Source organism: Bubalus kerabau, chromosome X (assembly GCF_029407905.1).
Source record: "Bubalus kerabau isolate K-KA32 ecotype Philippines breed swamp buffalo chromosome X, PCC_UOA_SB_1v2, whole genome shotgun sequence".
Classification (NCBI taxonomy): domain Eukaryota; kingdom Metazoa; phylum Chordata; class Mammalia; order Artiodactyla; family Bovidae; genus Bubalus; species Bubalus kerabau.
Window position 1 is genome coordinate 115,772,588 of NC_073647.1, and position 63,413 is coordinate 115,836,000.

General features: G+C 38.2%; 1 protein-coding gene across 1 annotated transcript; it reads left to right on the plus strand.

Annotated features, from left to right (window-relative positions):
- The first annotated feature begins 36,882 nt into the window (after nucleotides 1–36,882).
- On the plus strand, nucleotides 36,883–48,173 carry FUNDC1 (FUN14 domain containing 1). The gene is made up of 5 exons (XM_055563380.1): nucleotides 36,883–37,059; nucleotides 37,769–37,925; nucleotides 41,433–41,508; nucleotides 45,964–46,092; nucleotides 47,718–48,173. Exons 1-5 carry the CDS (start codon nucleotides 37,032–37,034, stop codon nucleotides 47,793–47,795), a joined length of 468 nt encoding a protein of 155 aa, XP_055419355.1. The 5' UTR covers nucleotides 36,883–37,031; the 3' UTR covers nucleotides 47,796–48,173.
- Nucleotides 48,174–63,413: the final 15,240 nt, after the last annotated feature.

Consider the following 63,413-nt stretch of genomic DNA (forward strand, 5'->3'; position numbering starts at 1 on the left):
GCTGGAGGTTTGAGATTCATAAACAGGGAGACCTGAGGCCATTGCTCTCAGGAAGCTGTGTACATGGAGAGTATACTGGGGCTCCAAAACCAAAAAAAAGAGAAATCCAAATATTTTGAAAAATGTAGTGACATTATAGACAAAATTGATTAAAATCAAAACCAATATATTTAAGTGCAAAATGTGAGCTGTTATTAAGCCAAGCCAAGAAAAAGGAAGTTTCTTAATACACATACCCGCAAGTTAAAACGGCAGAATTAAATATTTACATGCAGTGCAAGTGCAAGATTCATCCTGAATATAATGTACATGGCAAATTGCAGGCTAATGTCTGTAGCCAAAAATAACACTTAGCAAATTCATTAATTTTGTTTAGGTTTAAATTGATATCATTAAGGTTAATACTTTCCTTGCTCTAAGTAAGATATCTTTACTTGGAAAAAATGCATATTCATACCAGATAATAGCAAGTGGTAAAACATTCTGTACTGTAAGATCATATTTTTAAAAGGAATAATAAATAGGCAAATAGATCATTTGCTACATTCAACACATCAGTTACTTATGAAATTTTAAAATATTGACCAAGCATTAATTTTTAAATTAGAAGGCAGCAATAAAGATACTGAAAACTTACAAAAGTAATTCCCAACGGAAAGAAAACAGACAATATTTTTATGCAAAACACTTATGAAAATGTTTTTACAAATTAAAGACAAATCTCTAAGAAGACTGATCAAGAAAAAGATGAGTGAAATGAAATTAGGAATAAAAAGTATTTCTTATTAAGTTAATGTAGAAATGCAAAAATAGTAAGAGAATACTGTTAACAAATTTATGCCATTAAATTAAAGAACATATAAAATGTGCAATTAAGGGGTCTAGTAGTTAAGACCCCGTGCTCCCAATGCAGAGGGCAGAGGTTTGATCCCTGATCAGGGAACTGAGATCCCGAATGCTGCACAGTGCAGCAAAAAAAAAAAAAAAAGGGTGGGGTAATTATAATATATATATTTATATATACTATATATATACACACACACATACACAAAGTTGATTCAAGAAGAGATAGAAAACTTGAGCAGACTATTAACCAATTTAATTGGTAATAAAATATACCTCCACCAAAGTCCCAGGTTAAGACAGTTCTACAGGTGGTGGTGGTTTAGTCGCTAAGTCGTGTCCAACTCGGGACCCCATTGACTGTAGGCTGCCAGGCTCCTCTGTCCATGGGATTCTCCAGGCAAGAATACTGGAGTGGGTTGCCATTTCCTTCTCCAAGTTTTACAGGTTAAGTTGTTTTGTTTTGTTTTTTTTTTTTTTTTTTTTTACAGGTTAAGTTTTATGAAATCCCCCAAGCTCATTTTATACAAGCTGTATCAGAGAATAGAAAAAAGAGAGAGAGCTACATACTTTATTTTATGAGGTATAAGACTAATCTTACATTGAATTGTGGATTCAAAGATTCTAAATAAAATAATAGCAACTTAAATGACATCCTACATAAAGAAGTAATACATTACAACCATGTAGGCTTTATGCCAGGATTGCAAGGATTGTCTGAAATCAGAGAATTTTATCAACAGGATTCACATTAACAGAGTGAATTAGAAGAACTATTAATATATGGTCCTGTTAGTAGAAAAGGCCTATGATAAAATTTAACACTGATTCAAGATTAAAATTTATAGCAAATCAGTAATATCAGGGAATGGCCTTAACTTGGAAAACCTAGAGCAAACTTCTTGTTTAGTGGTGAAATTTAAGAAGCGTTAACTTTTAAACAAGACAAATATGCTCATTATAACCACATCTATTCCAAATTGTATTAGTGTCCTAACCAATGAAAACAGAAAGGGAAAGTAATTAGGAAGTATAGACTGCCAAAGGAGAGAAATGGTGCTGTTTTTTGTAGACAACATTATTTGTCTGGGTAGAAAAATCTAAGGAAATCTTTTTGTAGACAACATTATTTGTCTGGGTAGAAAAATCTAAGGAAATCTATAGAGTCAGTAAGAAAGTTTAGCAGGATTACTGAATATAAAATCAATATATAAAACAAAAGTAATATTCCTGAACCCAATAATCAACTATAAAATGTAATTGACTACAATATAGCATTTATAATAGCAAAAACATTATCAGAACATTATTAAAATACACAAAGAAGATCTATATTAAATCTCCATTTATGATATTTAAGAATTCTGTAACTCTATTTATTTTAAGGTGACAATTCTACTATAATAAATAGCATAGTTCATCAATCATAAACATGCTTTTTAAAGCATCTCTAAGATTGGGATGTAGCTTACAATGAGTGATTTCTTATACCTTGTACCCAGGATAGACTATCATGTAGCTGTCATTGTCTGAATATGAATAAACTTTTCATCATAGCTGTTCATATTCTTGTCACTTCAATTGAGTTATGTGCATTTTGGGACTGCATGTGTTGAGTTGAATGGCTGTTTAAAATGTCCTAAAATGGTAATATTATTATTTAGCATTAAAATGAAAATTTATTGTAAATGCAGGAAGATACAGAAACAGAGCAGGAGGCATATATTTGATATCAAGGAAGCAAGTCTCTTTTATTATAAGAATGACTGAGATTGCATATTTTCCTGCCAAGAACAGTCAAGGACCCAAGAAAGGGGAGATATTTCACAAGTACGTGAAGCTGAATTATGTTTGGGTACTGTGGTTGGCAAGAATATTTCAGAGACCAGAAGTGGATGGACTTTCCTTATAATAAATGCTGCATTACCAATGTCCTTGATGGCACAGAAGCTATTATTGTGTGAAAAAAAATAGATATTGAAGTTTTATATTGATTCAGAAAAGCCAGATTCTGAATGCCAATAAGTTTTAAGGATATCCTAACCAATTTATTTCACTTACATTTTCATTTTTGTGGGCCCACAAGAAAAAAAATGTGATAAAAGTGTGTATCTAAATAAGTCTAAGGGAGCTTTTTCAATAAGTATAAAACAAAAAGTCTAAGTGATAAGAAAGCATTATGTCATAGTTTAATGGGAAGCAATTTTTCTTTCTTAGTGACACATAAAATAATGATGTGTCTTACAATCTATGGCATTGCAGAATAGATGAAATCTACAAATGTGATGCAATTTTAAACACAGCTAAACATGAATTTACTTGGAACTTGACAACCCAATTCTAAAATTCATATGAAAGATTAAAGGCAAATGATGGAATGTATAGGGGACAGACCACAGAGGGTTTTGTGAATTAGGGTTAAGGGATTTAGACTTTTTCTAGGTGTGGTGAAAACTGACATATGCTTTTTAATCAAATTAGTGCTCATTTACAATCAAAGAAAATTACAATAAAGATAAATTCTATCTGCAATGAATAAATTTTATAGAATATCCCCAAATCTCCTGAAGAACAAGAGGTGAGATTTGCCCTATTGAATATTAAGACTTATAACAAAGCTATAGTAAAATAAACCAGTGTGCTAATAATCATCAGAGATAGGCAAATAGATTGAATATAGTAAACATTCAGAAACTCAAGAAATTATGGAAATTTGACAAATAGCAGAGGCAGCTTTATAAAGCAAAAGCAAGAAACTGGATTGATACTGGGGCAACTGGGACAAATCGAAACAAAATACCAATTTGATCTTTAAACAAAAATGAATTTCAGGTAAATTCAAGGCTTAAATGTGAGAAGAAGACTTGTGAAACTTTCAAAAGAAAATGTAAGTTTCTTCAGCAACACATAAAAATAAATTCAATCCTTCAAAGAAAATATCAATAAATTTGACTGCACTAATATAAAAATCTATACAAAAAAGATGCCTTAAACAAAATGGAAAAACAAGTCATAGACTAAGCAAAGGGTTTTACAATCTATGTAACTGACTGAGAGTCGATATACAGATATATAAAGAATGACTATAAATCCAACAAATAATAAAATGGAGCAATAGGGCTTTCATAGATGAAGAAACCTAAGCAATCAATAAAAATGCGGAAGGTATGAAAAGATGCTTAGTATGTAAAGTGAAATGAGATATCATATTCTTACCTATGAAGTTGATGAAAGTTAAACAATCTGAGAACATCAAGTAAGGTCATGATAAAATAGGAATTCTCATTCATCGCTGACAAATCTGTAAATGAATACAATTACTTTGTATTTCTAGTGAAGCTGAATATGCACATGCTCTCTGACCTTACAAATTTCCTTCACTGATAACCTAAAGAAGCCCTCATCTACAATACAAGGAAAAATGCACAAGGATGTATATTTCTCACATTAGGCAAAGTTGGAAACCTCATTTAATTTGTTTCAATCTCTCTTCAATACTTTCAGTATATGGCTTCATATATAGTATTAGAGGACTTCCCTTGTGGCTCAGCTGGTAAAAAATGTGCCTGCAGTGTGGGAGACCTGGGTTCAATCCCTGGGTTGGGAAGATCCCCTGGAGAAGGGAAAGGCTACCCACTTCAGTATTCTGGCCTGGAGAATCCCATGAACTGCAAAGAGTCGGACACAACTGACTGACTTTCACTTCACTTCATAGTATTAGAACCTTATATTATACTCCTTTTTCTCCCCTACAGGATTATCTGCTATTGTTGTCATATATCTGACTTTTACATGTTATAAACCCCAAACATATTGTTTTTATTTTAGCTTTAAACAGTCAAATATCTTTGAAAGTAATTTAAATAAAAAGAAAACAGTCTTCCAAATTTACCACTATGATAAGCAGAATATTAATCCCCCCAAAGACGTCCATGTCCCAGTTTCAAGAACCTTTAAGAATGTTACCCTATAGCACAAAAGAGACTTTATAGATGAGATTAAGGATAAGGACCTTGAGATGGAGAAATTATCCTGGATTATTAGGTGGGCTCATTCTATTCACAAGAGTCTTAGAAGTAAAAGAGGGAAATGAAAGAGTGAGTCAGAGAAATGGCAGTGTGAGGATACTGAGATGTAGAGGGTTATGTGCAAGGACCAAGAACTCTAAGAGCTAAGGGTAGTCCCTTGCTACAGTCAGCAAAGAAATGGATTCTTCCCTAGATGCCCCCAAAAGTGAAGCCAAATCCAGCCTCTGCAGTCCAACACCAAATTACATCTCAGAGTTTTGGAAAAAGTAGAAGATAATAGCTTTATTGTTTTGCCAAGCAAAGGGTGCCACAGTGGGCTAATGCTCCCAAAATTGTATGTACCAACCTGGAGTGGGTAGTGAGGAGTTGTATAATGATGGTTCAAAGACGGTGTGATCAGCTCATGGACATTCTTCTGATTGGTTGGTGGTGAGGTAAGCGGGAGTCAGCATCATCAGCCTTCTGGTTCCAACCTGTCTGTGGTCGGCATGCTCATGGGTAGCAAAGAGTTAACTTCTCCCATCTGGTGGGGGTTTCAGTACCTGCAAAACAGCTCAAAAATATTGTTATGAATGTCCCTTGAGGGGGAACCAGGACCCTCTCCCAAGGCTGCACTATTGTTTCTTGACTGTTTCTCCCCTGTCTCTGCATCCCCTCCCTTCCCTGATTAGCACCTATTTGAACCTGCCCAACTGTTGCCACTGTTGGAACTCAGGGAAGGTCATAGAAGCTGAATGAAGCTCATTTCCTGCAATCAAGAAATGGGGGACACGGAAAGGTTTTTGTGCCCAGGAGCGCCACAGGGCTCTGCTCAGATTCAAAAGGACCACAGTCCTGCCAACACCTTAATTTTAGCTGAGACATGTGTCAGACCTCTGATATATAACTGTAAAGGAATACATTTCTATTAAGTCACCAAGTTTGTGGTAATTTGTTACAGCAACAGTGGAAAACTAGTACACCTATATATATCTATCTATATCTATATCTATATATCTATATATACACACACACATATATATATACACCCCTATATATATACCCATATATATATATATATACACACACACACACACATTCACAGTGTTCATCACTCCTTTGTGTAGATTCAAATTATTATAATCCCTTTTGCCTGAAGGGCTTTCTTTAACATTTCCTGCAGTGCAGATCTTCTGGTAAAGAATTCTTTCAGGTTTTGTATGTTCAAAAAAGTCTTTATTTCGCCTTAACTTTTGACAGATATCCTCAATTGATAAAATATTCAGTACTTTAAAGATGTTCCTCCACAGTTTTCTTCCCAATATATCTTTTTTCTCCCCTCTGGCAGATAAATAGGAGGAAATATTTGTGATCTTGGATGAAGGAAAGCTGTCATAAATACAGCATCAAAAGTGCAATTGAAAAAAAGGGAAAAGAAGATATATTGTACTTAATCAAAATTAAGAACCTCTGTTCTTCAAAAGATATGGTTAAGAGGATGAAAATATAAGACATAGACTGGGAGAAAATAATTAAAAGTCACATAGCTGATAAGGATTTGTATTCTGAATACCTAAAGAACTCTCAAACCCACTAATAAGCAGACAAGCAACCCAATAAAAGAATAGGCAGGAGTTTTGAGTAAGCACATCACCAATAAAGACATGTGTCATGTCTGACTCTTTGCGACCCTCTGGACTATAGACCCCAGGCTCCTCTGTCCATGGGATTTTCCAGGCAAGGATACTGGAGTGGGTTGCCATTTCCTCCTCCAGGGAATCTTCCCGACCCAGAGATTGAACCCAGATCTCTTGCATTGGTAGGCAGAGTCTTTACCACTTAGCCACCTGAGAAGTCCAAAAAAGACATAGAGCTGGCAAATAAGCACATGAAGAGATGCTCAAAATTATTAGTCATTTGAGAAATGCAGATTACAATGAGATATTACTATTACATATTAGATGACCTAAAATGCAAAAAAAAAAAAAAAAAAAAAAACCAAATAAACCAAAACTGTCTAAACCAAGTGTTGACAAGAATTCAGAGCAAATGGAACTCCCATACACTGCTGATGGTAATGTTGAATTACACAACTGCTTGGAAAACAGTTTGGCAATTTTTTATAAAATTAAACCTGTGCTTACCATATGATATGACCCAGGAACACCATCTTTAGGTATTAATATTTACCTAAGAGAAATGAAAACATATTTATACACAAAGACTTGCGCATAGATGCTTCATTTGTAAAAGCCAAAAGCTAGAAATATCCCCATTATCAGTGAACATATGAATGGATAAACAAATTGTAGCTTAACCATACAGTGAAGTACTAATTAGTACTAAAAAGAAATTAATTACAAGCAACATGAATGAATCTCAAAATAAATATACTGAGAAAAATGAGACCAAAAAGAATATGCACTTTATAATTCCATTTATATAAATTTTACATAATGCAAAATAATCAATAGGTATATCAAGTAGATCAGTGATTGACTTGGGCTGGGGGTGTAAGAGAAATGGGAGGATAACAAAGGAGCACAAGGAAACATTCTGTGATGACAGGTATGTTCATTACTGCTTGTCACAATACAGCAATGGTTTTATGAGTGCCATTGCTTATCAATGAAAACTTAAAAATCAAGTCATACACTTTACATATTGCAATTATTGTAAGTCAATTATATCTCAATAAGGCAGTTACTAACAAACTAAAGCCAGTGATACTATTTCAGACCCATTAGTTTGACAAAAATAAATACCAAATGTTGGTGAGAATTTGAAAAAAATAAACTTTTACACTGGTGGTGGGAAGATGAAATGGTACAAATACTTTCCAGGGCAATTAGATGACATACAATAAAATTTAAATTCAGCTTCTAGGGCTATAATCTAGAGAGGCTCCTCTCATGAACACCAGGATATGCAGTAGTGTGTTGGTCCATATGTGACTGCTGGCTCTCGGGGGAATAAAAAGCCCTATTTCCTGACATTGTAGATTACTCAGATGTGAATACATTGCTATTGATTTCTAGCTCCTGACAGTAGTAACTACAGAGTTGAGAAGAGATGCATAAACCAATTAAATATTCATCAGTAATAGAATGGATAACAAATGCAGTGCACTTGTACAATGGAGCTATAGATGTATTTCAGACATACAGTATTAAGAGAAAAATGCCAGTTGCACAATATGTACGGTGTGATACCATTTATATTAATCTAAAACAATAGAAGATTCTTAGTTTAATTTTTGACATACCTTATTAATAATATCTGAGACATCTCTGCTTACATTTTTTAGATTTAAATCCCCTCAAGACAGGAACCATCTTTGTTCTTAACTGCTGTATAGTTAAATTAAACCATCTTTCAGGAAGTGACCCTGTAAAGCCACCTTTATTTTGGATAGGTTTCTGTAATTCCTTCCAGTCTCTTGACTCCCAAGTCTTGCAGCTGCTGCCTGGGTTGTAGTTACAGTTACATGTACATTTCTGCATGTATTGGCATAAAGTGTAGAATTAAGTTTATGTGTGTTTTGTCATTGTATTTGAGTTTTAAATTCATTTTTCCTTTGGATAGGAATAAAATTCTTTATCCTAACAAGGAAAGTATTACTACTGACATCTCAGGAGCTAAATATAGCATCCTTTTAATTTGCTTACAATCTGAAACTCACGATGACAAAATGGATCTCTGTATTTTCTGTTTATTACATCTGTTGTCACTGTGCAGTCTGCATTTATTGAAAACAGTTGCATTAGAAGCAAAACAGCATGACATAAAATGTCCATTCTGAATTAAAATTATATCATTTCTCAACTTTTCTTCATTAATATGCTAGTATAATCTTTTTTTTAATAAAAGGAGGAATACGTTTTTACCTATTCATATTTGAAGTATTTCTTACTGAAATTGGATTAGACATAGAAATATAGAAAGCATCAAACCACATTATAGTTAGACTATAGCTCCGCTACCAACAAGGGAAAATTAATAAATTTATACTTCTCTGATGAAGAAAGACAATTGATCACCTAGTGGTTTCAGTGAACATCTACTTAGTTAACTATAGCATTTTATATTGTGTTAGAGGAAGGCCAGAACCTATTGTAGTCTCTTGTAGGGAGGACTGCTATTAAAAGATAGCATTTGCTCACAGTATAGTAGTCTTTGGCCACAGAAAATATAATGTTATCATCATTGGTCTATTTTACAAGCATGTAGTCATTTAACTACTTAGCGACTAAAACAACAAAGTTATTTAGCACATCAATGTGGAGGGTCAATACAATTGGTGAGCCTCTTAATGAAAGTATAAGACGAGAGTGAAAAAGTTGGCTTAAAACTCAACATTCAGAAAAGTAAGATCATGAAAAGTAAGAGGAGGTCGCCATCATCTTCATCACCTCCACCATGCTTCAGGTCAAACAGTAGGGAGGGGACACAGCTCTGCTCATCAACAGAAAATTGGATTAAAGCATGGCCCTGCCCATCAGAACAAGACCCAGTTTCCCCCTCAGTCAGGCTTTCCCACCAGGAAGCTTCCATAAGCCTCTTATCCTTACCCATCTGATCACAGACAGAATGAAAACTACAATCACAGAAAACTAACCAAACTGATCACATGGACCACAGTCTTGTCTAACTCAATGAAACTATGAGCCATGCCGTGTAGGGCCACCCAAGACGGATGGGTCATGGTGGAGAGTTCTGACAAAATGTGGTCCCCTGGAGAAAGGAATGGCAAACCACTCCAGTATTCGTGCCTTGAGAACCCCATGAACAGTATGAAAAGGCAAAAAGATAGGACACTGAAAGATGAACTCCCCAGGTCAGTAGGTGTCCAATTTGCTACTGGAGAACAGTGGAGAAATAATTCCAGAAAGAATGAAGAGCCGGAGCCAAAGCAAAAACAACACCCAGTTGTGGATGTGACTGGTGATGGAAGTCCAATGCTGTAAAGAGCAATATTGCATAGGAACATGGACTGTGAGGTCCATGAATCAAGGCAAATTGGAAGTGGTCAAACAGGAGATGGCAAGAGTGAACATTGACATTTTAGGAATCAGTGAAGTAAAATGGACTGGAATGGGTGAATTTAACTCAGATGACCATTATATATACTACTGTGGGCAAGAATCCCTTAGAAGAAATGGAGTAGCCCTCAGAATCAACAAAAGAGTTCAAAATGCAGTACTTGGGTGCAGTCTCAAAAACAACAGAATGATCTCTGTTTGTTTCCAAGGCAAACCATTTACTATCACAGTAATCCAAGTCTATGCCCCAACCGTAATGCTGAAGAAGCTGAAGTTGAAAGGTTCTATGAAGACCTACAAGACCTTCTAGAACTAATACCCCCCCAAAAATGTCCTTTTCATCTTAGGGGACTGGAATGCAAAAGTAGGAAGTCAAGAGATACCTGGAGTAACAGGCAAATTTGGCCTTGGAGTACAGAATGAAGCAGGGCAAAAGCTAACAGAGTTTTGCCAAGAGAATGCACTGGTCATAGCAAACACCCTCTTCCAACAACAGAAGAGAAGACTCTAAACATGGACATCACCAGATGGTCAATACCAAAAACAGATTGATTATATTCTTTGTAGACGAAGATGGAAAAGCTCTATACAGTCAGCAAAAACAAGACTGGGAGCTGACTGTGGCCCACATCATGAACTCCTTATTGCCAAATTCAGACTTAAATTGAAGAAAGTAGGAAAAACCACTGGACAATTCAGGTCTGATTTAAATCAAGTCCCTTACAATTACACAGTGGAAGTGACAAATAGATTCAAGGGATTAGATCTGATAGACAGAGTGCCTGAAGAACTATGGACAGAGGTTCATGACATTGTACAGGAGGCAGTGATCAAGACCATCCCCATGGAAAAGAAATGCAAAAAGGAAAATGGTTGCCTGAGGAGGCCTTACAAATAGCTGAGAAAAGAAGGAAGTGAAAGGCAAAGGAGAAAGGGAAAGCTATATCCATTTGAATGCAGAGTTCCAAAGAACAGCAAGGAGAGATAAGAAAGCCTTCCTCAGTGATCAATTCAAATAAATAGAGGAAAATAATAGAATGGAAAAGACTAGAGATCTCTTCAAGAAAATTAGAGATACCAAGGTAATATTTCATGCAAAAATGGGCTCAATAAAGGGCAGAAATAGTATGGACCTAACAGAAGCAGAAGATATTAAGAAGAGGTGGCAAGAATACACAGAACTATACAAAAAAGATCTTCACAACCCAGATAATCATGGTGGTGTGATCACTCACCTAGAGCCAGACATCCAGGAATGCAAAGTCAAGTGGGCCTTAGGAAGCATCACTACGAACAAAGCTAGTAGAGATAATGGAATTCCAGCTGAACTATTTCAAATCCTAAAAGATGATGCTGTTAAGGTGCTTGCATTCAATATGTCAGCAACTTTGGAAGACTCAGCAGTGGCTACAGGATTGGAAAAGATCAGTTTTCATTCCAATCCCAAAGAAAGGCAATGCCAAAGAATGTTCAAACTACTGTACAATTGCACTCATTTCACATGCTAGCAAGGTAATGCTCAAAATCCTTCAAGCTGGGCTTCAACAGTACATGAACCAAGAAATTCCAGATGTACAAGCTGGATTTAGAAAAGGCAGAAGAACCAGAGATCAAATTGCCAACATCCATTGGATCATCGAAAAAGCAAGAGAGTTCCCCAAAAACATCTACTTCTGCTTTACTGACTATGCCAAAGCCTTTGAGTGTGTGGATCACAACAAACTCTGGAAAATTCTTCAAGAGATGGGCATACTAGACCACCTGACCTGCCTCCTGAGAAATTTGTATCCAGGTCAAGAAGCAACATTTAGAAGTGGATATAGAACAATAGACTGGTTCCAGATCGGCAAGAAGTACATCAAGGCTGTATGTTGTCACCCTGCTTATTTAACTCATATGCAGAGTACATCATGCAAAATGCTGGGCTGGATGAAGCACAAGCTGGATTCAAGATTGCCAAAAGTAATATCTATAACCTCAGATACACAGATAACACCACCCTTATGACATAAAGCAAAGAAGAACTAAAGAGCCTCTTGATGAAAGTGAAAGAGGAGAGTGAAAAGTTGGCTTAAAACTCAATATGCAGAAAACTAAGATCATGGCATCCAGTCCCATCACTTCATGGCAAATAGATGGGGAAACAATGGAAACAGTGAGAGACTTTATTTTCTTGGGCTCCAAAATCAGTGCAGATGGTGACTGCAGCCATGAAATTAAAAGACCGCTTGCTCCTTTGAAGAAAAGCTATGACGAACCTAGACAGCATATTAAAAAGCAGGGACATTACCAACAAAGGTCCATCTAGTCAAAGCTATGGTTTTTCCAGTGGTCACGTATGGATGTGAGAGTTGGACTATAAAGAAAGCTGAGCACCGAAGAATTGATGTTTTTGAACTGTGGTGTTGGAGAAGACTCTTGAGAGTCTCTTGGACTGCAAGGAGATCCAACCAGTCAATCCTAAAGAAAATCAGTCCTGAATGTTCATTGGAAGGACTGATGCTACAGCTGAAGCTCCAATACTTTAGCCACCTGATACAAAGAATGGACTCACTGGAAAAGACCCTGATGCTGGGAAAGATTGTAGGCAGGAGGAGAAGGGGATGACACGGGATGAGATGTTTGGATGGCATCACTAACTAGGTGGACATGTGTTTGTGTAAGCTCTGGGAGTTGGTGATAGGCAGTGAAGCCTGGCATGCTGCAGTCCATGGCGTCGCAAATAGTCAGACACGACTGAGCGACTGAACTGAACTGAACTGAACACAAGGATTAGGTAGCCTAAGGGTCTAGGTCCTTTTAATGTGCTCTTAAGGTACTCACTCTCCCATCAACCAGAGATATGGGCCCAGTCCCTAAATCTTACTTCAGCCATGCTTCCTTTCAGTTCCTGAACTTGTATATCTTCAGATACACATATTCTGCAAGCACCATTATAGCTGGTTCATTACTGCTGACATTAACAGCATTGTTTGGCTTGGCTAATATTATCTCTCATTGTTTCCAAGCTATTGAGTACATTTGCTAAATTTGTGTTTTTTCTTATTTACCATTACATTGTTATGTTGAATCCACAATTCATCTAAATGGGTCAATGATTCACAAGTGTTTCATCGAAAAGCAGTGATGAAAATAATGATATGAATGCTCCAACTTAAAATAATATCATAAATATAATCAACAGGCTCCCAATTAATTTTTACTGTTGAGTCTGTAAACGCCACTACAAGTGAATCTGCTAGTGATGACTTCTGACAAGTAGTTGAGAAAGCAAAGTTTGAATTGGAACTGTAATGAGCAATATCTGAAAACTGGATTTTATTGGACCTGTGATCTGCTTAAAACCCCTATTATGTAACTTTGTTAAATAGTAGGATGAAGACATTGAAACTCTTGTCAGTTTCCAAATCAGAGTGATCTTCCTGGTAAATTTATCGTGTTTATTCAAAGCAAGTATAAAACAATGCTTTCCATTATGTAAATTATGAATTTTATATCTCAAGATAGAGAAAAGACCAACCTGAATACTCATGATCCAAAGTTGCCCTTCCTGTGGCCATGCATGCATGCTAAGTCATTTCAGTCGTGTCCAACTCTTTGTGACCCTATGGACTGTAGCCTGCCAGGCTCCTCTGTCCACGACATTTTCCAGGCAAGAATACTGATGTGGGTGGACATTTCCTTCCTTTCTCCATCCCCCTCAACTCCCCACCCCCATCCCGGGGATCTTTCTGATCCAGGGATCAAAACTGCATCTCTTATATCTCCTGCCTTGATAGGCAGGTTCTTTACCACTAGCACCACCTGGGAAGCCCTTCTTCTGGCCAACACACACGTGAATCACATTACTTCTGGAAGCTTGTAATAGCAAATTCAAAATTGATTATATATATAATGCTCAAAGAAAAAGCAGATTGGCGACTGGCAAAAACAATATCATGTACTAGGTTCTTATTTTGTTTTACAGTGAGGCGAAACCACTGAAGTGTCAAGTATGACTCAGTGCTTAGCAAATATGTAGCACATACAGGAAGAGAAGGGCTGACTGACAGCTTGCTCTGTTCTGACTGAGACGTGATACTCTGGGAGGAGAGAGGTTTTTGTTCACTAGCGTTTATTTGATGAGCCATGATGTAGCCTGGCAAAGTGAGGGGTGTACCTGGAACAGGTTCAACCTGATGCTGATCCACAGTTGGCTGTATTTATAGAAAATAATCCATGGGAAACCACCAAACCACTAGACTGGTTGTGCGTTGCAAGAAAAACAAGAGCTCTGAGTGTGATTAAATCGTGTGGTTTTTTAGCATCATGTGGGAAGAAATGAGCAGCATGTAAAAAACTAGAAGCCTGCTTTTCCATACTGAAATCTGTTCCCTGGTGAGGGGAAAGTTGCCCACATGAATTTGGGGAACAAGGAATGTGATTATAAAAAAAAAAAAACTCTGACAGTGATATTGTCAGGAAAGACTATTGGGATGACTTCAAATGTCTTGTTCACATAGTGTACCTTGGTCAAATAATCAGTCTTGAACAGATAAAACATGTCACTGGAAGGCCTGTGTTTAATCATTCATTCTGTAACTATGTATTGAGTGCCAGCAATGTGCCAAATGGATGGTCAGCCAAAAAGCTCTCTCAAATTTCTGGTCTTTGAGTGACACAGTATACAGATAAATTACCAACATTTCCGAAGTGGCCAGTGTAAATTTTTTTTTTCCCCTTCAAATTGTAAAACAAAGAGTATCATTTTCTGTGTACAAAATAACATGCTCAGTGGCCAATAGGATTTATATAGTCACAGGAATGTAAGTACCTGAAGGATCTAGCCAAAATGGCTATAAGAGGGGCTGAAACTGTGCATCTCGAACTGGGACTTGAACCCACATGCCAGGACTTGAATCCAGCCAAAACCCAGATTGGGACTTAAACTCATGCTATTTTAACTGAGATCACACACCAGATTTCAGGACTTAATGAAGCTTAGATTATTGATACCTCATTCCAGAAAGAATTCAGTAAGAGACAAAGAGATAGGTAAAAAGTGGATTTATTTAGAGAGAAACACACTCCAAAAGGTATAGGCCGTCTCAGAAGGTGAGAGCGCCACCAGGGTATGGGGTTGTCAGTTTTTATAGAGGTAGGTAATTTCATAGGCTAATGAGTGGGAGGAGTGTTCCAGCTATTTTGAGGAAACAGTGGGGATTTCTAGGAATTGGGTCCACTTTTGACCTTCATAGTCAGCCTTGGAAATGTCATGGTGCCTGTGGGTGTGTCATTTAGCTTGCTGATATGTTACAATCAGCATATAATGAGGCTCAAGGTCTAGTGGAAGTGGACTCATCTGCCATCTTGGATCTATTTGGTTCTAATAAGTTTATATTATGTCCTTAGGCTATGTCATGCTTTTAAAGGCTGTGCCTTGCCTCCTTCCCTCCTGTTTTAGGATGGGAGTCATGTCTGTATGAAAGAAGTAAAAACTCTTATACTATAGAGAGAAGTCAATAGGTAGGGCCTGAAACTACAAAATCAAGAATATTTGGAGATATCAAGGTAAATACAATCAATCAAAAGAGTTGAAAATTGTTGCCTCTGGAGATACGGGCTTTGTGGGACTGGGGGACTGCTGTTCCTTGCAACAATCCTTGTATACCAGTTACATTATAGGAGTGTAAATTTTGCTTTCAAATTGTTTTTAAAAGTAATGTCATAGAAAATTTGGAAAATACAGAAAATCATAAACAAGATAAAAATCCCACTTCACCCAGTCACTTAAATCCCATACAATAGCTTCAAAATGGTTTTAAAACAACTCTAAAATTGCTTTCAAAAAGCTTTTTAAAATCAGCAGATGGGTATGTTTATCCTTCTCATTTTTTCAGTGATAACAGAAATGTTACCTTGCATGTCAATATTTGAAATCTTTTTTATGTACTGATAAGTCACTTCAGTCGTGTCCGACTCTGTGCGACCCCATAGATGGCAGCCCACCTGGCTCCGCCGTCCCCGGGACTCTCCAGGCAAGAACACTGGAGTGGGTTGCCATTTCCTTCTCCAATGCATGAAAGCGAAAAGTGAAAGGGAAGTTGCTCAGTCATGTCCGACTCTTGGTGACCCCATGGACCGCAGCCCACCAGGCTCCTCTGTCCCTGGGATTTTCCAGGCAAGAGTACTGGAGTGGGGTGCCATTAAACATAAAGCTGCCCCACCACCAAAATAGAGTATCTGTTAAAAACAAGCTGATGACGACCTGCTTATATGAAAGTAAAACATCATGACACTAAGTTAGATTTTTTTAATGCTGACAGCATTTCTCAAAATTCATCCAATTGTTGAATAATGATGAGTACGATAGGACAGAAATGAGCTCCCTTGTAGAACTGAGGGATCACTATTTCCTCCAATATGACTTTTCAACTGAGAGAATACCTGCACAACTCAGCTTCCTCCTTCCACCCTCCCACCTTGCCCCACTTCCATTTGTGGACTATTTGGATCCAACAATATTATTGGATCAGTCAAATAGAGGCTCTGAGTTTATAGGCAGTTTACTATTTAGTTTTTCATGTGCAGATAACAATGGTTTAACACACACACACATACACACACACTCATTTCAAATCTAGAGGAAATGAATTGGCTGCCTGCCCTGGGTGGGGCATGGTCCCTTTTAAGCTCCTAGCCCTGGAGACAGGGCCAGGTGATTATGGCACAGCGGGTTGCTGAAAAAAATGGTCATTTTTTGTTTTGTCTTGTATGTTTGTTTTTAATGGTCTGATGTTTTGGATATTTCTCCATTGAATGAATGTAGGGTCTTAAAACTCAATGTGAGAGGTGTACTCTTAAAGCACCCTCAAAGAACAGACCCACTTCCATTGCTCCACGAACTGTTAGAATGCACTAGATATTCTGGTTATTTTGAAATCTGCTTATGGGCAGGAAGACTGATATCAGGGAATGGGGCTGTTGGCAGCCTTCCTGTCTCCTGATATATTCAAGGCTGACTGCCTTGGTCACATGCTTGCTCTTAGCCCCCTGAGGAAGTGTGTTGAGTTATAGAGAAACTGGCCAGAAAAGATAAAGCCACAGATTGAGTTGTCCTGGGACTCACAAACAAGCTTTGGATGGCCTCTGAATGGCCAGGTGCTGAAGCAAATTATTTTGTCTATGACTTTAAGGATTCGTATCTGATTGAGAGTTATTTCCTTATTCTACCATCTCTGGCTCATCTGAAAAATATTCTGTTCTGTATACTGTTTAATAATAGCATGTTTACTGATCTGAGAAGAGTGCTGCTTTCATTTTCCTTTTGTTAAATGATTGGGTGACATTATTGTGGACTTTGCCTGCTTCCGTGTCTTTCTTTGAAAAATGAATGCTTTCTCTCTTGCTCTGGGCCTTTCTGTTTACAATAAAAGACGTCAGCTTCCCAGTCTCCTTTTCCTGGTCCTAGACCATTAAAATCCAACATTTTTGGAAGGAGGTATGAGGCAGTGTGAGTTTAATTTCTCCAGTGAGGCTATCTACTCCAGACAGAACCAGGGAAATTTGGCTTTTTTATTTCATTTATTTACTTGTGCAATGGACTTTCTTCAACCACTGTTCCCCTCCTATGAAGATTACTTTTCTTACATCCCAGGATACTGTAATTTGAAAAAGAGCTAGATAGCATTGTTAAAGAGGAAAACCATAGGTCCAAAATGGCATCACTTAAGATGGTAATGATAACCCTTTATGCGAGACAGCAAAAGAGACACAGATGTATATAGAACAGTCTTTTGGAATCTGTGGGAGAGGGCAAGGGTGGGATGATTTGGGATAATGGCATTGAAACATGTATAATATCATATGTGAAATGAATCACCAGTCCAGGTTCTATGCATGATACAGGATGCTCGGGGCTGGTGCACTGGGATGACCCAGAGGGGAGGGAGGTGGGAGGCGGGTTCAGGATGGGGAACACATGTGCACCCGTGGCAGATTCATGTTGATGTATGGCAAAACCAATACAAGATTGTAAAGTAATTGGCCTCCAATTAAAATAAATAAATTTATATTAAAAAAAAACAAGAACAAAAACAAAATGGCATCACTTAAGCTAAAGCCCATGAAACCAAACCTAGATCTAATACCTAAACTAATTGCCATTTCCACCTTCACTGCAAATGTAATCTTAATCAGCTAATATGTAATTTTCTGGTCCACACCAATGAGGTAATCTGCCAGCTGGGTCCTCTCCATTCCCTAGAGGAAGAAGAGGCAATCTGCATGATAAAACCCTTGCCATTCCCTTTCCCCCAAAAGGGGAGATCCTGGTCTAAGAATAATCCTTTCTTTTCTTTTGCTAATAGTTCCCTTGCCCCACCTTTCTTTGTATAAAAATCTCCCATTTTGTACAACCCCTCTGAGCATGTTTCTAGTTGCTAAATAGGATAAATTGTCAAATAAGGTAAATTAGAGCTTCAGATTTACTAGGGTGAATTTTTTTCTAACAATATTACTAGCAATGCTGTGTGCTATTTACAACTGTTATTATTTTAACATAAACATTAGCAGTACCAGCATAATTTGACATTCTTGTCCTTTGCATAAAGGAAAACATAAACATGGCTTGAAAGAATGAATTAAGTGACTAAATTATTCCTTACTAAATTTGGACTTGAAGAAATAGTTCACTAACTGGAGAGTGGATAACTTGCTACTCATGTCTACCCTGCCCCTTCACACTTTGTCATACATGGGTTTCTGCCTTATTAATGGGTCTCTTGCTGTTAGTAATTCTTGAACATCATAAGGTTTGAATGTTTTGCTTTGGGATTATAAGATGGTCAAAAATTAAAGGCAATATAAAAAGGTGTACCTAATGAGAAGTCTTACTCCCCATATCTACGTACCCTTTTCCTCACCCTCAGTCACTTTTTTTAGTGTTGAAGAATAGCAGAATATGCCACTTCGAAATATGCTTCTTGAGCCTAAAGATTATTTTCATATAATTATTTTGAGAGGCTGCAGACACAGGAGAAACTCTGAAAGCAGAGTAGAATTTGCCCTTTTGTAAGGGACATTTACATTTATAAGGGAAATCTCTCCCTCTCTGTACCTAAAAGAGAAGGATGACTCTACATCACAAGAAACTCACTGGAGGAGGCACCTGACTTAAATGTGCATGACAATCTTCTCCTTGTTCATTGTGTTTTTCCTCATAACTTCTCATAACTAACCTCCCCAGTTCATGGCATCCTTCTTTTGTCTTTAGCTGGAGTTGGCACATAAGGTGATGGCTTGTGCCATTTTGGGAGAGGTTTTACACAGATTTCCTAGGTATCTCCCCTGTGTACATGAGGTATATAGATTTATTAAACTTCTCTTTTTCTCCTGTTAATCTTTTTATTACTGGGGATGGGGAGGGGTCTCCCACAAGAAACTATCAATAGAATGCTAGAGAAAAATTATTCACTCCTCCTCCACAGAGGTTTTGGCAACCCAGATGGGACCCACTGAGATGCTCTACTTGCTTTAGAGCCTGCAGATGGAATCCTGGAAAACTGAAAGAAGGCAGTGAAGGGTCAAAATTTTTATGAAAGTCAGCTCTCTGTCTACTTCTCAGTCAAGAGAGAAAGGTAAAAATTTCACATTGTCCCTTCCTAATAATATTCATATTATCAGGAGAAAAACATTTGTAAGAATTAGTTCTTTGTATTGTGATTCTGATTAAAATTTGGTTTGCGGGTATCTATTAGTCATTGAACTTTTCCTTCCCAGGGACAGCCATTTTTCTCCTGTTTGTTTCACTGTATGTTCTGAGAACTTGGCTTGGCTTTCTTTGTGTCCAGGGCATGGAGATTTTTGGTTCTGCATATTCAAGTGGCTCAATTGTCAGGTTAGGGGCACTGAAAATATGGCCAGACAAAATGTGGATTGTACTCCATTTACAGCTAGCATGTTACTGACTTGCCAGCTCTCTTTCTTTTGGTTATCTTTGGGCATGGCCCTAGATCTTGGGAGGGTGGTATCTTTTTCACTCTCTATGGGGATACATTTTGCATCCATGGATAAGCTATAAAGGGCTAATTGGTTTTGGTTTTGTCATTTGATAGATATGCCTTTGGTGGATTAGTTACTAAGTCATGTCCAACTCTTGCCACCCCATGGACTGTAGCCTGCCAGTCTCCTCTGTCCATGGGATTTTCTAGGCAAGAATATTGGAATGGATTGCCATTTCCTTCTCCAGGGGATCTTCCCAACCTAGAGATTGAACCCACATGTCCTGCACTGCAGGCAGATTCTTTAACAACTGAGCCACCAGGAAAACCCAGATATGCCTTTAGTTTAAAAGAAAAAGGAAAGAAAAAAGGTTGTGTGATACTTCTAGGGATATTTACTATTTGTCTTGACTGAAAGTGATAAGATGTTTGCTAGAATTTTTTTTAAGTAGCTCTATGGTCAAAATTTGGCTACATTGGAAGCTGATATTCAGTTTGATAGGAACTGTTTTTTTTAGATATCCTGTCCTAAGATAGGAATCTTTTGATTTCCATCTTAGTTGGAAATCTCCCTAATGTAAAGAAGCAAATTGAAAAGAATGTAGTGGGATCAGCCCCTTATATCACTCAGATTGCAACCCAATTATTTGAAGAATTAAAAACAACTCTTCTTGTCTTACTAATTGAGTCTATCTTTATAAGAACAGAAATGCAGCTCTAAAAGCAATTTAAAGCCCATCTATCCTTTTTACCAAACCCAAACCCTCCCTTACTCACCTCAAAAGGCTTGTAGATATTGTAAAAGATCTGGATTTAGGAAACAAAATCCTTCTTGGAGAAACTTACATCCTTCTTCTGTGCCTTTGAGATGTAAATATTCTACCTCAACTTCTTTAGGAACCCAGAGCCATTTTTTTGGAAATGCAAACTACAGGGAGGTAATTCTTAAAGAAGGGCAAAAAAAAAAAAAAAAAAAAAAAAGGGCGGGGGGAGTTGTTTGGATACCAAGGAATGAATATCTTAAAAATCTTCTCTATTAATGTAATTGTTGTTCAGTTACTCAGTCATGTCAGATTCTTTGTGACACCAAGGACTGCAGCATGCCAGGCTTCCCTGTCCTTCACAATCTTTTGGAGTTTGCTCAAACTAATGTCCATTGAGTTGATGTCAGTAAAAACTTCAGCCATCTGGGCAGTAACTTATACTATCCATCAGAAGCACAGTCTGGACCCAATTGTTCTTTTTTTTAATTTTAATTTTTTTAAATTGGGGATAACTACTTTACAATATTGTGTTGATTTCTTTCATATAGCAACATGAAGCAGCCATAGGTAAACATATGTCTCTTCTCTCTTGAACGTCTCTTCCACGTCCCACCCCTCTATGTTGTCACAGAGCACCTGATTTGAGCTCCCTGAGTCACACCCAACTATTCTTTTGTAAACTAGTGAGTTTTGCATTGTTTTCCACATCTACTGGATAAACTTTTGGAACAAATGCTATAAGATCTCTGCATCTGTCTTTATGTTTCTATATATCATATATGTATATATGCATGTTATAGATGTGTGATTTTTCCACCTCTGTATGGTATTGCCAAAATTAATTTGTGAAGAGCTTTATTTGTTTTAAAGAAAAAGAAATGTATAAATTAAGTATTCTTAAAACTCTTAAAAATATAGAAACTAGTCCAGTGTTTTTTAAGTTCATGGGCTCTGGGACAATCCTAGGTAAATAAAAACTGGTTTAAGTCTGTTGACTTTACTTAAATAGGCATGTCTTCAGAGTTATCAGCATTTAATATAATGCAGACATGGAACTTTTATTCTACCCAAGTTCTCTAGTAAAATAAGTTTATGTCATTCTTATTACAGAATTTATTAGCCAGAAACAGAAAAAACTTAAGATGATGGTTATCTGTTCAATGTCTCATGAAATTTTCATGAGCAATCTAAATATAAGTATTAAGAACAAGTAAATTAAATAGATGTAATTAAGATGAAAGATTATAAATAAACTTTTCAACAATAATTATGTTCTATGGTATGTCTTCTTAAAAATAGTTTCTAAAATCTTTTTGGTAACTTGAAACTTTAGAGTGAGACTAAGTTAAGTTAAATAATGGATGCTCATTGAGTAAATAGATTATTTCCAAATAAGATTAAATATTGAAATACTAATTATTGAACCCAGGTTTATCTACTTTGATTTTTTTACAAAGGAATGAAAGATATTTGGGCTTTTCAGTAAATGTGTTTTGTAACTCACTGAAGAATTTACTATGAGGAAGAACATGCTTCTAGAAACTATGAAATGTATTTGCAATTTTTCCATCTACAGAATGCTGGTGTTAACAGTTCACAGTTCAGTTCAGTTCAGTTGCTCAGTTGTGTCCGACTCTTTGTGACCCCATGAATCGCAGCACGCCAGGCCTTCCTGTCCATCACCAACTCCTGGAGTTCACTCAAACTCACGTCCATCGAGTTGGTGATGCCATCCAGCTATCTCATCCTCTGTCATCCCCTTTTCCTCCTGCCCCCAATCCCTCCCAGCATCAGAGTCTTTTCCAATGAGTCAACTCTTTGCATGAGGTGGCAAAAGTACTGGAGTTTCAGCTTTAGCATCACTCCTTCCAAAGAACACCCAGGGCTGATCTCCTTTAGAATGGACTGGTTGGATCTCCTTGCAGTCCAAGGGACTCTCAAGAGTCTTCTCCAACACCACAGTTCAAAAGCATCAATTCTTTGGTGCTCAGCTTTCTTCACAGTCCAACTCTCACATCCATACATGACTACTGGAAAAACCACAGCCTTGACTAGACGGACCTTTGTTGGCAAAGTAATGTCTCTGCTTTTTAATATGCTATCTAGGTTGGTCACAACTTTCCTTCCAAGGAGTAAGCGTCTTTTAATTTCATGGCTGCAGTCACCACCTGCAGTGATTCTGGAGCCCATAAAAATAAAGTCAGCCACTGTTTCCACTGTTTCCCCATCTATTTCCCATGAAGTGATGGGACCAGATGCCATGATCTTAGTTTTCTGAATGTTGAGCTTTAAGCCAACTTTTTCACTCTCCTCTTTCACTTTCATCAAGAGGCTTTTTAGTTCCTCTTCACTTTCTGCCATAAGGGTGGTGTCATCTGCATATCTGAGGTTATTGATATTTCTCCCGGAAATCTTGATTTCAGCTTGTGTTTCTTCCAGCCCAGCGTTTCTCATGATGTACTCTGCATATAAGTTCAATAAGCAGGGTGACAGTATACAGCCTTGACGTACTCCTTTTCCTATTTGGAACCAGTCTGTTGTGCCATGTCCAGTTCTAACTGTTGCTTCCTGACCTGCATATAGGTTTCTCAAGAGGCAGGTCAGGTGGTCTGGTATTCCCATCTCTTTCAGAATTTTCCACAGTTTATTGTGATCCACACAGTCAAAGGCTTTGGCATAGTCAATAAAGCAGAAATAGATGTTTTTCTGGAACTCTCTTGGTTTTTCAATGATCCAGTGGATGTTGGCAATTTGATCTCTGGTTCCTCTGCCTTTTCTAAAACCAGCTTGAACATCTGGAAGTTCATGGTTCACGTATTGCTGAAGCGTGGCTTGGAGAATTTGGGGCATTACTTTACTAGTGTGTGCTGCTGCTGCTGTTAAGTCGCTTCAGTCGTGTCTGACTCTGTTGGACCCCATAGACGGCAGCCCACCAGGCTCCCCCGTCCCTGGGATTCTCTAGACAAGAACACTGGAGTGGGTTGCCATTTCCTTCTCCAATGCATGAAAGTGAAAAGTGAAAGTGAAGTCACTCAGTCGTGTCCGACTCTTAGCGACACCATGAACTGCAGCCCACCAGGCTCCTCCGTCCATGGGATTTTCCAGGCAAGAGTACTGGAGTGGGGTGCCATTGCCTTCTCTGTACTAGCATGTGAGATGAGTGCAATTGTGAGGTAGTTTGAGCATTCTTTGGCATTGCCTTTCTTTGGGATTGGAATGAAAACTGACCTTTTCTAGTCCTGTGGCCACTGCTGAGTTTTCCAAAGTTGCTGGCATATTGAGTGCAGCACTATTGAAATAGCTTCACTGGAATTCCATCACCTCCACTAGCTTTGTTCATAATGATGCTTTCTAAGGCCCGCTTGACTTCACATTCCAGGATATCTGGCTCTAGGTGAGTGATCACACCATCGTGATTACCTGGGTCATGAAGATCTTTTTTGTATAGTTCTTCTGTGTATTCTTGCCACCTCTTCTTAATATCTTCTGCTTCTGTTAGGTCCATACCATTTCTGTCCTTTATCGAGCCCATCTTTGCATGAAATGTTCCTTTGGTATCTCTGATTTTCTTGAAGAGATCTCTAGTCTCTCCCATTGTGTTGTTTTCCTCTATTTCTTTGCATTGATCGCTGAGGAAGGCTTTCTTATCTCTTCTTGCTATTCTTTGGAACTCTGCATTCAGATGCTTATATCTTTCCTTTTCTCCTTTGCTTTTCGCTTCTCTTCTTTTCACAGCTATTTGTAAGGCCTCCCCAGACAGCCATTTTGCTTTTTTGCATTTCTTTTCCGTGGGGATGGTCTTGATCCCTGTCTCCTGTACAATGTCACGAACCTGATTCCATAGTTCATCAGGCACTCTATCTATCAGATCTAGTTCCTTAAATCTATTTCTCACTTCCACTGTATAATCATAAGGGATTTGATATAATCATAAGGGATTTGATTTAGGTCATACCTGAATGGTCTAGTGGTTTTCCCTACTTTCTTTAATTTAAGTCTGAATTTGGCAATAAGCTTACTTAATTTTCACCAACAATTAAGTTTCTAAGGCTTAAGAATTATAATTGTATATGTAATTAAATCTACTAGAAATACAGGCATAGCTTGTTTTATTGTGCTTTTCTTAATTGTGCTTCTCAGTTAGCAGGTTTTCTTTTCCTTCAAATTGAAGGTTTATGGCAACCCTGCATTGAGCAAGTCTATTGGTGCCATTTTTCTAACAGCTTTTTCTCACTTCATGTCTCCATATCACATTTTAATAGTTTTCACAGTATTTCAAACTTTTTCATTATTATTATTTTTGTTATAGTGATCAGTGAACAGTGATCTTTGGTGTTACTATTGTGTCTACTTTGGGGAACCACATATCAACAATGAACTTTATCTATAATCATTGTGTGTGTTCTGACTGTTCCATCAACCAGCCATTCCCCCATCTCTCTCCTTCTCCTTGGTCCTCCCCATAACCTGAGACACAACAATATTGAAATAGGGACAATTAATAACCCTACAATGGCCTCTAAGTGTTCAACTGAAAGAAAGAGTCACACAGCTCTCACTTTAAATCAAAAGCTAGAAATAATTAAGCATAGTGAGGAAGTCATGTTGAAAGCTGAGATAGGCCAAAAGCTAGGCTTCTTGTACCAAACAGTTAGCCAAGTTGTGAATAAAATGGAAAAGTTCTTGAAGGAAATTAAAAGTACTATTCCAGTGAACACACAAATGGTAAGAAAGCTAAATAGACTCATTGCTAATATAGAGACAGTTCTAGAGGTCTGGAGAGAAGATCAGACCAGCCACAACATTCCCTTAAGCTAAAGCATAACCCAAAGCAAGGCCCTAACTCTCTTTGATTCTACAAAGCTGACAGCAGGTAAGGAAGCTGCAGAAGAAAAGTTTGAAGCTAGCAGAGGTTGGTTCCTGAAGTTTAAGAAATGAAGCCATCTCTGTTACAAAGAATGCAAGGTGAAAAACCAAGTGTTGATGTAGAAGCTGCAGCAAGTTTATCCAGAAAATCTATCTAAAATAATGAGTTAATACAGGTGGCTACACTAAACAACAACAACCAGATTTCCCTGGTGGCTCAGATGGTAAAGAAGTTGCCTGAAATGTAGGAGACCTGGGTTCGATGCTTGAGTCAGGAAGATCTCCTGGCGAAGGGAATGGCAACCCACTCCAGTATTCTTGCCTAGAAAATTCCATGGACAGAGGAGCCTGGTGGGCTACAGTCCATGTGGTCACAAAGAGTCAGACACAACTGAGCAATTAACACACACTAAACAACAGATTTTCAATGTATAAGAAACAGCCTTTTCTCAGAGGGTGCCATCTAGAACTTTCATAGCTTGAAAGGATAAATCAAGTGTATCTATACAATGGAATATTACTCAGCTATGCAAAAAAAAAATGAATTTCTGATATATGCTACAACATGGATAAACCTAGAAAACATTATGTTAAGTGAAATAAATCAGATGCAAAAGGTCAAATATTACATGATTCTACTTATGAGGTACCTATAACAGAAAATTCAAAGAGACAGAAAGTAGAACAGAAGTAACCAGGGGCTGAGGGGAAGAGGAATGAGAAATTATTGTTTGATGATTACAGAGTTACTGTTTGAGGTGATGAAAAAGTTTTAGAAATACGTAGTGGTGATGGTTGTACAACCTTGTGAATGTAATTAATGTCAGTGAATTATGCTCTTAAGATCACCAAAATGGAAATTTTAATTATATATATATGTGTATATGTGTATTTACCATACTACAGTTTTAAAAATTAATAATGTAATATACTAAAAAACAGTGAATTGTACACTTTAAATGGTATAATATTTTATACCATTTAACACTTTAAATGGCACACATAAATCGTATAATATGAGTTATATCTCAATAAAGCTGCTTTTTAAAAAAGAAAAAGTGAGCACATTGTTCTGCATCTTGCTGTTTTACTTTTAGCAATATATGCTAGCAAACTTTCCAAATCAGAACATAGATACATTCTTTGTTCTTATTTTTTATTTACTTATTTATTATAGCTGTGGTTGTGCAGATATACTATGGTTTCTTAAGTGGTCCTCTAAGACTGGACACATGGGTTGCTTCCAATCTTTTGCTGTTCCAGACAGTGCTACAGTGAATGCTTGTACACACATGTGACTGCATCCCATGAACATATCAAGTCTAATCATATTACTTATGAATTTTAACTAATCTCTTAAGTGAGAATTAAAATGTCCAATTATTATAATTAAGGTTGAGAGTTTTTTGTGTGCTTTAGGGCCATTCATATTTCTTTTTTCTGTGTATTGAGTATGGGCCTGTTGCTATTCTACTGGGGTGGTTGGTCTTTTTTAAATTCCCTTTTTAAGGAACTTTTATATATTAGGAAAATTAGTCCTTTGCCTTCAATAAAAATTACAAAGATTATTCTCAGTTTGCAATTTGTCTTTTGATTTTACTTATTTTTTATGCTTAAGTTTGAATTTTTATATAGTCAAATTTATCAAATTTTGAGTCATTCATAAAAAGTCATCCCTGCTGCAAAGTTATAAAAGAATTTGCCCAGTTTTCTTCAATTAGTTTTAATTTTTTTAATTTTTATATCTAAAAAATTAAATGGAGTTCATCTAGGCACATATTGTATAGTATGGATTCAGCTGTATCTTTTTCCAGATGTCAGATATCAGCTTTAGTTGTTTCAACAACAGATTTTAAAATGAAGTTCATATTTACCCGAATGCTTGAAATTCCATCTTTATTGTATACTCATTTCTGATATATATTATTTTTGTTTTGGAGTGTTTTTTTTTCTTTTTTGCCATTCCCTGAGGCTTGCGAGATCTTAGTTCTCCAACCAGGGATTGTATCCGGGCCATGGCAGTGAAAATGCCACATCCTAACCACTGGAAAGTAAAGTTAAAAGTGAAAGTCGTTCAGTTGTGTCCAACTTTTTGGTGGCTCAGACGGTAAAGTGTCTGCTACAATGTGAGAGACCTGGGTTCGATCCCTGGGTTGGGAAGATTCCCTGGAGAAGGAAATGGCAACCCACTCCAGTATTCTTGCCTTGAAAATCCCATGGATGGAGGAGCTTGGTGCAGGCTACTATCCATGCGGTCGCAAAGAGTTGGGCATGACTGAGCGACTTCACTTTCACGTTTGTGACCCCAAGGACTGTAGGCTGCCAGGCTCCTCTGTCCATGGAATTCTCCAGGCCAGAATAGTGGAGTGGGTAGCTGCTCCTTTCTCCAGGGGATCTTCCCAACCCTGGGATTGAGCCCAGGTCTGCTGCATTTCAGGCAGATTCTTTACTGTCTGAGCCACCAGGGAAGCCCCCTAACCACTGGAATGCCAGGGAATTCCCTGGTAAATATTGTTTTTATTTCTGGACTTTCTATTCTAGTCCCTTAGCTTGTCTGTTCATACACTAGTATCACAGTTTTAATTAGTAACTTAAAAAAATTACATCTTCATATGCACCCAGGCTAGTCCTCTCTCATTCCTCTTCCTTTTTAGAGTTCTCCTGGCTGTCTTCACTTATTTTTCTACCCAGTACTCTTTTATCTCTACTTTAACCAAGCAGGACTCTCTGGGACAGAACCCTCCCCCATATCCTCTGTTGTAGCTCCTCTTTGAAGTATCTAGATAATAGTATCTTCTGTACATTTCTGGAGTTGTTTTGCAGATGCAAGAAACTCCACCAAATGGAAGAAATTAATTACATGATGACCATGAGCATGTAGGCCCTGGATCTACTGGTGCCTAAAGGACTGATATTAAGAAGCAGAAGATATTAAGAAGAGGTGGCAAGAATACACAGAAGAACTATACAAAAAAGATCTTCATGACCCAGATAATCCGATGGTGTGATCATTCATATAGAGCCAGACATCCTGGAATGTGAAGTCAAGTGGGCCTTAGGAAGCATCACAATGAACAAAGCTAGTGGAGGTGATGGAATTCCAGTTGAGCTATTTCGAATCCTAAAAGATGATGCTGTGAAAGTGCTACACTCAATATGCCAGAAAATTTGGGAAACTCAGCAGTGGCCACAGGACTGGAAAAGGTCAGTTTTCATTCCAGTCCTAAAGAAAGGCAATGCCAAAGAATGCTCAAACTACCGCACAATTGCACTCATCTCACACGCTAGCAAAGTAATGCTCAAAATTCCCCAAGTCAGGCTTCAGTAGTATGTGAACGTCCAGATGTTCAAGCTGGTTTCCGAAAAGGCAGAGGAACCAGAGATCAAATTGCCAACATCCATTGGATCATCGAAAAAGCAACAGAGTTCCCCCAAAACATCTACTTCTGCTTTATTGACTATGCCAAAGCCTTTGACTGTGTGCAGCACAACAAACTCTGGAAAATTCTTCAAGAGATGGGCATACCAGACCACCTGACCTGCCTCCTGAGAAATCTGTATCCAGGTCAAGAAACAACAGTTAGAAGTGGACGTGGAACAACAGACTGGTTCCAAATCGGCAAAGGAGTACGAAAAGGCTGTATATTGTCACCCTGCTTACTTAACTTATATGCAGAGTACATCATGTGAAATGCCGGCCTGGAAGAAGCACAAGGTGGAATCAAGATTGCTGGAAATAATATCAATAACCTCAGATACACAGATGACAGCACACTTATGACAGAAAGCGAAGAAGAACTAAAGAGCCTCTTGATGAAAGTGAAAGAGGAGAGTGAAAAAGTGGGCTTAAAGTTCAACATTCAGAAAACTAAGATCATGGCATCTGGTCCCCTCACTTCATGGCGAATAGATGGGGAAACAATGGAAACAGTGAGAGACTTTATTTTCTTGGGCTCCAAAATCAATGCAGATGGTGACCGCAGCCATGAAATTAAAAGATGCTTGCTCCTTGGAAGAAAAGCTATGACCAACTTAGATAGCACATTAAAAAGCAGAGACCTTTACTAACAAAGGTCCATCTAGTCAAAGCTATGGTTTTTCCAGTAGTCATGTATGGATGTGAGAGTTGGACTATAAAGAAAGCTGAGCACTGAAGAATTGATGCTTTTGAACTGTGATGTTGGAGAAGACTCTTGAGAGTCCCTTGGACTGCAAGGAAATCCAACCAGTCCATCCTAAAGGAAATCAGTCCTGAATATTCATTGGAAGGACTGATGCTGCAGCTGGAACTCTAATACTCTGGCCACCTGATGTGAAGAAGTGACTCATTTGAAAAGACCCTGATGCTGGGAAAGATTGAAGGCGGGAGGAGAAGGGGATGACAGAGGATGGGATGGTTGGATGGCATCACTGCCTCAATGGACATGAGTTCGAATAAACTCCAGGAGTTGGTGATGGACAGGGAGGCCTGGTTTGCTGCAGTCCATGGGTTGCAAAGAGTCTGACACGACTGGGTGACTGAACTGAACTTAAAGGACTGATAATGTTAACCCCTGTTACCTCACCATCAACCAATCAGAGAACTGTGCAGGAGCTGATCACTTGCCCTGGGACTCCTCCTCCCTCCCCTTGTTGCTGTTGTTCAGTGGCTCAGTCGCGTCCGACTCTTTGCGACCCCGTGAACTGCAGCGTGCCAGGCTCCCCCATCCATCACCATCTCCCGGAGCCTGCTCAAATTCATGTCCATTGAGTCGATGGTGCCATCCAACAGTCTCGTCCTCTGTTGTCCCCTTTTCCTCCTGACTTCAATCTTTCCCAGCATCAGGGTCTTTTCTAATGAGTCAGTTCTTCACATCAGGTGGCCAAAGTATTGGAGCTTCAGCTTCAGCATCAGTCCTTCCAATGAATAGTCAAGGTTGATTTCCTTTAAGATTGACTGGTTTGATCTCTTTGCAGTCCAAGGGACTCTCAAGAGTCTTCTCCAGCACCACTGTTCAAAAGCATAAATTCTGCAGTGCTCAGCTTTCTTTATGGTCCAACCCTCCCCTTGCCTTTAAAAATGCTTTGCTGAGCCCCACTGGGGTGTTCAGGCTTTCTGAGGATTAGTTGTCCTGAACTACTTGTGTGGCAACTTAAATGCTGCACTTTCTCTTACCACAACCTGGTGAAACTGCATCTCAGACTGAGACTTGAACTCACATGCCAGGACTTGAACACAGCCAAACCCAGATTGGGACTTGAACCCACGGTCTTTTACCTGATCAGGACTTACTGAAGCTCAGATTCTTGATGTCTCATCTAAGAAAGAATTCAGGGAGAAACAAAGTGATACGTAAGAAGTGGATTTACTTAGAGAAAAACACACTCCACAGACCAGGATATGGGATTGTCAGTTTTTATGGGGTTGAGTAATCTCCTAGGCTAATTAGTGGAAACAGTATCCCAGCTATTTGGGGGAATGGGTGGGGATTTCCAGGAATTGAGCCACTGCCCACTTTTTCACCTTTATGGTTGGCCTTGGAACTGTCATGGTGCCCGTGGGTGTGTCATTTAGCTTGTTGATGTGTATATAATGAGGCTCAAGGTCTAGTGGAAGTTGACTGTCTCTCAACTTGGATCTATTTGGTTCTAATCAGTTTATGTCATGTCCTTGAATTATGTCATTCTTTTAAAATTTGTGACCTGCCCCATTCCCTCCTGTTTCACCCATGTCAGTAGTTTGGTTTTACTGGGCATAGGTAAGCAGACCCAAGTTTGGTTTGGTAACACTATCTTATAACCATTTAGCTCTCAAACAAGCAGGGTTCTATGGGGCCCTCCTTGGTACAAATCCTTATCATGTCCCTCATTTCTTGTTTATAGGAAATAGGCTTCATTCAGCCCCCTTGACCTTCCCTGAGTTCCAAAGGGCAGATTCAAACATTTGCTAATCAGGGAAGGAAACTGATGCAGAAACAAGGGAGGAGACATCAAGAGACAATACTGCAGGACTTCCTTGGTGGTCCAGTGGCAAAGAGTTCATTTGCCAGTGCAGGAGACAGGAGTTTGATCCCCGCTCTGGGAAGATTCCACATGTCAACGGGGCGGGGCGGGCAACTAAGCCTGTGTGCCACAACTGCTGAATCCATGCTCTGCAGCCTGAGGGCCACAACTACTGAGCTCATGTGCTACAACTACTGAAGCCCCTGGGCTCTAGAGCCCATACTCCATGACAAGAGAAACCACCGCAATGAGAAGCCCTTGCATTGCAACTAAAGAGTAGTCCCTGCTTGCTGCAACTAGAAAAACCCTGCAGGTAGCAATGAAGACCCAGCACAGGCAAAAATAAAAATATGTTTAAAAAAAATCAACTTAAAAAAAATAGTGCAGCCTTGGGGCAGGGTCCTGATTCCTCCTCAAGGACTACACATAACAATACTTTGAGTTCTGCAGGAATTAAGGCTTCCACCCAGGTGGAGTATAATAACTTCAAGTAACTTTTGCCTATAAAAACTTTTCTCCTAAAACGGAAACCATGCACCTCTGATTGGGACTCGAATCCAGTCTAAACCCAGATTGGGACTTGAACCTATAGTCTTTTAATTAGAATCACTCACCTGGTGTCTGGACTTACTGAGGCTCAGGCTCTTTTCTGTCTTGGCACAGAAAGAATTCAGTGAGAGGCAAAGTGATAGGTAAGAAGTAGATTTATTAATATAGGCCACTTCTGAGAGATGCAAGTGGGCAGGGAGCAGGCTCTACCCTAAGGATTAAGTGGGTTATATTTTTATAATCAAAGGAAAGTGGGTTTAGGGGAAAAGACTGCTTCTTCCTTATTCTTCAAGTAGACATCAAGCTTACATCACTAGCTCCTTCTTCGCATTGGGCAGGAGAGTGTCTGATCCTTTGAGGTTACACTAGGACCATCATAGTGCTTATTCAAATCAGCAGAAGGGTGGTAACATTTTTTCTTTCATTTAATGACCTGGGGCATATCTCATGCTTTTATTTATGACTCTGTAGTTAAGCAAGCCAGCTTCATCCCACAACATTCCAATAGCTTTCTTGAGTGATCATTAATTTACAGTGGTCTTCCAAAGTTCTCTATGTTCCCCTCTCTATCTATAATCCCATTGAGACTTCTACAACTACCTGTATAACTATCTTCTTCTATCCCTATCAAAACCATCAGGAAGTTTGGGGGTTTTGAGCACAAGCCACCTTCTCTCCTTGCATAGCCCTGGGATAAAACTTTCTTTGCTCTGAACCCTGATGTTTCAGTTTGTTTCGCCTCACCATGTGTGGGGCACAGGAATTTGTGTCCAGTAATAGCCAACAGTCTAGAATCAAGTTTGCAACATTATCTACTCCATTTTATCAAGTCTGCATTTTTTAGCAGAAATTGAATAAATCACTTGCAATTGGGCTTCCCTTGTGGCTCAGCTGGCAAAGAATCTGCCTGCAATGCAGGAGACCTGGGTTCAGTCCCTGGGTTGGGAAGATGCCCCGGAGAAGGGAAAGGCTCCCCACTCCAGTATTCTGGCCTGAAGAATTCCATGGACTGTACAGTCCATGGAGTCATAAAGAGTCGGACACAACTGAGAGACTTTCACTTTCACTTGCAATAGAATTGTCAGTGCAATTTGGTAAACAAGTTTTTTCACTTAAGCACTTTCTTGTTATTACAGCCTTTATAAACATAACATTCCCTAATTTCTATAACTGTTCATCTACTATTGGACACTTTCTGTTGTCCCCTACTGTTTCTACTCCTTTTTATCATGAAAAACAAAACAGAAACCCTACAATGAATATCTTTATGCATAAGGACTCTTTATATTGTCTTTGGCACTGATTTTTAGTGGGATTAATGAAGTGGCATCTATAAGATTGTGCATACATATTATCAAACTTTTTACTTGCTTATATTCTTACAAACTAGTGCATGAAGCATCAACTCTGCTACACTTTTCTCATCAGCAATTGATTACCTCAGTGCTCTGAAAGGTCACTTAGAGTCTAAGTCTTGGAGTATTTTAAGGGTGCAAATGTGAGATGAGTGGGCTCCACTGGGTTGGGATTAGTTGTAGCCAATGGGGGAGGTTAGATTGCCCAGGGACTGTGAATTGTTCTTCTGTTTGTTTTTTTGTCTGCTTTTCACTTTTCTTAATTCTGACTAAATTATGTTTTAACAAATAAGGTTTCCAAAGACAGTGAGGAAAAGTAGAGATCAGGAAGGAATAGTTTCATTACAGTTTCATTATGGATTAAATAGAAACTGTTCTCTATTTTGAATAAGTTACTCATAAGCTTTTGGAACCCATTGAAAAACTGGAGGCTACATGACATGTTTTAGTACAGTGGGTAGGGGCTTCCCTGATAGCTCAGTTGGTAAAGAATCCGCCTGCAATGCAGGAGACCCTGGTTCAATTCCTGGGTTGGGAAGATACCCTGGAGAAGGGACAGGCTACCTACTCCAGTATTCTTGGGCTTCCCTTGTGGCTCAGCTGCTGAAGAATCCTGCTGCAATGTGGGAGACCTGGGTTCGATCCCTGGGTTGGGAATTTCCCCTGGAGAAGGGAAAGGCTACCCACTCCAGTATTCTGGCCTGGAGAATTCCATGGACTGTATAGTCCATGGGGTTGGACACGACTGATTGACTTTCACTTTCACTTCACCAGTATTCACAGTGAAAATGCTTATCAGTGCTGACTGGAACAACAAAAAAAACCCATTAAAAATGGGAATTAATTTAAAAAATCAGGAGGATCATAGCACCTTTTAAAGTCTGTGTACACAATTTACACGTTAAACCACTCATCACTGAGCCAACAAAACAACAGCTTTTTTGATACTGGGAAATAGTAAAATAAATTATACAACTAACTTGGTTGAGGTAATGGCAAGGGCATATCACTGTAGGAAAACAAAAGGAAGAGTGTTTAAAAAGTTCCTCCTCAACCCTTAAGTGCGCTACAGAAATAATTGCCTTTAATTCATTTTTGGACATGTTTTGGATGCATTTTGGATTCAAAAGTTCATTTTTTGGCATCTTAAGAGCAGTGTTTTGTTTCCATTTTCTCCCTCTTTTCTCCATAATCATTTGATGCTAAACATCATTGCCTTGACAGGAAAGTGACTTCTTTCTGTAGTTGGCAGATAGTGCTAGAAGTAGGTGAAAATGTTTGGATGTCATTGGCCCAGTCAATCCTCTTCCAATTTGTAATTCTGCTCTTCCGATTTGTAATTTTTCTCTCTTCTTTCAGTGGCCCATCATTTGCTATTTCTCTTATTTGTTAGCACCTCATTGGGAGTGGGGAGGCAATGGGGAGGAAGTAGTTTATGAACTCAAAAGTGTTAACTCTTGGAAAAAATTTCAGTGATGACCTCATAAGTTATGTCCCTTAAAGTTATTTTGTTTCCAAAACATGTAATTGTGGAGCCCTATACCTTCCCTTGTGGCTCAGCTGGTAAAGAATCTGCCCGCAATGCGGGAGATCTGGGTTCGATCCCTGGGTTGGGAAGATGCCCTGGAGAAGGGAAAGGCTCCCCACTCCAGTATTCTGGCCTGGAGAATTCCATAAACTGTGTAGTCCATGGAGTCGCAAAGAGTCGGATATGACTGAGCAACTTTCACTTTCATACCAAGGTCACAGGTGTGGAGCCCTCCAACAAGGTTACAGAATAAAAATCTCTGGAACTGACCAAAGCCCATAGCAACTGTTGCCATGAGCCTCCAGATCTAAACCAGCCAGTTCCCTGACCCTGAAGTAGGTGAAATACCTACTGGATTACCCACTCTATAGCATCCTAAAGTGAAAGTGAAAGTTGCTCAGTCCTGTTGGACTCTTTGCGAACCCATGAACTATACAGTCCATGGAATTCTCCAGGCCAGAATACTGGAGTGGGTAGCCTTTCCCTTCTCCAGGGCATCTTCCCAACCCAGGGATTGAACCCAGGCCTCCCACACTGCAGGCAGATTCTTTACCAGCTCAGCTACAGGGGAAGCCCCTATGGCATCCCGCTGCTCTGCTAAGTCGCTTCAGTCATGTCTGACTCTGTGCGACCCCAGAGATGGCAGCCCACCAGGCTCCCCCATCCCTGGGATCCTCCAGGCAAGAATACTGGAGTGGGTTGCCATTTCCTTCTCCAATGCATGAAAGTGAAAAGTGAAAGTGAAGTCGCTCAGTCATGTCTGATTCCTAGCGACCCCATGGACTGCAGTCTACCAGGCTCCTCTGTCCATGAGATTTGCCAGGCAAGAGTACTGGAGTGGGTTGCCATTGCCTTCTCCCTATGGCATCCTAACCAATAACCTAATACCATCCTTCTAGTAGAAATTTTCTATCTTGAGACCATAAAAATTGGCTGCCAGCCTGCAAAAGGGTTGGGATCTCCCTTGAACTGGCATGTGTTGTAATAGTGTGTCCCTCTCTAGTAAACTTTATTCATCTCTCATTCAGCCTCTTGGCTGGAAATTTTTTTCCAATCCGCGCATGGCCCACGACAGTAATCTCACACAAAGTGAGGATTAATATCTCCAGCAGTTTTAGAATTGTATTTTGAGGCGCACAGGCTGAGGAACTTGAGAGACATCAACCCTTGCATTTCAAGCACCAGGACTTGAAAAGCCAAGTACAATTATGTAAGTTAATATTTTAAGTTATGCAGCCTCTACCAGGATTTCTTATTTTTCTTCATTTCCATATTCTCATTATAAGAATACTGATAGGGTTGTTTTAAATGTACAGCGAATGCGGGTGCAACGTAAATTCAAAACAAGTTTCGGGCCATTTTATGTGAACCTGAGTTAGCTGCTTGGTTTTCAACACGGTTTCTCATTCAACAGAATCCCGTGAGACTTCTTGGGTGAAGAACTTATCCTTGTTCCTCTGTCAGATTTAAATAATAAAAATGATGCTTAAAAATTATGTCCTCTTGAGTAACTCGTGTCAGGTCAGTTTCTGGGCTTTCCTCTTCCTCCCTCAGGTTCCTGGCAGGAAACGCGTGGAGAAGATGAAAAGGTTCCAATTCCCAGCAGCAGTGCGTTAGAAAAAATTTCCATCTGTTAGTGAGCCTTTGACTGCTTGAAAAGTGTGGTTTGAAAGAGGGTTTCTCTTATATCTTTCTGGTACCGTGTTACAAATAGCAAGCTGGTTTTCGTTTAACCACCATGTGACGCCCCCTCCCCTCCAGCCCTGAGGCCCTTTGAAACAAAATATCAAAAGTTAGCTTCTGGAAATTCTCGAGGGGGAGGGGTGGGAAACCAGCGTTGCGGAGGGCAACTGACTACAACTCCCACAAATCCTTGCGGGCTGGTATCCAACCTGTCTCCCCCCTCCCCCCTTCCTCGCGCCCCTCTGCCCTGCGCTTGCGCAGAAGGCCCTGCGCTTAGAGGAGGGGGCGGGGACAGGACTATGCGCCTGGAGGAAAAGGAGGAGGAGATAAAAAAGAGACCATAGACTTCCACCTGGGCCTAGAGCGGTTTTTAAAGTAGGGGCGAGAGGCAGGCGGGTTGGGACCGCCTCAGTACAGGCCGCCGGCGGTATCATGGCGACCCGGAACCCCCCTCCCCAAGGTGAGCGGCCGGGGCCCTAAGTAGTATCTTAGAGGCGGCTCCACAGCTCTCGACCTTGCTTCGGGCTCGCCTCTTCCTTCTCCTGTCCCAGGGATCCTGGGGGCTCTGTTTTCTTGAGGCAACCTCTTTGAGCACCTCTTTTAGACTAGACCGCCCCTCCCCTTCTTGGACCCTCGCCCTCAACACGGCCCCACCTGTCTTACCTTCACCTCCCTTCCTATCCGTCTTTAACGTTTAAGTCTTGCTGTTGAAGTCATTTCTTCTTGCTGGGTCTCTAACCGGTTCGGCCAGTGGAAGACCCCCTTTTCCTCCCACTGATGAAAATGGACCCTGCACTGACCCTGAACCTGAGATTTGAGGGTGACCCTTCATGCTGTGAAACTGACCTTCCCGCCGAGATTGCGGGGGACCCTGCTGTGAAACTGAGCCACCCCTACAGAGATTTGGGGTAGGGGTGTAACTGTGCTCAGCTGTGTAACTGACGTTGCCCCGGCCCCCCAGGCCTGTGTCTAGCTCTTTGGGAAGGGGATGCTAGGCCCTTTACGCTCGAGGCCCTAAGTCTTAGAGATTGGGTTTAAGAAACTGTCTACATCTGGGCGTTTTTAGGTGTCTGCCAATGTAACAATGAATTTTAAGAGATGAAAATGTACACGACATTTTTAACTTTCAGTTGACTGAAAATGTGTTGCTTTCGTTTTCTGCTTTCAAGAATATGAAAGTGATGATGATTCTTACGAAGTGTTGGATTTAACTGAGTATGCCAGAAGACATCAGTGGTGGAATCGAGTGTTTGGCCACAGTTCCGGACCTATGGTAGAAAAATACTCGGTAGCCACCCAGATTGTAATGGGTGGAGTGAGTGGCTGGTGAGAACATCCTTTTTTTGTTAAATTTCACTGGGAGCCTGACTGCTGCCCTTTTGTATCTGGGCCAGCTACGTACTCAGTCAGTGGTTTTACAATGTTAATCCCAGAAGAGCTGTACCTTGAGACTTTTCTCGGTGATATGATTAGTGTAATCTACACTCAGACTCTTTGCTGGGTTTTGGTGATCATCCTCCTCCTCATCCTTCCTTTGATTTTTTTTTTGCATATTCCCCCCCTTCTCAGATTTAGCAGATGTAGTGGATCTGATTCAGTGCCAGTGGGTAAAGAGGGAAAAATATAGAAGAGAAGAGTTAATTATATGTAAATAATTTTTACTTGTTCGGTTGAAAACCCTGTGAGAACTCCCACAGTAAAACTAATCTCCAGGATTATCAGCCCTATGCAAAGCAGTGTAAAATTCTCAGTAAAAATTACTGATTATGATACAGATGGTTCTGTTAATTTTTGTGGGCCAATTTAAATTATGATAATACTTTGAAGAAGGAGAGTTGTAGAACATTGGGTCTTTGTTGGAATTCAGTTCAGTTCAGTCGCTCAGTTGTGTCCGACTCTTTGCGACCCAGAGATAATACTGTGAAGTACATTAAGGGGGAGAGGTTAATAAGTATTAACCTCACCAGTTAACATTTCAGATCACATGATTATATAATTGCTACTGTAGATCTAATTCTGTTATTCTTAGACTAAAAAGATTAGCCAAATAACAAGGGTCAGAAAGAAGTTTGACCCTTTATTTTGAAAATGTTCATGACCCTAGAGAATTTCTGAAGCTAGTGGGTGTGCTTAACCTGTGAGTAATCATTTTTTTTCCTTAGATTCTAGGTTAAATTCATCTTACATTAATTTAAATATTTACATATTTAAACTCGATAAGTATAAAGTGTTTGTTTTAATTGTGTTTTACTTGCACCTTGGAACAATGGTGCGCTCTTTTATGCCTTTTTTTAACGCCTTTTTAAAATAAATGCCATTTTATGGTAGAGACATTCACTGTGAAAATTCTGTGATGAAGAGGTACAGTATTTATTCATGATGTGTACTTACAGTGATGCTTATGAAAAAAGCCTGCAGTTAAGAGAGTTGCCTGGTCAGGGCCCTGGTTATTCAGATGATTCTTCTCAAGCTGGTTATACTTTGATGCCCACAATTCAGGGCCTGGCCTTCTACTTAAATAAGCTCACAGTCTGGTGCCTTGGGTGATGGGTTAATGTGAGTCCAGGCCTAGAGCCCCATCTTGAAAGAGACTAAAAAATAATTGAGCAGTAGAATTAAATCATTGTGTGTTTTCTCCTTGTAGGCCAAACTTGGTGAGAAGCCCCATAATTGGGAGAAGTTTGCTCGGAAAGCCTAGAGACAGAACAGAGGACATTAGTATATTGATTGTAATTTCTCATACCATCAAGCAAAGGATAGACATGCTTGTGGAGCACAGTCCCCAGGATACTGTTAAGACCTGGATGCTGCTTGGCTCCTTTGCTCCCTTTTCTGAGTCTTCGTTGCTGTCTCCCCTACTGAGGGACACATATGTTTGGATTATAGCCAGGTGTTGGTCCAGGAGCTTGTAATAGGACTCTAATATTATACAGGTGATTTGTTGCAATGACTTTAGATTCAGTGTAATAAATGTTTGCAATTTTTTTAGGGTATAAAACTGATGTCCTATTGTGGCATATGTTAAGGAGGAATGGTTAATATGTTAGCTAGTTAACAATTCAGACCAATTCAGGACTTGATTGGGAAGCTGAGGAAATTATGTTTAGCTGTAGGTAGCTATGGGTTCTTGATCATAATAAAAAACTAAAACTGACAGCAGGATGGGTGGCTGCTCGGTGAGATGGGAGGTGTGAAGATCAACCAGGGGGTCGTTAGTGTGATCTGGAAGCAAGGTAGTGATGCTTTTGAGGATGGAAAGAAGACAAGCAAATAATGTTTTGGAGAAACTTGGGTGTATAGAATTGGCCATCAGTTGGACCCCAGAGGCAATGAAGAAGGCAGTCTGAGATGAGCATGAGGTGAGAAGCCTCAAGAATAGTGCCATCACTTAGAAATTGGGACTTTAGCAACAGGTGGTTTGGTTGGAAAGATGGTGTTTGCTTTGGGACATTTTGAATATGTGGTTCTGGGTGGCAAGAGAAGCTTGTCATGTAATTGGAAATGTACATTTTCCATTTATGAAGGTGTTTCCTCAGGCTTAGTTTCCTCAGGCTGTTATAACAAAGCACCACAGCTAGGCAACGTAAAATGAGAGAAACTTATTCTCTCACAGGTCTGGAGACTAGAAGTTTGAAAAGTGTCAGCAGGGTTGGTTCCTTCTTGGAGGCTCAGGGAGAATTTGTTCCGTGTTTCTCTCCCATCTTCTGGTGATTGTCAACAATCCCTGACATTCCTTGACTTGTAGACGTGTGTGCTCAGTTGCTAAGTCATGTCCAACTCTTCATGACCCCCTGGACTGTAGCCTACCAGTCTCCTCTTGTCCATGGGGTTTTCCAGGCAAGAATACTGGAGTGGGTTGCCATTTCCTCCTCTAGGAAATCTTCTCAATTTTGCCTCTGCCATTACATGGCTGTCTTCCTTCTTTGTGTCTCTATGACATATTGGATTTGGGGCCAACCCTACTCCAGTATAACCTCATCTGAATTAACTGCTTTTGCAGTGAATTTACTCCAAATAAGGTCACATTCTGAGGTTCTAGGAAGGTCATAGATTTCAGGGGTGACACAATTCAACCCAGTACAGAAGGCTGGGTTGGAAATCTAAGATTGCTTTGCACATTGGATCTGGAATGCTGAAGGGAATAATGAACTCACTGAAGGAGAGAATCAGAAAAGAAGTATGGGTTAACATCCTTACAGGATAGATGAGACAAAACAGGTTTAATATAGAGATAGAAATAGATAAGGGAGCCGTGAGAAGTGTGGGCCAAAGTATAGTCATGAAGGTGGACCTCTTGCTGGACCTTAACGGGTAGAAAAGTTTTAGATATGTGGAGCTAGGTAGAAACCCCGAGAAATGGGGATTAATAGCTTGAGTAGGAGTGGTGACCTGTTTGGAAACTGATTGGATTGGAGTAGAAGGTTTGGGTAGAGTGAGAGTTGGCCAGATGTGTGGAACATCTTGACTACATTAAAAAAAAAGCCCCACAAAACTAAGCATTTTGTTATGAGGAATTTCAACTTAATACAGCTGTAGAAGGAAGAGTATAATGGACCCTTGAGTACTCAACATTCAGTTTCAGTAGCCAGTCTTTCCCCTATCAGTTCCCTTCTTCTCTTCATCCCTTAAGCACATCTCAGACAATTTAGACTGTGCAGTTTTGACTAGTCTGTATAACTGAAAGGAAACTGAGGGTTTCTGAGCAGCTGAGGAACATGGTCAAAAGAACTGGGAAGACATTCAGATTTTATTAGGAAAGCAATGAAAACTAGAACAGAGAGAGTTTAGTACATCATTGATTGTTTTCATCCTTTGCCATTTCTTCCACTAAAGGTGTGCGGGATTTTTGTTCCAGAAAGTTGGAAAACTTGCAGCAACTGCAGTAGGTGGTGGCTTTCTTCTCCTTCAGGTATGTCAGAGCTTTCAGTCCTTGCCTCTGCTTAACAAGTAAACATTTCATCAACAGCATAACCTGTTCATACTGACAATTTAAAACGTATATTTTAAGTTCACACACATTCATACACAGTATATGAAAATCAAAAAATCTTTTTCCTTCCCTGTTTCCTAGTCATTTTTCCTTCTCGGAGGAAATTGCTGTTAGCAATTTCTAACATGTTTTTTAAAACTAGGAAACCATAATAATACAAAAAGTGGAAAAAAAGAATGGTCTTAAAAATAATTTTAATAATTAAAAAAAAACATGTTTTTTAAAACTAGGAAACCATAATAATACAGAAAGTGGAAAAAAAGAATGGTCTTAAAAATAATTTTAATAATTAAAAAAAAACATGTTTTTTAAAACTAGGAAACCATAATAATACAGAAAGTGGAAAAAAATAATGGTCTTAAAAAATAATTCGTAATCCTATTTCTGAGGCAAGTTGATTTGAAATTTTAGTCCTGTTTATGTTCCTCTTAAGTATAACGTTCTGAGGTTGTTTATCAGGATATTATCTGGCATTCATGTCTGTTTGGCATATATTTTCCCCAAAATATCATTCCCTGAAGATCAAATATAATCCTAAAATTGAAAAATCTCTGGGAATGCGTGTTAGCAACAATTTTGAAGATACAGAAATCTGTCAGGTTTTGAAAATGATTGATGGTCATAGCAACCAAAATCTGACTGCAGCACCTAGCCATTGATCATGTAGTGACAAGTGTCACTGCCTGATGTACAGAAGGACTGAATTCATATGTATTAAGGACGGATTTTCAGTTTTTAACTAAACAGTTTAAAAAATTTATATATTTTTTCTATTGATGGTATTATTAAGAGTAATTGCTTATCTCTTGTAAAAGGTAAAAATAAATAATTATTCATATTCTAAATTTAGTCCTTTGGATGTGTATGCCAGTATTTGCACAAATAATTTTATTTAAGCTGATTTTTTACTTCGGTTTATATAGAACCAAGAATTAAGTTATTTATATAGTTATCAAGAATCAAGATAGTTAATTTTATAGCTGTTTTGAAAACTCAGTTTCAAAAGATGGAAAAGGATACTCTACCAAAGCAGAGTTCCCTAGAATATTCACAGATAGAATTATATATTTCAGTCTACTCTGCATGTCATTTATCAGAAGTCCATTTCAGTCCCTCCAAACCCATGTTTTACGGTTGCCACCTTCTACTTCATGTTTAGTCCAAGTAATGTTTGAAGTCCCTGAGTAGAAGATGGAACCTCTCCACATCAAATCAGTTTTTCCCACAAATATGACTTACCTTGAAAGCTCAATAGAAGGAAACAAAGACAAACAAAAGAAACAAATGGCTTTTAGGCTAATTACCTTTTATTTAGTCTTGCTTCCATATTTTTATTACCTTTCCTTATATTTAAAGCTCAGAGGTTTCCAGTATATATTTATCACACTGCAATCTTAAAAAATAGACAGTTGGTATATAAATCTTTTAAATTTAGCTTTTTTTTTTAAGTTGTACATGCCCATAATTCAAAGGGTCAAGTACATGTGTAATGCTCAATACAGATTAGAATAATCCCCTGCCTCCCTCACTACCTCCCGATTTTTCCTCTCTTGAGGCAACCAGTTTGAACTATTAGCTGATTCTTAAGGTATTTATTTCCTTTTTCCTAACTAAATTAATTGGATATTTCTTTATCTTTCAGTTTGAGGTATTCACTGTTGGCTTCCCATTAGGGAATGTGGGAATTTAGCTATCGTTTATTGAACTTCTGTGTGCCCCAACCCCCACATCATCTGAGCATTGTTATTTCATAATTGTGTTAGATCATTACCTGGAGTTCACTGAGCTTCTGGATTCTGTAAGTTAATGTCTTTAACTATGTTCAGGAAGGTTTTGGCCATTATTTCTTTGAATATTTTCTCCTATTCTTTCTTTTCCTTCTGAACATGACTGACTGATGCATGTTAGGCTCTTTGATAAGGTTCTGAGGTTTTGTTCATCTGTTCTTTTCGGTCTTTTTTTGAAAATTGTATAATTTCTAGTGATCTAGCTTGAAGTGCACTGATTCTGTGTCATCTACCTTCTGCCATTTATCCAGTGAATTTATTTCAGATATTCTATTTTTCAATTCTAGAATTTTCATTTCTTTTTATATTTTTTCTTTGTTTCTGATGATAATTTTTATCTTTTCATTGATTACAAGTACACTTTCCTTTACCTCATTGAGCACAGTTATAGTACTGCTTTAAAGTCCTTATAATTTCAGTATATGGGTCATCTCAGAGTTGGCATCTGTTGATTTTCTTTTGAGACTAGGCCACATTTTCTTGCTTTATTGTATCAGATAACTTTGAATTTTATTCCTGAGCATTGGGAATGTTTTGTCATGGAGAGTCTGGATTCTGTTTTATTCCTCTGAAATTTGTTAATGTTTTGATTTTAGTAGGCAGTTAACTTGGTTAGACTCAAATTGCAAACTCCATTTCATCTGTGGTAGAGAGTGGCTCAAATCTCAGTTGTTTTTCTTTTTTAGCCTTAGCCGGAGTACTTCGTTATGCCCCATGGATGTGTGGTTCAGGACTTGGGTAGAATTTACACATAGAATTTGGGGCTTCCCTTCTCTAGCTGTGTCCTTTCTGGCAGCTGTTCTTCTCCTGGGCTCTATCCTCTGGTTCTTCAGGCCAGAAAAATGGCATGTTCTCTATTCAGCTTTTAGCCACCCTGCAACTGCATCTTGTCCTTAAGATAAAGCCAAAAAAATGGTCAACTCACGTCATATTGGTTTCTTCTTACAAGTTTCAACTCCTCTTTAAAATCTGCTTCCTTTTATTATTCTGGAGCCCTTGTATTTTAACCAGGATTTATAGTTGCTGTCTATGGGAGGGACCTTAAGGTTCTTCATCACTTCTGTGTCTGTAACCCAGATTACCATGTAAGGTATTGCCAGGAAAACCTTTCACTTGCCATTTGCTTTGATTATCACTTTGTTTTGCTGAGGCTAGAGTTAGAACTGATATAAGGTGAATAAATATAGGAAGAAATGGAAATAAATAGATTCTTCTCTGGAGTCATTCACAGTGAAAATGGAACCTAAGATTCCCAGCCTATTTATATAAAGTCAGATATTTTTATAATTTGAAGTATTTTATGTGTGAAAGTGCAAGTTGCTCAGTCGTGTCTGACTCTTTGCAACCCCTTGGACTATACAGTCCATGGAATTCTCTAGGCCAGAGTACTGGAGTGGGTAGCCTTTTCCTTCTCCAGGGGATTTTTCCAACCTAGGGATCGAACCAGGGTCTCCTGCATTGCAGGCAGATTCTTTACCAATTGAGTTATTTCATACTTAAAGTGATACATTAAGGGATTACAAAGAAAGCATAAACTTGGTAGAAGTGATTTATAATGGTATACAATTGTTTACTACTCTTGTGATTCTTTACATGTTGATTGTACTGTTTGAAGGGATGACTTATTGTACTGGCTTACACACATGCTATTGTTCCTGTTCAGATTTTGCTGTGTCTCAGTAGCACCATATGAGACATCAGGGTTAGTAGGCATTTAGCTGTAGTTTTATTAAAAGTATTTATGACATAAAAATGTGTAGAGCATATCTTCTTTTATATTCCACTTTCAAAAGCAATTACCAGAAAAAGTATTCTTTTTTTTTTTTTTTTTTTTCAGAAAAAGTATTCTTAATTTGACTGAAGAGTCTGAGTTAGTGAAGAGAGTTTATCAAGCTACTTTAATGACCTAAAAACTGATTGGCTACTGATCTCTTATATTAATCATCTGTTTAATTAAGGGTACTTTTTTTAATTAGCTGTACAAATTCAGTAGTCTTTGCCTTTTTAGCTAATTCTTAAATTCTAAAAATTCTGATCAAATTATAGAATAGTTGTAATATAATTTTTGGAATCTTTTGCCATTAAGTACTGTACTTTTCTTAACATAGTGTTCATCACATCTAAATAATTTTGTATGCTTAAGTCTGTTTTCCCTAATGGACTGTAAGCTCTCTGAGGGTGGGGACTTTTGTCTCCCTTGTTCTTGGCTATAACTTGGAGGCCTAGAACAGTGCCTGGCACAGAATAGGCGCTCAGTGTGTGTTAATGAATAAATTAGTGAATAAATTATGCTCTGTTACACATAAGCTTCATACATTTCTTGAAATCTAAATATTCATATAGGGGCTTCCCTAGTGGCTCAGATGGTAAAGAATCTGCTTGTAGTGCAGGAGACCTGCGTTCAGTCCCTGGATCAGGAAAATCTCTGGAGAAGGCTACCCACTCCAGTATTTTGGCTGGAGAATTCCATGGACAGAGGAGCCTGGAGAGCTATAGTCCATGGGGTTGTAAAGAGTTGGACATGTTCGTATATTGTATTATCAACCTAGTTGATTTAAAATTAACCGTTTTTATTACATTTTTGCAGATTGCCAGTCACAGTGGCTATGTGCAGATCGACTGGAAGAGAGTGGAAAAAGATGTAAACAAAGCAAAAAGACAGATTAAGAAACGAGCAAATAAGGCAGCACCTGAAATCAATAACATAATAGAAGAAGTAAGACAATGTGTATTTTTGGCTCCTTTTTTTTTTTTAAATGGATCTCAGCAGAAAATGTGACTAGGGAATGTGGTCTTTAAAAAAAAGACTGGTGTTTCTGGTCATGTCTAGAGTGTTAAGTAAAATTTGGGATCAAGTCACCATTTAAAACACTCATTTTTTTTTTTTAGTTGTTAACTGAAGCTACCTATTTTTTTTTTTGAGGTGGAATAGTTTGAAAATGTATATATTTTATTTTATTAATATATTAGTTTTATTAATATTTTATGTATATTTTGTGTTTTATTCTTACATTGTTTAGAACTGAATTGAATGATCCTTTGCTTTTATTTTAATTCTGTCCTTTTACTTTCTCCAACTTCTATTTTGAAAAATTTTATATCAGTTGAAAAGTTGACAGACAAAAATAGTAAATACCCAAGTACTCTTCACCTATTCACCAGATTGTTCGCATTTCACATTTGCTTTGTGTGTGTGTGATTTACCCTTTTTATTCCTGAATTATTTAAGACATTGTATCTTTTTATTCTTTAATACTTCTGTACATATGTTCAAAGAGTATGGATATTCTCCTATACAATTACCCTTATGAATCCCCACAAACTTAATGTGATACAATAGTATTTCCTAATATACAGTTCATGTTAAAATTTTTATATATTCCCCCCCCCCAATTAAGAATTGTATATTGCATTTGGTGGTCATGTCTCTGAAGTCTTCTTTAATTTTAAATGGTCCCCTCATCTGTTTTTTGTTTTTCTGAATTTCATGACACATTTTTGAAGTATCTAGGCAGAGTATCTCACAGTCTTGCTTTGTCTAATTCCTTCTTCATGATTTTATTTGGGTTAAACATTTTATCAAGGTGTTATTTTTCTGATCCTGTATATTTTTTCCTACTGGCTAGGTGGACTGATGGTTAATAAATATCATTGCGCATGCTGTGGGACTTTATTAATCATCTGTGTCAATAATTTGCTGAATGGACCATTTATGCCCACACTGTAGGGAGATTTCTTTTTATCTGTGAGAATTTTCTGCCCATATGCCTGTTATCTCAGAAGCAAGAAGCTTCTGGGCCTGGCTGGGGGCTCTAGGCTCCTTCAGTTTGTAACAGACAACCCTGGCATCTTGCCTGATGGTTGGTATCTGCAATAGTAAGAACACAAGAATTTTTGCTGAATATTTACTTAATTGAGGAAAACATCTGAAAAATATTACTCCGCTCTGGATTTAATAGTTAAGAGTATTTTTAAAAATTTGTTATCTTTTTCTTATGGTAAAATATATAAAACATAAAATTTACCATTTTAACCATTTTTAAGTGCACAATTCACTGGCATTAAATATATTCACACTTTCATGTAATCATTACCACCAGAACTTTTTCATTATTCCAAATAGAAACTCTAACCATTAAGCAGTAACTCCTATAATTAACCTGTCTCCCTAGCCCTTGGTAACCTCTGTTCTACTTTCTGTCTTGATGAATTTGACTGTTTATGTAAGTGCAAATTATAATAGCATTGTCTGTTTTTGTCTGTTTTATTTCACTTAGTGTTTTCAAGATTTATCCATGTTGTAGCATGATTCAGAGTATTTTTCTTCAAACTTTATTTCAGGCAACAGAATTTGTCAAACAGAACATTGTGATATCCAGTGGATTTGTAGGAGGCTTTTTGCTAGGCCTTGCATCTTAAGAATATGTTCTATCACAGTGAAGTCACCTCTGAGAAGAGAAGTGGTGGTGACAAGATGGTCTCATCATTACACATTGACAGATTCTCCAGGATGACAAGAAACAACTAGCTGGACAATACCCAACTCACTGCTTAGCATTTTGCCATCTGAAATTTAGCAGACTAGTATCTGCTATAAAATAACCTGTATGGTATATGGATAATAGTATCCCTGAGCAAAACATGGCTTTCATTATTTTTTAAGAATTTGTGTTTGTTTAAAATTTGAATATAAAACACTACTGTTGGATGTAGATATGGAGAGAAAATGAATTGTTGGATGTATTCCCCAGTAAAATATTATCCTCATTTTATTTAAATAAAATGTTTTCCATTGTGCTTTTTTAGTATAGTGCCAATAATTAAAACTTTGTATTATAGCTTCAACTGTAGGGCTGACTTTTTTTTAAGATATGTTTGCAGTAAACTGAAGAACTGAAACACATTTTGTGGAAGGATTTGCAGATAATAGAATTATTAAAGATAGTAAGCAAATTTAATACCAATTTTTAGGTTGCTTTTTCCTACAGTTCTTACTTATTTAATAACTGTAGTAAACAGTTTCAAGAAATGCTCTAGAAAATAGTACATATCTAAAGCTCTTTTTTGTTTTTTTGATGTCTGTAGTTGTAAAAATACCTTCTTGTATGTAAACTTCTAAATTTTTTTATTCATTTGTTTATCCTGGCAGCCTGGATAGAATTAATTATTTTGAGAGTACATAGAGTTGGGTCACTGATTCATTTTATTAACTTCGAGTGAATCTCGTTTTTCATTTTTAAAAATCCTAATTAATACAAAGAGGTAAAAATCACTTGGCAAAACCAATACAATATTGTAAAGTAATTAGCCTCCAATTAAAATAAATAAATTTATATTAAAAAAGTTTTTAAAAATAAATTAATTAAAAAATACTTAGTAGTATAGTATGGATTTAAGGCTTTCAGGTTTTTCGGTAACATTATGTTGATTGAACACTAGGCCAGTTGACTTGTTTCTCAGGACCAATATCACAGGTGGCTCAGTGGTAAAGAATCTGCCTGCAACTCAGGAAACACAAAGAGACTTGGATTTGATCCCTGGGTTGGGAAGATCCTCTGGAGAAGGAAATGGCAACCCAGTCCAGTATTCTTGCCTGGCAAAATCCATGGACAGGAGCCTGGTGGGCTACAGTTCTGGGTTAGAATTGGGAAAAAGCACAGAACAATGGGTGTTGGAGTCTTCAGGTTGAAAAGACTTGTGATGTTCAGACTAATCTCCTTTTGATAGGAAATCCTTACAGTATTTTTTGTGTATTATAAACATAAGGCATTTCATACTTTCAAGGTTGTTCCAGTCTTTGTCCTTTCACCCTCACGAGACTCCTTAGAATTGAATGTGGGATTGATCTTGATTTTCTTCTTTTACTCTCATTAGCGCCTCAGATAAAATGCTAAATAAAACTCGGACTCTCTTACTATGAAGTGATTTTGCTTATAAATACTTAATTTTTCTTCTTTGAGCTTTGCTCTGTTTCCTCCTTGCCTAGCTTTTCATTACTGTGAAATTAAAAGGGAAAAGTACTCTCCTTCGGTGGAGTCTTGGCTGCGCTTCTGTGCTCTGTCTGCCTGATACCTTTCATTTGATGCAGTTAGGCAGTAGCTGGCTCAGTTTGTTCATCTTGGAAATATAAAGTGTCTCTTCTCTATGTGATTGGGAAAGTGGGGGGCACAAGAATGACTGCCCTCAAATGGTGACTAAATATTCTTATATGAAAAGTTACATAATAAAAAAGGAGAGCCTGGCATATGATTTAATGGCAAATGAGTTGTAACAGTAACTACTTTCAGAGTCCAAACATGAATGAAAAGTGAAAAAGAACACCTCATTTTTACCTATACATTTCCAAGTATTTTTTGATTGCTGATTTATATACCAAAGGCAAAATATTATCAGTGCTCTCCATACTGTCTCCTCTCCATTGGTGCCCGATTCTGCCTCTTGTCTGCACTGTTACCCCATGAGGTTGTATGCTACTTGATGCAGTCATATGTGGTGTTAATTAATCTATGACTTGTGACACACCCCTGTGTAATGCTTTGCTCACAGTAGGTATCCAGCCAGTGTTGTGAATGAGTATGTGAAAAGCACATTACTGTGCTAGACTTAGTGTTAACCTATAGGAAACCTCTGAAGGTTCTGAATCAAGCTCCATCAGAAATGACTTGGTGGGGCTTAGCCTGAATGAAAAGCCTATGGCCTGCTGTTGTCTAAAATGAGGGTTTTTATGTTTGAGGGCATAAAGGTTGTTTGCAAGACTTATGAAAACTTGAGTATGTGGAATATAGATATTTTGTGGCTTAGACTTCGGAAGATATATAAGGATATTTTGACTGATAGTTGTTTTTTTTTCTTTTTGGTCTCACCACACAGCTTGCAGGATCTCAGTTGCCTGCCCGATGATCGCACCCATGCCCTAAGCAGTTAAAGTGTGGAGTCCTAACTGCTGGACTATCAGAGAATTCCCCATTTTGACTAATTTTTATTTTTTTATTCTTAGAGCTCTCCCCAATTTCCTGCACAAAAAATGATGATTTTTAATGTTTTCTTAAATATGCTTATTATAGAAAAATACATGGCATAAAAATATATAAGATGTTGATAATGTATATCTAGATTATCTGTATTTTGGTGCATAGCCTGTGGAATTTTTTCTACATACATATGAACACGTGTATTTTGTATAAAAATTGAGTTATAGCACTTTTATAAATAGCTATTTTCACTTATAAGTATCTTTTTATAATAGGTACATTTAATGGGGTCACAAAGAGTCAGACACAACTAAGCACACACAAGAGGTACATTTATGATGACAGAAACATTTAAGTGCCCACCCTCATCCCCTTTTATGAGACAACCATTATGAGAATTGCTTTCTGCATATATTAGTTTCTTTTGTCCAAGTTTGGATAGTACATATTGGATGGTCACTCTGAAAGGTAAGGAATTTGGTGCACATTCACTGTCCCCTTCCCCTTTTTTTCAATTGCTAATATGTTTTTAGTTTTTCTAGTAGATACCTTTATTACTGTAAATACTATGCTTTTTCTATCCTAAGTTACCAGCTTTACAAAATACCTGTTAACTTCCTGTTAGTAAAGAAGAGGAAAATTTAAGTGCACCTCCTCCCTGTTTCCTCTGGCTTCCTGATTTTTGTTAAATTATTACTTTTAATGGTAACATTCCAATGATAGGATTCTATACAATTATTAAGAGGAGTGTAGAGCTATATAAATTGATCTAGAAAGATTCACTTGTTAGTGATAAAATCAGGTTACAAAAAGTATGACCCCACTTTTTAAAAATACTGCAGGTGAGCATAAGTGTGCACATAGATCATAGAGGCTATCCTTGAGGTTAGTATACAGGATTTTCATGTTGTATTTTCAACATTTTTGTGTCATCTGAAGTGTTTACGATGAGTACATGTTACTTTATAGGTAGCAAAAGTTGTTTTTTTAGAACCAGGAATCAATAGGTTATTGCTATTTTAGGGGGCTATTTCTGCTTTATTCAGTGAATTTATTTTTTAAGTGATTTTTGTGAAAATAATGCAATAGTTCAAGAAGTCAAGTGGTATTTGACTAATTCCAGTACCTTTCTTCCATTTAGTGGCTCTTTTCCTACAGAAGTTTCAATTACATTAGTTGTTTTTCTTGGTATTTACTGAAACCATATTTCTTGGACTTTTTTTATGATAAATAACTAGACTTGGACTTCCTATTATGGTAGATGTTGATTTAGCTCTATAATACTTTTTTTTCCCCTATCTTTGTAGTAGCTATTTATTAAATTTCTACAAAGTTTTATATATTATGACAAATATTGTTTACTCTTGGATAAGGACACAATTTTCTATAGGTTCATTTATGTGACTGCAGCCAGAATCCAGCATTAGCCTGATCCTGCAAACAGCTCTGCAGCATGAAGGGCCCTGTGGCTGGCAGCATAACATCCCCTCCTTGCCCCCAGGCAAAGATGTTCATGTCCTAATCCCCTGAGCCTGTGACCACATTAGGTTACATGACAAAAGAATGAAGGTTGCAGATGGAGTTAAAGTTGCTAGTCAACTGATCTCAAAGAGGTTATTCTGGTGGATCTTGGTGGGCCCAGTGTGATCACAAGAGTCCTTAAAAGAGGAAGAAAGCAGAAGAGCATCAGAGAAAGTGATGTGACTATGGAAGGAGAATGATCAGGCAGATGCTGTTGTGGCTTTGAAGACTGAGGAAGGGGGCCAGGAGCCAAGGAAAGCTGGTGGCCTCCTGAAGCTGGAAAAGGCAAGAAAACAAACCACCTCATTGCTTCCAAAAAGAGGCACAGTCCTGCTAACACCTTGATTTTAGCTCAGAGAGACCCACGTTGGATTTCTTACCTCTACATCTATAAGATAATAAATTTGTGTTTTAAGCCACTGTGTTAGTGATCATTTGTTATAGTAGCAATAAAAACTAATACTGGCATCACTTGAGTTGTGTCCTCTTGTGGCAAGAGAGCTAGTTTTTTGTATTTCCCTATCCATCAGGCACTGGCTGCAGTCTGCCCTTAGGGATTAGGCAGTATAACCTCCAGGCTAAAGAGGCAGTGACCTGCGGAGAGCAACTTTCATTGAGAATTGTGTGATTGTCAGCCATCAGTGGTTAATATACAGCTGGATAATGAGTGTATTGGAGGACAGAGGAGCCTGGCATGCTGCAGTCCATGGGATCCCAAAGAGTTGGACACAGCTTAGTGACTGAACAACATGTGGGTGGGACACCAACAGTCCACTATAGTGGGTAAACCTAAACCACCATTGCTTGTGTAAAGCAATGGTTAAATATTTTCTGGAGTTGAAGGAGGGAGGGTGGACAGGGAGGTTGAAGGGCAATAAATGAACTGAATTGGGAAAGGAGTATGTCAAGGCTGTATATTTGTCACCTTGCTAATTTAACTTATATGTAGAGTACATCATGTGAAATGCCTGGCTGGAAGGCTCACAAGCTGGAATCAAGATTGCCAGGAGAAATATCAACAACCTCAGGTATGCAGATGATACCACCCTAATGGCAGAAAGTGAAGAGAAACTAAAGAGCCTCTTGAAAGTAAAAAAGGAGAGTGAAAAAGCAGGCTTAAAACTCAACATGCAAAAAACTAAGGTCATGGCATCTGGTCCCATCACTTCATGGCAAATAGATAGGGAAAAAAATGGAAACAGTGACAGATTTTATTTTCTTGGGCTCCAAAGTCACTGCAGACAGTGACTGCAGCCATGAAATTAAAAGACACTTGCTCCTTGGAAGAAAAGCAATAATAAACCTAGACAGCATATTAAAAAGTAGAGACATCACTTTGCTGATAAAGGCCCATCTAGTCAAAGCCATGGTTTTTCCAGTAGTCATGTATGGATGTGAGAGTTGGACCAGAAAGAAGGCTGAGTGCGGAAGAATTGATGCTTTCAAACTGTGGTGCTGGAGAAGACTCTTGAGAGTCCCTTGGACAGCAAGGAGATCAATCCTAAAGGAAATCAACCGTAAATATTCATTGAAAGGACTGATGGTGAAGTTGAAGCTCCAATACTTGGACTACCTGATGTAAAGAGCTGACTCATTGGAAAAGACCCTGATGCTGGCAAAGATTGAAGGCAGGAGGAGAGGGGCAAAGAGGATGAAATGGTTAGATGGCATCACTGACTCAATAGACATGAATTTGAGCAAACTCCAGGAGATAGCAAAGGACAGGGCAGCCTGGCATGCAGTCCATGGGGTCAAAAAGAGTAGGATATGACTTTGCAACTCAACAACAACAGAACTGAAATATTTGTGTTCTTAATGCAAAGTCCTCATATTATTCCAAAATGTATTGATTAACCTCACACTTTGAGTATTCATGCTTGTTAAAATTTTAAGAGCAATCCTTAAGTGAATTACTATTAGTTGTAGATAAATATATTTCAATCGTACAAATAAGCAATCTAAATGAAGGCAGGAAAGGAAGAATAAAGAAGCATAGAGAAAGCAGAGTAAATAGGAAGCATAAAAGATGGTAAAAATAATATATATTAGTAATCACACTTCAAAAGGAAAAATGAACAATTCACAATGTGATTCTATAAACATCATTCTATATAGACTTAAGTAGTGGGATTAGGGGCACAGAAAAGGAAATGTTTATAAAATTTCACCATTTGGTGGAGAATTCTCCAAGCTTCAAGATGTAACAAAGCCTCTTTTAACTTTCCTTCTAATCCTCCCATCCTCACCCCTAATCTGGAACAAACTCAGTACCTACTATTTGTACTGTTTCAAACAGTTCCTACTGTTTCTTTTACATCATGTGCTCTTTCTTGGATTACTTATATTTTGGTTGAACTATTTTCTTGAGTAATTCTTATAGGTGTGGGAGGTAAACTTTTCAAGTTCTTATATGCTTAAAATATCTTCTGTTCTCATACAATTCAAGATTGACAATTCTTTTCCTTTAGAATTTTGAAGACATTGCTCCATTGTATTCTACTATCTGATGTTGCATGATGTCAGTCTGATTTTGAACTTTCCTGGGTAACCTTTTCTTTTGTATTTCTTTTCTTTTGAAAGCTTTGTAGATTTTCTTTTATCTTGGGGGTTTGAAATTTTATAAGTTTTTAAAAACTGAATTAGAGAACTTTAAAAATGCATGTTAGTGTCCTTTTGCTGTGTGTTCTTGTCATTACAGAGAAGATACATAATAGCTAGCATTTAAAAACCAAAGCCAGTGGGGAGGATCTAAACTCACACCATAGATTGTGAGATTGAGAGCCCCCAAAAAAGTGCTCAGTAAATATGAGAGGGAGGGATTCAGAATCATGGAAATGAAACAGTTTTTCTTTCATTATATGCAGCATTCTCTAGATCCTTTCAATTCTGAAGATTCAATTTGCTTCAAGCAAATTGTACTTTTTAAATAGACTTTATTTTTTAGAACAGCTTTAGGTTTATAGAAAAATTGAGCAGACAGTACAGAATATTCCCATATATTTCCCTCAGACCCTCCATTTCCCTTATTATTATTAACTTACATTGTTGTTACTAAGTTGTGTCTGACTCTTTGCCACCCCATGAACTGCAGCATGTCAGGCTTTCCTGTCCTTCACTATCTCCTATAGGGCTTCCCCGGTGGCTCAGACTGTAAAGAATGTACCTGCAATGCAGGAGGCCTGGTTTCGATCCCTGGGTCAGGAAGATCGCCTGGAGAAGGGAATGGCTACCCATGCCAGTGTTCTTACCTGGAAAATTCCATGGACAGAGAAGCCTGGAGGGTTACAGTCCATGGGGTCACAAAGAATCAGACACGACTGAGCGAGTAACACACATACATACCCCCCCCCCCAACATCTTACATTTGTGTTGTACATTTGTTCCAATTAATGAGCCAGTCCTGATAAGTTGTTATTAGCTGGTGTCTATATTTCATTCAGATTTAGTTTTTAACCTAATATTCCTTTTTAAAATCCAGGATCCCATCCAGGATATCACAGAACATTTAGTTGTCATGTATCCTTAGGCTCCTCTTGAAGTGACAGTTTCTCAACTTGTCTTGTTTTGATGACTTGGACAGTTTTGAGGAGTAATGGCCAAGTATATTGTAGAATGCCCCTCTATTGAACCTTTTCCGATGTGTTTTCATGATTAGACTGGAGTTACAGGTTTTGAGGAAGAAGATCACTGAGGTAAAGTGCCATTTTCATCATATCCCATCAGGGTACACCTCAATATGACTTCTCACTGCTGACACTGACCTTGATCACCTGACTGAGCTAGCGTTAGCTTTCTCTCTTTTGAGCGTTACTCTTTCCACTTTCCACTACTGTATTCTTTGGAAGGAAGTCACTATGTACAGTCTACACTTAAGGGGGGAGGAATTATGCTAACTTTTAGTATGGAGTATCTACATAAAGTATTTGGAATTCTGCATGGGAGATATGTGTTTCCTCCCTCATTTATTAATTAGTTCAGTCATTTATATCAGTAAAGATTCATGGGGACTTATTTTGTACTTTGGGCTCTAATCCAATATGACTTTATTTTCTAGTTCTTATTGTTCCAACTTTAACCATTGGAAGCCCTTTCTGTTGGCTCCTGTGTCCCTCTGACATACCCCCATCAATGTGTTTAGCAAATTGTATTTTAATAGTAATTTTTATTATTTCTTCCCCAACATAGTATCTATCCTCTTATTTCTGGAAGATTGATCAGTTAGATGGAGTGCCTAGATTTTCCCTTCATAACTTTTTAATATTTTTCATCTGTTTTTTTTCCTCTATATTCTGGGATAGTTCCTTCGTTTTATTTCCAGCCCATGAATTTTTCAGCTGGTTTTATCATTCAGCCTATTAGTTAAAAGCCTTAGGTCAGTAATTATATTCATTCATTCATTCATTCATTTGCTAAGAACCCTTTTTGTATCTCTGGTTGTTTCTTTTTCATTGCAATCTGTTTTACTTTTTGTATTTTACTTTTCTTTTGTGGGACTAGTTTTTCCTTCAAGACCTGGCAACTCTTGACTTTCAGTTTATATTTATGAATAAAAAGATTGTTTTGGTTAATATAGATAGCTGGAGTGGATTTTCTTGGCAGCCCTGCAGGTCTGCTTTCCTGCACTGCTCCTTTGAAGAGGAGGAGTGGGGGCAGGCTCAGTGTGAGGCCAAGTTGTAGCAGCAGGAGGCCTTATTTATAGATTGGTGGGGGCAGGGAGTAGTAGGCAGGTTCAGTTCCATGGAGAACTTACTGAAAAGCTACAGGGATAGAATCTGTTTTCTGTTTTCTATTCCCTGACCCTGGGATAGTGCCATTGCTACATTCTCAAGGTTTTATGCCCTCATTAGGGCTACTTAGAGAACAATCTTGGACTTTCCCAAGCAATTCTGTTTCAGATGAGGGAAAAAAGAGGCAGATGGATAGAAAGGACCCTAATTGTCTCCATTCATGCCACTAAATTTTGAAAACACATAATGCTGGGAAGGCAAGCTTCCTCAACCCTTTTTCTCAAGGCTGCTTTGGCAAGAGCCATTGTGATGACTTGATCTGTGGTTTCCTGTTCTCTGACCTCTTCCGATTCCATCTGCTTTCAAATGTCTCAAATTTCACAAAAAATTTGGTCTTTGGCACTATTATGGTTTTTAAAAACTTTTTATTATGGAAATTTCTAAACATATAAAAAAATAGAGGGAATAATACAACAACCCCCCATGTACCTCTCTCTCAGTTTCTACATTAATCAACACACTTACAATTTTATTTCAGGTACACAGCCCCACTGTCTTTAGCCACACCCCCAATTATTTGGAAATATATGTCAGATGGCAGAAGGTAGTGAAACAAAATGGTGAATACATTGTTCAATAAAGTTCTTGGTGAAGATGAAAAAAGTGTCTCTTTTTACTTAAAAACCAAAGGAACTTTTTGGCCAACCCAATATAATTTCACCAGTAAATACTTCTGTATGTATCTGTAAAAGATAAAGACTCTTTAAAGAAAGCTATATTACTATTATCACGCCAAGGGAATTAACAATAATCCCTTAATAGTATGAAATATGGGGCTTTCCCCGATTACATCATTTTCTTCTTTTTATTATAGTTAATTTTTAAAAAATCAGTATCTAAACAGGGTCTACACATTGTATATGGTTGCCATTAAGTTTGTTAATTTTCTTTTAATTTATCGAATCCACTTCCTCTTTTTTTAATATACATTTATTAATTTTAATTGGAGGCTAATTACTTTACAATATTGTATTGGTTTTGCCATACATCAACATGAATCCGCCACGGGTGTACACGTGTTCCCCATCCTGAACCCCCCTCCCACCTCCCTCCCCATACCATCCCTCTGGGTCATCCCAGTGCACCAGCCCCAAGCATCCTATTTATTCATTGAAGAAACCAGGTCGTTTTCCTATAGAACTTACTTCATTTTAAATAGTCCTGATTGCCTCCTTGTTGTGTCATTTAACATGTTCTTTTGGCCTCTATGTTACTGTGGTGACCCAAGGAAGAGAGAGCAGATAAAAACCAAGGAGGGTCTTGGAATGGAGGAACGGAAAAACCAGACCCTTATTGTCCTTCCCTCCCCCATGTTGTAACTATTAATGGATTTCAGGTCCTCCTGAACAGTAGAACCCGCCTCCCCTCCTACCCCATAGGGAGAAGGTATTTGCCTTACTCTTCCCCCTACCCCTTCATCCAATCAGCAAATGACCGGTAAGACCCCTATCCCACTCCTGTACCCTGGCTATAAAAGTGGACTAAGGACCCCTGTTCAACATCGGTTCTCCCTTGAGCTGGCCTGCTGTTCTAACAGCGTCTCCCACTGTAATAAACTTTATTTCTCTCTCATTCTGTCTCATGTCTAGAAATTCTTTTCCAACCCACGCCCGGACCACAACAGTTACCTGTAAACCGACAGTTAAATCAACAGACATAATTAGATTCAAATTAGATTTTTTTTTTTTGGCAAGACTAGTTCATAGGTAGTGGTATATTTGGGCTTCCCTGGTGGCTCAGATGGTAAAGAATACATCTGCAATGCAGGATATGAGGGTTTGATCCCTGGTTCGGGAAGATCCCCTGGAGAAGGAAACAGCTACTCACTGCAGTATTCTTATCTGGAGAATTCTATGGACAGAGAAACCTGGTGGATTACAGTCCATGGGGTTGCAAAGAGTCAGACACGACTGAAGCGACTAAGCACACACACAACACACAGTGGTGTATACTTTGTGTTGTTTGGCAAGAGGTGACACATAATGTCTGCTTATCTCTCTTTGGGAAGCATTAAAATTGGTCAGTAGATTCAAGTGCTGCCAGCCTAAACCAACCATTATAAAACTTCCCATCAGCTTATTACATAATGTTTGAGCAGCTATTAATAATGACTGTCTATATCTATGATTTTGGGATAACAAAATAGTGATGTTATAAGTTCATTATTTGTTCTTGAACAAGTAATTTATGAGCTTGAATTCTTTTAGAAAAAACATTTCCCCTTCAACTATTCAGTTGGTTTTAGATTTACTTAATTATATGAAAGGCAGAATATAAAAATTTACATGAAATGGATAAAGTTTTCAAAAAACACAATTTAGGAAAATTTTACTCACAAAGATACAGAGAATTTGAATAAAACCTGACGATTCTTATATCTTTTAAAGAAATCGAATCCACAATTTAAAGCCTCCCATAATGAAAACTCCAGGCCCAGGTCACTTCATTGGTGAAATCTTTCAAAATTTAAAGAAGAAATAACGCCAGTCTTATTCAATCTTTTCCAAAGAACAGAAACAGCAGAAATACTCCCAAACTTATTTTATGAGGCCATCATAGACTTAAAATCTTAATCTAACAAGGAAATTACAAGATGAAAATTAAAGTTTAATATCTCCCATGAACACTGACTCCAAAATGCTAGAAAAAAATTACAAATTGAATCCAGCAATTTGTTAAAAAGGACAATATGTAATGACCAAGTGGAGTTGATTTCAGGAATGCAAGATCAGTTTAACATTTCCAAATCAATGTATTTCACCTGCAGGGAAAAAACTACATTATTACTTTGTCAGATGTGGAAGAAACATTTAATGAAATTAAACAATTATAAAATACAGACTCTCAAGAAATACAGACTCTTAAGAAACTAAGAAGGGAACTTCCTCAGTTTGGTAAAGTGTATCTACAAAAAGTCTACATCATATTTAATGGTTAAATATTGAGATCATGAGACCAGGAAGTCAATTTTAAGTGCTTCTTATTCAACTTTGTACTGGGGCTCCAGCCAGTTCATCATCAAACTTTTGGATTTTGCCAATCTGATACGTGAGAAAAGGTATCTTTGTGTAACTTAATTTGCATCTCTTTTATTACCATTGAGGCTGAGCATCTTTTCAAGTTTAAAGCCTATTTGTATTTCTTTTTCTTGAAATGTGAGTTCTTTTCTCTTATCCTATGGAGCAGGATGGCCTTTTAGTCATCTATTTTTAAACAGATACTTAAAGGAAATTTAACTTTTATCTGTGATGCAAGTTGCAAATATTCCTTACTTGCCATTTGTCTTTTTCCTTGGTTTGTGATATTTTTTTTGGCATGCAATTTTCATTTTATAATTTTATGTGGTCAAATAAAGCAATATAGTTTTTTTTCTTGCTTCTGGGTTTTGAATCCTAGTTAAGAAAGTTTTTCTACATTCCTGATTTACAGAAGAATTCACCTATGATTTCTTCTGGACATTTGTGGGTTAATTTTTTACTTTTAAATTTCTGCTGTATTTGGAATTTGTCAGATCACATTTTATCATTTTCTACATAGCTAACAAGCTACTCCACTACTATTTATTAAGGGTCCATCTTTTCTCCACTGCACTGAGATGCCACCTTTATATGGCAAGTTTCCATATGCAGGTGGGTCCATTTCTGGATACTCTGCTTATGTGCCAATGAGTCAGTGCATGCTCAGTGGTGTCCGACTCTTTGTGACCCTATGGACTGTAGTTCACCAGGCTCCTCTGTCCATGGGATTCTCCAAGCAATAATACTGGAGTAGGTTGCCATTTCCTATTCCAGGGGATCTTCCTGACCCAGGGATCAGACGCACATCTCTTGGGTCTCCTGCATTCGCAGGAGGATTCTTTACCAACTGCACCACCTGGGAAGCCCCTTATGTGCCAATGCGTGCATCCTAAGTCACTTCGGTGGTGTCTGACTCTTTGTGACCCTATGGACTGTAGTCAGCCAGGCTCCTCTGTCCATGGGATTCTCCAGGCAAGAATACTGGAGTGGATTGCCATGCCCTCCTCCAGGGCATCTTCCTGACCCAGGGATCCAACCTGCATCTCTTATGTCTCCTCGTTGGCAGGTGGGTTCTTTACCACGAACGCCACCTGGGAAGTCCTATGTGCCAATACTCCACCTTAAATTATTGAGGCTTTATAATATGCTTTTTTATACACTATTTTTTTTCAGATGGAAATACAGAAGAATGCTTTATTATTTCAATTGGAGAGATTATTCAAAGGAACACAGAATGTGTATATATATACATATATATATCATAAAGAAAAAAATGTTAACTACATCAACATTCAAAAAGTTTGCTGTCATAAAAGACATCATTAAAAAGATTTAAAAACATTCGACACATTTATAATATACAAATGTTCTAAACTACATAAAGAGCCAGAAATCACAATGTAAAAGACAACAGGCAGCTCATTAAATAGTAACCTTGTCAAACTTACCTTGAATATTCATTGAAAGAACTGTTGCTGGAGCTGAAGCTCCAATACTTTGGCCACCTGATGCGACGAGCTGACTCATTAGAAAAGACCTCAATGCTGGGAAAGATTGAAGGCAGGAGGAGAAGGGGACAAGAGAGGATGAGATGGTTGGATGGCATCACTGACTCAATGGACATGAGTTTGAGCAGGAGATAGTGGAGGACAGAGGAGCTTGGCGTGCTGCAGTCCATGGGGTCGCAAAGAATCAGACATGACTCAGTGATTGAACAACAACAAACTTACCAAGCATAAATACACAGAAGAGAAAAGCTTAATGGTCAAGAAATAGGAAAAGATAATCCACCTCACCAGCAATCACAAAAACGCAAGTTAATACAACCATCTTTGTCATATTTCCGTCCAGTCAATTTTCAAAAAATTAAGTCTGAAAATACAAAATTAAAGCTGACACAAGTGTTACCAGGGAAGAAGGGGTAGAATTAGATTTCTTATACACTGATGATGGGGATGAAAATTGGTGTAAGCATTTTAAGATAAATTTGACAATATCTAGCAAAGAAGAATTGTATGATCCAGCAATTTCACTTCTAGATGTATTTTCCTGTTAACTTATGGCAAAAGCCACAAGGTGACATCTACAAAACTGTTTTGTGCATTTTTGTTTAATAGACTCCTTTTCTAAAGACAGTTTTAGATTTACCAAAAAAAGTGAGAAGATTATATATAGAGTTCCAGAGTTTCCTTATACCCTACACCCAGTTTCCCCTCTTATTAACATCTTACATTAGTATGGTACCTTTACTACAAGTAATCGACCATTACTGATACGTTATTATTTAACTAAACTGTGTACTTCATTCAGATCTCTTTAGTTTTTTTGTTGTTTATTTTTATTTTTTTATTTTATTTTTTAACTTTACAATACTGTATTGGTTTTGCCATATATCAACATGAATCTGCCACAGGTATACACGTGTTCCCCATCCTGAACCCTCCTCCCTCCTCCCTCCCCGTACCATCCCTCTGGGTCATCCCAGTGCACCAGCCCCAAGCATCCAGTATCATGCATCGAACCTGGACTGGCGACTTGTTTCATATATGATATTATACATGTTTCAATGCCATTCTCCCAAATCATGCCACCCTCTCCCTCTCCCACAGAGTCCAAAAGACTGTTCTATACATCAGTGTCTCTTTTGCTGTCTCGTATACAGGGTTATTGTTACCATCTTTCTAAATTCCATATATATGTGTTAGTATACTGTATTGGTGTTTTTCTTAGTTTTTACCTAATGTCCTTTTTCCATTCCAGGATCCCATCCAGGATATGACATTGGATTTAGTTTTCATGTTTCCTTAGGCTCCTCTTGGTGTGACAGTTTCTCAGACTTTCCTGGTTTATGAGCTTGATAGTTTCGAGGAGCACTGGTCAGGCATATTGTATAATAGAATGCCCCTCTATTGGGGCATTTGTCTGATGTTTTTCACATGATTAGACTGAGGTTATGCGCTTTGGGGTAGAAGAGTACAGAGATGAAGTGCCATTCTCATCACATTATATAAACGGCCCATATCAACATGATTTGTCACAGTTGATGTTGACCTTGATCACTTGGCTGAGGTAGTGTTTGTCAGATTTCTTCACTGTAAAGTTACTCTTTTCCCCCTTCATTTCTTATTTTGTCCTCTTTCAAAAGAAGTTACTATGTGCAACTCACACTAAACAAGTGGGGAGTTAGGTTCTATTTCCTTGAGGTCAGAGTATCTACACAAATTACATGGAATAATGCATGAGAGATTTGTCTCTTCCCCATTTATTTATTTATTCATTTGATCACTTATTTTTTTATCAGCATGAACTCTTGGATATTTATTTTCTGCTTTGGGTTATACAATGTTTTGATATATGAGAGGGCAAGCCCCTATCACTGTCTATCTTTTTCGGGTGTTTCTTGACTGCTCTTGCTTGCTTTTCCTTCCTAAAGTGCTTTATAATCAATTCCAGGAAACAAATATCTGATTTTTTTTTCTGGGGTGGGAGGGCTGCACCCTGCGGCATTTGGGATCTTAGTCCCCTGACCAGGGATGGAACCCATGCCTCCTGCATTGGAAATGCAGAGTCTTAACCACTAGACTGCCAGGGAAGTCCCTCCTATGATATTTTTTATGGTGATCATATTAAATATATATACAGTTGACCCTTGAATAATGCAAGGGTTGGGATTGCTGAACCTCTGCACAGTTGAAAATTTGTGTATAAATTTTGACTCCCCCCAGACTTAACTGCTATAGC

Coding starts and splice junctions, on each gene's coding strand:
- FUNDC1 (XM_055563380.1), top strand. CDS start 37,032: ATGGCGACCCGGAACCCCCCTCCCCAAG. Junction 37,060..37,768: donor CCGGAACCCCCCTCCCCAAG/GTGAGCGGCCGG, acceptor TCTGCTTTCAAG/AATATGAAAGTGATGATGAT. Junction 46,093..47,717: donor TCAATAACATAATAGAAGAA/GTAAGACAATGT, acceptor ACTTTATTTCAG/GCAACAGAATTTGTCAAACA.